Source organism: Pseudopodoces humilis, chromosome 31 (assembly GCF_049639895.1).
Source record: "Pseudopodoces humilis isolate 2021_Gansu_Grassland_sample_001 chromosome 31, ASM4963989v1, whole genome shotgun sequence".
NCBI lineage: Eukaryota > Metazoa > Chordata > Aves > Passeriformes > Paridae > Pseudopodoces > Pseudopodoces humilis.
In genome coordinates, this window is record NC_142230.1 from 2679529 (window position 1) to 2742989 (window position 63461).

Here is a 63461-nt window from a genome sequence, read left to right on the forward strand (position 1 = left end):
TTCCACGTATCGGTCTATAAAGAAGATTTAAAACAATAAACTAAGAGAAATTCTCCTGATTGACTCCTGAGAGAGCCTGTGTTGTTCATTTTGCCGTTCCTAATAGAGCGACAGGACCCTCTTCAGCTCCTCACCTTCAGCCTTGCGCTCCTGAATCATTTTTATCCCTACAAATATTCCAGCTCCCTGTTCACAGCCCTCCAGGAATGCTCTGAGCAGCCTGGATGCCACCAGAGCCCTCTGCAAACAGCCACCAACCCCTGAAAAATCACCTTTCTGTAGGTCCTGCATGCGGGAATTCACTCCAGATGTGCCAATCCTCGTGTGAAACGTGGCTGCTCCGTCCCTGGAAGCATCCAAAGCCGGGCTGGATGGAGCAAGCTGGGCTGTGGGAGAGGTCCAGGGGGTGGGATGGGCTTTAAGGTCCTTTTCCAGCTGAACCATTCTGGAATTCCCTGAGTCTGGAATCACCCCGAGCCACCCATTGCTGGGGGAGCACAGAATGATCTTATTTTCCTGTGAGCATAAAGGAAACATGAAAGGAAAATTATAAATAATAAATAAAAAAAATATAAAAAATAATAATAATAAAATTAAAATAATAATACAAACAATAAAAAATTAAAATTAAAAGTAAATAATAAAAAAATTAATAATAAAGTGATGGACTTGGCTTTAATGGAATTCTGTGAGTCTGGAATCACCCTGAGCCATCCATTGCTGGGGGAGCACAGAATGATCTTATTTTCCTGTGAGCATAAAGGAAACACAAAAGGAAAACTAAAATAATAAATAAAACTATAAATAATAAATAAAAATAAATAAAAAATAAATAAAATAAAAATTAAAAAATCAATAATAATAATAGTAATAATAGTAAAAATAAAATAATAATAAACATAATAAAAATAAATAATAAAAAATAATAAAAATTAATAAAGTGATGCACTTGGCTTTAATAGAATTCTGTGAGTCTGGAATCACCCTGAGCCATCCATTGCCAGGGGGAGCACAGAATGATCTTATTTTCCTGTGAGCATAAAGGAAACACGAAAGGAAAATTATAAATAATAAATTAAAAATAAATAAAAAATAAAAAAATAAAAATAAAAATTAATAATAGTAAAATTAAAATAATAATACAAACAATAAAAAATTAAAATAAAAATAAATAATAAAATAAAAATTAATAAAGTGATGCACTTGGCTTTAATAGAACTCTGTGAGTCTGGAATCACCCTGAGCCACCCATTGCTGGGGGAGCACAGAATGATCTTATTTTCCTGTGAGCATAATGAAAACACAAAAGGAAAATTATAAATAATAAAAAATAAATAAAAAATAAAAATAAAAATTATTATTAATAATAAAAATAATAAAAAATAGAAATAAAAATTAAAAATAAAATAATAATAATAAAGTGATGCACTTGGCTTTAATAGAATTCTGTGAGTCTGGAATCACCCTGAGCCACCCATTGCCAGGGGGAGCACAGAATGATCTTATTTTCCTGTGAGCATAAAGGAAACACGAAAGGAAAATTATAAATAATAAATAAAAATAAATAAAATAAATAAAATAAAAATAAAAATTAGTAACAATAGTAATAATAAAAAATAAAATAATAATAAAAATAATAAAAATAAAAATAAAGAAAATAATAAAAATTCATAATAAAGTGATGCGGTGGCCTTGGCAGCACTGGATGACTTCAGAGGGCTTTTCCAATTCCAGGATTGCTCCAAAAGCTCCTCAGTCCTTGGGTTTGAGGGTTCCTCAGCCGTGTCCCCCTGCACAGGGACACTGGGATGCTCCAGGAACCCGGCTGGGCTCTGTCCTCTCCCTGCCCCTGATCCTCACACCTCGGCACAGAACTGCATTTGTCTCTAAAAATTACCCTCATCAAAGGACTTTTAACCTCTAAAAATGCAGTGACAGGAAGGGGGGTGAGAAGAAACCCTCGCTGGGAGCAGGGGAAGCTCAGCCTGGTGTCCCTGCAGGGTCACTCTGTCCTTCAGCCTCCATCCAGCAGCAATTCCAGCTCCCAGAGCCCCTCCTGGGCTCTTCCCCCGGCCCCAACCGCTCCATCCCCCGGGATCTCCTGCTCCATCCCCGCCCCTGCCCCAGCAGCTGCTCCAGATGTTCCTCCCGAGCCCCTGCAGCACATCTGTGGCAGCAGAGGACACGGAATCCTGGCTCCAAACCTTCCCAGGGTGCCTTTAAATGCTCTCCACGGCAGAGCTGAGGATTTCATTCATTTAGCTGCTCCCTTTAATTTCCTTTTAACCGGCTTCCTCTTTTTATGTCATTTCAAGACGTTTGCAAATTCCTGCTGCTGCTGCAGTCAACTTTTCTTGGCTCCTTCCCCTCCCAAGGATGTTGGATTTGAGTACATTAGGCTCAGTGTATAAATATATATATAAAAAAAAAGAAGAAGCATCTGTTTGATAGTGAAATATTGATCCAGGCCTTGTTTATTACCTGGAATAAATCAAAAGTTACTTCTCCCTGTAAGGACTTTCCCCAGCTGCCTCACCAGTTGTCATTTACAGTGTTTAAAACTCATTTTCAACCCCCACAGAAGCTCCTCCAGCCTCAGATTTCACCCAGTTGTTCAAGGCATTTTTCCCAGAATAACAAAAATCTCATTTTCAGAGCTGAGGACGGCAAACCTGGATCTATAAAATGTCGATGCTTCATGGATTAAACCAGTTTCACCAATAATTTCACTTAGGACACACTCAAGGAATAACCAGGAGTTCCTGAGGCTGGAGTTACCTCTAAACAAGGTTCTGAATTGTGCTCTGAAGTGTGAGAGTTACCAAGGAGAAAGTTCTGCTGCATTTATCTTTTTTTTTCTGTTAATTTTCTTGCCAGCTTTTCAAAGCCCATTTTCTTTTGGCCTGGGTTTTTTTTTTTTTGTGTTTTTTTTTTCTCAGTTTCTCTGTAGCTATTTCCAGGCTCTGTTTTGACATCACATGTGCTCGTATCAAATACACCATTAATTGGGATGGATTTCACTCCTTTGCAGAAATGAGACCCTCCAGGATCAATCCCTGCATTAATTGCAATGTTTTTACACCAAACAAACCAAACCCAGTGCTCACGTTGGGGTGGGAGCACGTTTTGGAGCAGTGGGTTTTGTCCCATCGGGGAAAACTCTGCACAACCCTCACGGAGCAAATTTCCAGCCAGGATTTGGAGTCAGCTCCGAGCTGTGAGCCAGGAGCTGATAAATGTCACCACCAGAGTGGATTAGAAATGTCCATTTGGATCTTGGCCCTTGACACCGCTCCTGCTGAGCGTGGATGGACCCTGGGAAAGCTCCTGTGGGAATTTCAGATTTACCTGAGTGGCTTCAGCTGCCTCAGGGAGTCACTCCAGTGGGCTGGACTTTCTTCCAAGGAGTTCCCTTTCCCTTGATTCTGCTCCTCCAGCCCCCAGAGCTGTTCCCAGAGCGGGATTTTTTACCCAGGCACTTGGGTGCCATGGCTGAGTAAGCCCTTAATGCTCTTAGAAATTCAACAGTCAAAGGAGATAAAGGTTATCTGATACTCCAGTGACCTCCAAGCCCTCTCTGGTCACTGTGTCTGGCAGCAGCACCATCCATCACCCCTCAGTGCCACATTCAAGCTCCTGAGAGCATCAGCTGAGCTGCAGCTCCCAGCACGCTGCCCCCCTGCCCCAGGGACAGCAGATCTGGGGCCAAACGTTGGCTGTAGGCAGGCAGGTTATTCCTGTACCCACACAAGACACCGCAGTGCCAAGTGTGAGGTCTGGGAGTCACAGAAATAAACGCGCTGGGAAGCTGAGAGGGAGGTGAGGGAGGAAGGGAGGGAGGTGTGGAGGGTTTGTTGTCGCTTCAGGGGTGGGTGGGAGTCAGGTTGGACCCACCACGGAGCCCTGCTGAGTTTGGGGCTCTGCACTCCCCCCTGCGAGTCCTGCAGGGTGGAAATGGGATGGAGGGAGATGAGAGCCCCCAAATGAGAGCCCAGCTCAGGGAGGAATCCCCGAGCACCAGCATCAGGTTCTGGCTCCTGACTCACAGCAACGTGACTCAGGAGGAGCTACCAAACCTCAACAGAAGCAAATCAAGGACAAGATATTTCTGTACAGAATAATTCTGTGAAATCAGCTCGGCTGCGAGTTCAGGAGTTCGATAAGAGCCTGCACTGGTGTGGAACCAGCAGCACAAGCAGCCAGGCACGCTGCAAAGTGAACTTTGATAGGAAAGGAGATGCAAGGGTGGAGTAAACACCAAAACATCTGGCTGGCAGCTCCAGCGAGCTGCGAAGAGCAGCCAAAGAGCCCAGATGGAATCACACTCCCTCGTCCCCAGGGCTGCAGGGAAGTCCAGGCTCACATGAGAGGGATCAAAATGCCACGAGGCTCCAGCAATGAGGTGACAACAGCGACGGGAATTGGGGACAGGGAGCGCCCCCACGCCAAGCCGCTGGGACCCAGCTCGGAGCAGCTCCACGTCCCACACACTCCTCGGAGCAAGGAGAGGAGCAGGGAGAAGCGGGGAGGCCGCTCTTGGCTGGGTTTGAAGTGGAACCTGGGAATTGAAGTCGCTGGATGCTGCCGAAGAGCAGCCCCAGCTCAGCTCAGCGTGGAGCAGAGAATCCAGGACCGAGGAGTGACACCAGACAGGAGAAACACTCAAACTCAGCGTGGGGCTAATGAAGGGCTTTTTGAAGAGCAAAATCAGACGAGGTATAAAAACAAACAGGGCTGAGCATGTCACAGAGGCAGCAGGAACACACGAGGAGCGCCAGAGGTTAAAGGAAGCGATTCTGGGCACCAAGGATCTCACAGGGATGCTGCAAACCTCTGCTCCTTCCGGCTCCCACAGCTTCCCTGGAGATTTCTGTGCCTTTGCAGAGCCTCCAGGGAGATGCCATCCATGCCTGGGGTGGCAGCAAACATGGTTGTTTAAAGGGAAATATGTTATGGAGCCCGTTTGATGACTTGGAAGGATTTATTCCATCATCCAACCTCAATCCCAGAGACAGCAGCCACCGGAGGGACTGCAAAGGGATGACAGGGGCTTGTGCCCTGATCCTAAAAGTCAGGAGATGGATGGTAAGACAACAGATAATTAAATTCAAATAACCAGAGAGGAAATTCTCTGGAGCTGTGATGAAAGAAGGGTCGGACAGACACGATTTTTGAGATGCAGGGCGGTGGAGGGCGAGCTGGCAGCTCCCACACCGACGGCAGCAGGAGACCTCTGAGACCTGGTGGCCTCTGCCCAGGGGTGCTGACCCCCCATGAAAACGCACCCAGGTGTATCCCCACACCTGGCACAGCCCTTCCCACCCGCCTGAGGGATGCTCCAGACGCGTGGGAGGGCTGGGACAGCGCAGGGAGCTCCCAGAGAACACGGAGGTGACACGGCTGTGTCCTGTGCTGTGACACCGAGAGAGAAGCAGAGCCACTGAGGCCAGCGGGGGCTCGGGAAACGGGAGCTGAGGAGCTCCATCCTCCCCGGATGAGCGGATCCGTGCAGGGCAGCTCCCGTTCCCGGGGGCTCCGGGACGCCTCGGCGGAGTTGGCTGCGTGACACCGGCTCCCCCGGCTCGTTACCGCTCGCTGCCAGATGCTCCGGGGCTGAATCACAGCGATTTGTTGTGGCGAGCTTCGCCTCGGCACCTGCTGCACGCTGAACACCTCCTCTCCCTCCTCTCCCTCCTCTTCCTCCTCTCCCTCCGCCTCCTCTGCCCTGCCCGAGTGTGATGGGGAGCGGGTGCTGCACCCACGGGGGTCGGGGACAGCCCCCTGCGGGCTCCTGCAGGAGACACGGAAAGGGTTAAAAGCCGTGCCCGGAGCCCCCGGGGTGCGGCAGCGAGAGGGGACAGCGGGGGGCTCCGGGAGGGGGGTCCCAGCCCAGGCACAGCCCGAAGGGACGCGACTCCCACGCACCTTCCTCCTCCCCAGGGAGGCTGGGGGATCGCAGGAAGCCCCAGGAGAGCCAGTGCCACACAAGACCCCTCTTTTCCAGAGGAAACGCCCCCAGGACCCCCCCAGGAGCCACCCACAGCCCCCCAGAGCTGACCCAGCCCGGCCCCTCCCAGACCCTCCCCAGCTTGGAGCCTCCAGGAGCCGAGCGCGGATTCCCTCTGCCGTTCTCACATCCCGGGGCTTCCAGAGCCCTTCTCCAACCGGACGAGGAGGGAAAGCCTGGGAAGAGCCTCACCCGGCCTTTTCTGCCCTCAGATTTGCCCCAGGGCACCTCCAGGGTCAGACACTCGGGGTGGAGCTGGAGGCAGTGCGGGGATCGGCTGTGACCGGCACCAAGCTGTTCCTCCCACGGCCGCTTCCCACGGGGATTGTGACTAAGGGAACCATCCCTGGCGCACAGCTCTGGTGCAGGAACCTCGGAGCAGCTCCTCAAAAACGCACGTGAGGGCTTGGTGCAGGCCTGGGGAAGGGCTGAACACGAACGATCCCATGAAAGGGGTTAATCCTCCTCTGGAAACGAGCTGGGAATGTTTCCCCGGAGCCCCGAGGTCCCCCGGAGATGGGAATGCCTGGGCTGGCGTGAGCCGGAGCTCGGGGGGATCATCTGATGGATGAGAGCACGGATGGGTGAGGGTGGATAAAGGAGTTGCCTGGGAGATGCCAGGGGCCAGCCAGGACTGGACATTGACTTTTAGGGCCGGGAACAGAACAGGCTCCACCCCAAATGTGGTTCAGCTGCAAGGACCAGGCGTGGGACTGGGTGGTACAAGCTGCAGAGACAGTGATGGGCTGGGCCACGCTGGCTAGCACAGGTGACATCCGAGAAAGGGTGACACCCCAGCACAGGTGACAACCGAACACGAGTGACACCCCAGCATAGGTGACATCCGAGAAAGGGTGACATCCAAACACGAGTGACACCCCAGCACGGGTGACACCCCAGCACAGGTGACATCCGAGCACAGGTGACATCCGAGCACAGGTGACACCCCAGCACGGGTGACACCCCAGCACGGGTGACATCCTAGCATAGGTGTCACCCCATCACAGGTGACATCCCAGCACAGGTGACAACACAGTGACAGTGACAGCCCAGCACGGGGGCACCCTAGCACGGGTGACATCCTAACATAGCTGTCACCCCAGCACAGGTGACATCGCAGTGACAGTGACAGCCCAGCACGGGTGACACTCCAGCATCTCTGCTCCGGCCGCTCTCACCCTGCCAAGGGGACCGTGCTCCATCCAACCAGCGGCCCCGCGGAGCGACCCGGCCCGTCCAGGGGACACCGCGAGCCCAGAGGGGGCCCGGCCTCGCTGGACCGGCCGATACTTCGCGGTGGGACCGGTCCCGCTCCCGGCCGCAGACCGGCGAGACCCCCTTCCATGGCGGGACCGCCCAGCCAGGGATCCGGCGTGGGGACGACATCCTGAGGTATCGCCGCTCCGCTGGGCCCGGGCTAGCTCGGCGCGGGGGCGGGATGGGGACGGAGGGGACGGAGGGGACAGAGGGGACGGAGGGGACCGAGGGGACCGAGGGGACCCCGCTGCCGCCGCTCCCGCCGCCGCCGCCCCGCGCGCACCTGCCTCCCGCGGGGAGTCGCGCATGCGGCGCGCACCACCGCGCCTCAGGGCGCGGGGGGGGCCGCCGTCCGGAGCGGGCGTGTTTACACGGGGGCCGAGGGGGGCGGCATCGGCGCGGCCCCCCCGCCCCCCCCCCCGGCACGAATGGTCTCTTCCTCGCGCTCTATTTAATCCCCGCCGCTGCCGCACCGCCGGCTCCAGAGCGGAGGGAGCAGCGCCCGCCGCCCGCGCTGCGGCTCGGTCGCGCCGGCCCCGCGGGCTCCCGCCGCCACCATGCAGCCCCCCGCCCTCGGCATCCTCCTGCTCATCGCCTGCTTCGGCAGCGCTCGGGGAAACCTCTCCCGCGACGGTGAGTGACGCCGCCGGGAGCGGGCGAGCCTCTCTGTGCGCCCCCCGCCGCTACGGCCGGGGATGCGGGGAACCGAGCGACAGGTGCGGGGAGCGGCGGCGCGAACGGGGCCGTTATGTGGGTCAGGCAGGAGCCGCCCGCCCCGCCCCGCCCGGCCCTCGGGGCCCGCCCCGCCGCCGGCTGCGGGTGCGGCTCCCGGGCGGCCGGCGGGGGCTCAAGGTCACGGCGGCGCCGGTGCTGCCCGTCGTGTCCCCCGGTGGCCGCGGACCGCCCGGGGCGGGGCCGGGGCCGGGGCGGCGGTAGGTTCCAGACAGGCCCCGGCGGCCGGCGCCGGCGGCGCTCGGCCCCTCCCGGCGCTGCCCACGGAGAGGGGGGGGCGGATGGAGGGTCCCCGGTGCGGCACGGCCGCCCCGCCGCGAGGGTGCCGGGGCCCGGCGGTGACACGCGGAGCGGGGACAGACACCGCCGAGGGGCGGGCGGAGTCCCCGGGGGAGCGGCCGTGACATCCCCGCCGTGGCTGGGGCGGCTCCCCGGTCCCTGCCGGTCCCTCCGGTGGGAGCCGCCTCCCCGGGATGGGCGGGGGGCTCGGCAGCGGCGGCCGCTCCCCGTCCCGCCGGGATGTGCGGGGCATCCGGCGGCCGCGGGGCGCGGCGGAGCCCCGGCTCGCCAGACAAAGGGGGTTCACCCTCGGCGACAGTCGCGACAGGTGCGGAGCGGGTGTGATTTCTGTCGGGGCTCGCCGGTGGCAGCGCCGTGTCCCCCGACGCTGTGGGGCTGCGGTCCCCGCGGGGTGACCGGCGGTGGCTCGGACCCGCCGTCCCTGTCTGGCTGCTGGCGGCTCCGTTTGCTGTGTCGGGAGTCGTCTGTCGTGACAGAATCGATGCTGCCGCGCGTGTTTGGGTGGGGAGGACCCAGGGGCTGGGCTGGCCTCGCTGTGTTGTGGTCTGGGGGTGCTGACGGTGGTTCCGGTCTCCATCCACATCCCTGCGGCCCGTCAGGAGCAGGGAGGGGGATTTGGGAACAGGATCGAGGGTCCCGAGGGCTGCGCGGGTGGGAGCGTGGCACGGTGGGGACAAGGGCTGAGCCCGCAGCCCCCACGGCTCCCCCGCACCCATCTCTGTTGCTGTCACAGGCTCTGGGGGCTGGTGGCTGTGTTCCCATTCACGAATCCCGGGATTTGTTCTGGTTTTGGCCACGGTCCTCCCACGGGCACCCAAAAGAGTCACTTGGGTGTGGGTGATCCTCAGCCCCACGGCGTGGGGACCTCCTGGCAGCCTCAGCGTGGGGATGGGGATGGCTGAGCATCCCAGGGAGCGCTCCCAGGAGGGGAGGTGGCCGTGACCCGGAGCTGTCCTGGGACAGGACGCAGCCTGGATGATGACACTGCAAGATTTCCTCCTGGACTGGCCTCTGCTGTGGCCCAGCCCTGGCCACCAGTGCCAGGGTCCAGCACAGCTGGACAAAAAGAGCCCAGAAAACCCTTCAAGGAGCAGAGGAGATGGACGGCTGGGAGATGCTCAGAAGGAAGTTGTTGCATCTTCATGGTTGCTGCCTCATCCTGGAGCCCCTGTGCCATCCCAGCGTGGCTCAGGGGACATCTCCTCCCTGGCACCCATCCTGGGGCAGGATGGACTCTCTTCCTTGGAGAACATTCCTCCAGCGTGGCGGATGGCTCCACCACAGCCATGGCAGGGTCTGGAGGAACCCCTGGAAGCCTCCCAGGCACTGGGAGCACTGGTCCTGCACAAGAGGGCCCTGTCTGTGCTCTTGGCTGGCGTTGTGCTGCTGTCGGCACATTCGGGTGTTTGGGCTGGTGCGTGGTTGTCCTTGTGTGAGGATCATTCTCTCTCTGCAGGGTTATTCCACTCGGCAGTTGTGTAACCCTTTTGTTTGGACAATTCCATGGGAGGCCACCACGGGCTAAAGCCAGATGACTTTAGGGGCTGTTTTTTTCCCTGGGGCACTGGAGGACATCGGGAGGTGTCCTGAGCCTGCTGAGATGAGGGCTTTGCAGAGAGGCAGGTTTAGGGCACTGTCCCTGTCCTGCGGGTTGGCTTTGACTCTCTGGAGCTGCTGGAGGTGTCTGCTTGGCCAGGCCAGCAGAGCTCCCTCTGTGCTGGGGAGATGCTCTGAGCTTCCAGCTGGGCTCCCACAGGGCTTTTGCCATCCCCAGCCTCCGAGCAGGGAACATCTGCAGGTCCTGCAGGGAGACGGCAGCACTGGAATGTGGGAGGCTGGAGCAGGGAGAGCCCAGGGGCACAGTGGGGTGGTGGGAGCCCGGCGTTGTCTGGAGCAACAGAAACCTTTGATTGCCGCTTTCCGTGGTGCTTTTCCCCAAGGAATGTGTGCAAGAGCCCCGTTCCCAGTGCCATTAGGGCTTGCCATATGCTCCCAGTGCCTGTGCCAGCACCAGCCCTTGGCTCCGGAGCTGAGGAAGCGGTGACAGCCCTGGTGAGGCACGAAAGGGAGGGAGGGCAACCTCTCTGCATCACTCACTACCTGCTTGGCCTGATTTCGGATGACTCGGATCAGCTGCCTGGGGGAAACGAGCTGTTCCAGGGCTGGGATCAGCACTCAGCCGGAGGAGAGGGGAGGGAGCAGTGCATCCCTGTGCAGGCAGCCGGCTGGAGAGCACGGAATCCACCGCTCAGCTGTCTGGCACAACGCGTTAGGCTCAACAGGCAAGGCCGGATTTTAGGACAAAGCCTGGGATCAGGCTCTGCGGAGGTGCCCGCCGCATGCCCAGACGGTGAGGGATGCGCTGGCACCGGAATTGTGCCGCTGTCCTGACAATGCCGTGGGGTTTGGCATGGCCTGTGCTGTTTGCTGGGAGCGTGGTGGCCCGGGAGGAGAAATCCCAATGGAACGGGGCAATGCTGCCGGAGCGTGAGCTGAGCATCCCGAGGACGGGTACCCGTCCTCCTCTGGAGAGGGAAAAGCGCCCCGTTTGCCCAGGATTCCCTGCCTGGGAGGTCTCCTGCCTGCAAGATGCTGCCTCTTCTCCCTCTGCCTGACGTTCTCGCCTCTCCAGGGGTGTTGGAATCGCCGGAGGAATCGGAGGCGGCTACATCTGGGGAGTCACCCTGGCGCTGGCACGGCGGCCGCGCAGCCAGATGGAGGGAGCTGCGGCAGAGCTGCTCCTGTTTGTTTTCCCTGCCTTGGTTCCTAACCTCGTTTTATGCCAATCCAGGGTGTCTCGTGCCCATCCCTGCAGGAGAGGAGGACACGGAGGGAGTGGGGCAGGATGCAGACATGTGTATGAGGTGGTTTTGGTGGCAGTGCCAGCTGGGAGCTTGGTGGGCTCTGCTTGTGGTGCTGGGCTTGTTCTCCTGGGCACAGCTGTGCCAGTCTGGCCTGGCACTCCCTGCCCAGCCTGGTCTCCACCTGAGCTGCTCTCCAGGCCGATGCTGTGGCTGTGCAGGTCCCCCAGTGCTGGTTCTGCACAGATTGAGCGCAGTCCTTGCTGCTTTGGCTCTTCAGTGGCTCTGCGGGCCCTGGAAGGTGCTGCCAGCGCCGTAACACCCCCACAGTCAGATGGATCTGCTCCTCCTCCTCCTCCCAGTTACTGGGTCAGCTCAGCTTGAACCATCTGGTCCAGTTCTGGCCCCTCTGCTCTTGGCCGGGCACCGGCAGCAGCAGAGCCTCCATCCGGAGGTGATGGTGGGGTGGGAGCGATCTCTGGTGCCACAGCTCCTCCACCCACCTGTGACAGGCTGGGATTCTCCATCCCCCTCCCGGAGCTCCTCTTCCACCCCAGCCGGGGCTGTCCCGGGGGGAGGACGAGGAGCCAGGGCAGCGTTGGAGGCAGGAACGCTCCGTGCTGCGTTTGGGCAGCCCTGGTGCCAACAGCACCAAGCCAGACAACCCAAACGCAGCCGGTGACGGCGGAGGGAGGCGGGGAAGCCGAGGCTGTGGAAAGGGAATGTGTTTAACCATTCCAGTCACCTGCCCAGCGTCACGCTCCGCCTGCGCCGGGATGCGGCCGAGGGCGCAGGGACCGCGGGCAGGTGTTGGATGCTGCGGCTCCCACGGAGCCTCTGCGGTGTCTGGACGTGCTGGAGGGTGGCAGGGCTGGTGCAGACCTGGCAGCAGCAGCATTTCCCAGGAGTTTGGCCGGGGAGCAGCGCAGCTGAGAGCTCCCCGTGTCCCTGCAGCATCCCGGGAGCTGCCCCATCCTCGGGTGATGCTCCAGGCGCTGCTTCAGCTGCAGATGCTTTTCATCGCCTACAACACCTCAAACGGCGTTTGCTGGCAAGCTCAGCTTTCCCAGACTGCTGCTGTTGCTGTGATTTCCCGGGAAATGAGTTCTGACACTGCTGGTCCGAGTGGCCGCTGGCAGGGAGCGCAGCAGGTCCCTGGGCTGGGTGCTGCTCAGAAGACAGGACTTGCTGGGATCCCCACACACCCTGGGGAGCTGTTTCCAGAGCTGGGATGTGTTTTGGGGTGTCTGTGCTGGTGTCAGCTCCTTGTTCTCCCTCCTGCTGCCATCAGGATCCTGCTCTGAAGCCACAGGGAGATGGATCCGAGGTGCTCCAGCCTCGGCTGCTGCTGCTCTCAGAACCCCTGCACCCTCCTGGCACTCCTGGACGATCCATTTTGCCTCTCCAAGTCTCACCAACTTTGGGTTCTGGGTTTTTTTTCTTGTCTCCTGGTGGTTCTGGGGACTCCAGAAGGGACAGAACACTGCAGCAGCAGCAGAGCTGACCCGCTGGGCCACAGCTGATGCGGAGCACGTTCCTGGGAATCCGTTGGGATGTGGGGAATCTCCGGTGCCCCAGGACCTGATGGAATGGCTGGAGCTGTGTTAGGGTGGGTTTAGGTTGGCTACCAGGGGAATTACCACATTCCCAAGGCTGCTGGAGCTCCAGGAGCCTTTGGACAAGGCTCCCAGGCAGAGGCTGGGATTGTTGGGGTGTCCTGTGCAGGGCCAGGAGTTGGACTCCGTGATCCTTGTGTGTTCCTTCCCACTCTGGCTATTCCATGATTCTATTTTCGGGAGGTCAGGAGGAGGCGTTGGTTGTGCTGTCCCCCAGGAGAGGAGCAGAGCTGCCAGGGCTTCCCCATCCCTCAGTTCTGTTATAAATATCCTCTTACACAACACGGTGTGGTTAATCCTCGGGCAGTGGGGAGTGACAGTTCCTCGGGACACGGCTCTGCCGCCTGTGCCGGGGTGGCTGCAGAGCCACCAAACCTCGTGCCAGGGCATCCAACTGGGCTGAGACACCTCGCTGGGCAGGGAGATCCTTAAAACAGAACTGTCAAAGCACGGAGCTCGTTCCCTTGGCAACAGTCATGTTGGAGATTGGCCTTAGGGTAGGAGCTAAAAAACCCACTCAAAAAAAAAGGAGTTCTCAGCTGTTGGCTGTCACACTGGGGGAGGCTGCTGCCACAGGGGTCACCCTGCCCTGTGCCCCAGGCTCTTGGGGGAATTCTCTCCTTTTGGGAGCCCCCAGGGAGCTGTGACAGGCTGTCAGGGTGTTTGGGGGATTTGTGGTGGCCCAGAATAGGGAGGGTTTTCCTCCCAGCACTCAGGGTGTGACCAGCTGGGTCTTGGCTCTTCTGCTGCAGCTCTGAGCCTTGGTGGGGTGGCAGGAGATCCTCTGAGCCGTGGGATGGCCTTGGAAGGAGGTGATCCTGCTGTCCTGGGATCTCCTGAGGGTGCCACTGCCTTTTCCTGAGTGAAGAGGGCACCAGCCTGGTGTGAACGTGCAAATGGAGCTGAGTGGAGCCATCCAGGGGGTTCTCCAGCTCCCTGATCCCATCCCAGCTCTCCTCTGGGCCTGGGGGTGCTGGGAGGGCTGTGGGGGGGGGCCCAGGCTGTGGGGATTAGGGAGGAAGAGGAGGAGGAGGAGAGGAGAAGCTGCGTCCCAGCCCTGCCCAGCGAGGATGGAGCCGGAGCCACACTGGGAATGTCAGCTCCGGGAGCGTCCAGCCAGGGCTGGAGGAGGAGAAGGAGGAGAGGAGCATCCTGTGGTCCCAGAGCACTTGGAATCAGCCTCCCTGGAGCAGCTGATGGATGCCAATTGCTGGCTGTGTCTCTGCTGCTGAACCCTGGGCAGGTGTCACCAGCAGCTCCTGGCTGTCCCCTGGCAGGTCTGGCAGGAGGTGACAGTGTCCCTCTGGTCACAGACGCAGTTTCAGAGGTGTCTGGAGTCGTGTCAGTGCCCCTCAGACAGGATCCTGCACCTGGGAGCTGCTGGGGACCATCCCCATGCCTTGGGAGACCCCAGGGTTCGGAGCAGGAGGTGATGAGAAGCTGCATCCTCTTGCTGTGCCCCTTCCCAAGAACACTCATTTACAGAGAAATCCTCTGGAATTTGGGGTTTGGGGTGAGGGGGTTTCATGTGAAGCCCCTGGAGTCACCAATTCCCCCACAAGGAGTGAGATCCCATCCCGCATTCCTCGTGAACCTCTGGATCTCCCAGGGAGCTCTGGAGCTGTGTCCCAGCATCCCATGGCAGAGCTGAGCTGGGAGCTGCTTCCCACGTTCAGGGAACGTCATTTGTATTCCTGTGACAGTCCCTGTCACCCTGGGATCAAACCCTTCACCCTGTGCCAGGGACAGCTCGGAGGGAGCGGCTCTGGGGGCTGCAGGTGCAGAGGTGGGAGCTGCCAGAAGGAACTTTAGGAGTTACCAGATGGATTTATCCCTGTGAGGAAAGCAGGAACACCCTGGATTGCGCAGCTGCTGCATCCTGGCTGGACCCAGAGCACAGCCAGGTGACACCACACAGGGATGTCCCCTCCTGGAGCCCTGTCCTGGATCAGCCTGGATCCCTCTGAGCCTGCTCCAGCCTGGCCTCCACCTGCTCCCTGCCTGGATCTGTCTCCTGGGGACGGTGTGGACAGCCTGTGTGACCACAAGGGACATCTGGATGCCACCAGATCGAGGAAGGAGCCAGCCCTGGAGTTGCAGGAGGCACCTGGCAGCTCCCAGAGGGATGGGATGTGTCCTGGCACCGTCACAGCACCGCTGACGCCGGATCCGAGGTGGAAGGGAGCAGATGCACCCAAACAGGAGCAGGTTTCCCTCTCCTGGGAAATCTGGAGCGACTCAGCTGCCTGGAATTTGGGCTCTGGGTATTCCAGACTGTGGATTCACACCCTGCTAAAATCAGCCTGCGAGGGATGTGCACAGCAGATGTCTGAGCCTTCCTGAGCCGCGAGTTCAAAATTCCCGCCCTGCCAGGGCTGATTCCCGCATGGATCCCCGCAGGAAAGATGCCCAGGGCTGGGGATGGAGCTGTGGAGGGAACTGCTGGAACACAAAGTCCTTGGAGAGGAGGATAAGGCTCCTTGGAAAACATCTGTGCCCACGGGAATGAATTGGATCTTTGTGATGCTGAACCCAGAGTAAATAGGAAAGAAGGAGGGAAATGAGAATGGGGTTTTTGGGAAAGAAGGAGGGAGATTTTTTGAGAAAAAAGGAGGGAAATGAGAAGTGTTTTTCTGAGAAAGAAGGAGGGAAATAAGAGATGGGTTTTTTTGGGAAAGAAGGAGGGAAATGAGAAACATTTTTAGGATGTGACTGTGAACCAGAGGCGTTGGAGGGCTTGGAGCAGTGGGTGGTTTTCCCTGGGGTTATTTCTGCCACAAAGATGCTTTCACAGCCTGGAAAAAAAGCTGGGATGGGGTGGACATTCCTTGGAGAGGATCCTGCAGCTCCAGTCTCGCCCCCCTACAGCTGCTGGGTTCTTCCCAGGCCTCTCTCCCTGCTTCCCTGAGGATCCTCTTGGTGAAGCTGCACCATGGTTGTGTTACAGAATTCCTGGGATGCAGAGGAGCAATTTTTCCTTGTGGGAGCATCCTGGGGCTGGAGGCTCAGGGCTGTGGGGACAGTCACTGCTGGATGGGGACACTAATGCCGGGCTCCAGGAGCGGCAGAGATGTCGACATCGTTTTTCTACATCATTTTCCCACATCATTTTTCCCCCCTCATAAATATGAATGCAGCCCCTCCGCAAAAGTGCACGGCTCTAATTAATGAAATATTGATTTTTCTGGAGCGCTTCCGCCGCACCAGCAAACACGGGCAGCAGCTCTGGGCCCCACACAGAGCTCAGCAGAGATTTTTGGGGTGGTTTTGGGGAGCCTGAGCTTGTCCCTGGATCCCTGCAAGCATCCAAGGCCAGGCTGGACGTGGCTTGGAGCAGCCTGGGATGGTGGAAGGGGTCCCTGCCTGTGGAAGGGGCTTGGAACTGATGTCCTTTTGCAGCCCAAACCATTCTGGAATTCTTCTGGCTTTTGTGAGCCTCCATCCAAACGCTGGCAGGGCAGCTTGTGCCCAGAGAGACCCCATGGGAGGAGGGGAAGACCCCCGGGGTGGGTCCTGCTGCTCTGGGGGTGCTGTGCCCCCTCCTCCCCTGGCTCTGCCCCTGTTCTGTCACTTCCAGCAGGTTCCAGCTGCGGGGTTTGGGTAAATCCTGGCCATTCCCATCTGCTCCAGATGGAGCCCCCCAGGGATCCAAGGGGGGCTCTCGGGGGCTGTGCCCCCCACCCAGGACAGCACAGCCTGGGATGGGGGAATGTCCCCTCTGGGGTGTCCCCATGGTGTCCCCCAGGGCGGGGATGGCATCTTCCATGTGTTTAACCTCTCCCCACAGTAATTCCTTAATGAGGCCAGGCCCGGGGCAGGGTGGTAATTGTGTTAATTGCCTGGGTGCCAGACCCTCGTCCTCAGCATCCCAGCTGGAGTTTGGACAACAGCGGCTTGGAAAGGCCTAATCCCCTAATTACGGTGTGGCAGGACAAAGGCTCGTTAACCAAATTAAAACAAGCAGAGGGATGGATTCCCAGGGGTGGATTCCCAGGGAGGGATTCCAGGGGTGGATTCCCAGGGATGGATTCCCAAGGGGTGGATTCCCAGGGGGGGATTCCCAAGGGGGGGATTCCCAGGGATGGATTCCCAGGGAGGGATTCCAGGGATGGATTCCCAAGGGGGGATTCCCAGGGGTGGATTCCCAGGGATGGATTCCCAGGGAGGGATTCCCAGGGTGGAGCAGGGATGTGACAGGGACGTGTCCCCTGGCACTGCTGGGGTCCTGCTCATCCTGTGCCATCCCCAGTGTGGGGGTCCCGGGGGTCCCTGCTCAGCTCCCGCCGTGCCAGGGCCTGGAGAGAGCAGGGGACGAGTCAGGGAAGAGAAAAGAGCAGGGAAAACTTGGCCAGTGAGGATGAACCTGAGCGCTGGTGATGGGGAGGTTCCTGGGGATGAAGGGTCTTTACACCGGGAATGTTTTTAATCCCAGTTTGAGGTTTCTCTGGAAGTCCTGGCCAGGGAGGGACTCATGGAATGGTTTGGGTTGGAAGGGAACTAAAGCTCATCCCATTCCACCCCTCTCACTGTCCCAGGCTGCTCCAAGCCCTGTCCAGCCTGGCCTTGGGCACTTCCAGGGATCCAGGGGCAGCCCCAGCTGCTCTGGGCAGCTGTGCCAGGGCCTGCCCACCCTCACAGCAGGGATTTCCTTCCCAAAAATTCCTTCTTCCTTTGAGGAGTTTGTGATGGGAGCAAAAGGACGAATTTCCCTTCACCTTCTGTGTGGAAAATGAGGAAATTCAGGTGCTTCCAGCCCTCTTCCTGTTCCTCCCTCTCCATTCGCTGGGCCTGGGGATTGTGCCACGTCCCCCTTGTCCCTGGCACGGCAGCTTCCCAGAAATAGCTGTCCTTGGGACAGTGGGGGGTTATCTGATCCTGGAGCTGCTCTTCCCTGCCCTTGCGCTGTCCTGCTCCTCCAGGAGCCCGAAGGAGGGGAAGGAGGAGCTGAGGGAACACGGCCTGGGGAGGGACACGGAGGAGTGACCCCGGGAATGGGGCACTGGTGGCACTGCCTGGGCTGGGTGCGCCTTTGGAGCATCCCAGTGTGCTGGCACGGAGCCCCAGGGCTGTGGGGCAGGGCTCTGTACCTCTGTGGGTGTCTTCAGGCTCTCCTGCTCCATCCTGGATCCCCCTGCTCGTGTCCCTGTGAGCTGCCGTGGGGACAGCAGCGTCCCCTGTCCCCGTGGGGGCTGCAGGTGGGGCAGCAGGACTGATCCCAGCCTGATTCCCTGCTGGGGAATGGGATCACAGGGAAAAATCTCCCATCTCTGCTGGGGAATGGGATCACAGGGAAAAATCCCCTGTCCCTGCTGGGGAATGGGATCACAGGGAAAAATCCCCTGTCCCTGCTGGGGAATGGGATCACAGGGAAAAATCCCCCATCCCTGCTGGGGAATGGGATCACAGGGAAAAATCCCCTGTCCCTGCTGGGGAATGGGATCACAGGGAAAAATCCCCTGTCCTTGCTGGGGAATGGGATCACAGGGAAAAATCTCCCATCCCTGCTGGGGAATGGGATCACAGGGAAAAATCCCCCATCCCTGCTGGGGAATGGGATCACAGGGAAAAATCCCCCATCCCTGCTGGGGAATGGGATCACAGGGAAAAATCCCCCATCCCTGCTGGGGAATGGGATCACAGGGAAAAATCCCCCATCCCTGCTGGGGAATGGGATCACAGGGAAAAATCCCCTGTCCTTGCTGGGGGACAGGGACACACACAGAGCCGTGCTCAGGTGGCTTTTGGGGATGCTCTGGGGGGAGGTGGCACCCAGGACCCCCCTAATTCCCCCTCTCCACCTGCAGAGAGCCAGCCCACGACGTCGGACGAGACCGTGGTGGCCGGGGGCACGGTGGTGCTCAAGTGCCAGGTGGAGGATCCCGATGATTCCTCACTCCAGTGGTCCAACCCTGCCCAGCAGACCCTGTACTTCGGGGAAAAACGAGGTAAAAACCCCAGAGCTGGAGCTGGGAGCGAGGATGGAGCCACGAGGGGACAGCGAGGGGGACATCCCCTCCCGCTGCCACCAGCCAGCGCAGGGGGTGGTGGCACCGAGCCCGTTGTCCCTTCTCCCTCAGCCCTGCGGGATAACAGGATCCAGCTGGAGAGATCCACCCCCAACGAGCTGACCATCAGCATCAGCGACGTGGTGCTGGCCGACGAGGGCGAGTACACCTGCTCCATCTTCACCATGCCCGTGAGGACGGCCAAGGCCCTGGTCACCGTGCTGGGTGAGGGACAGTCCCCCTGCCACCCATGCCCTCAGCAGCTCCCAGATCCCATCGCCTCACGCTGTGGTGTGCACACCCAGCTCACGCATTTGTGGGTTTTTTGTCTCCTTCTCCTCCTCAGGGATCCCCCAGAAGCCCCAGATCTTCGGCCACGAGCAGCCCATCGATGAGGAGAAGGTGGCCCGGCTCATCTGCCGCTCCTCCGGCAGCAAACCCGCGGCACAGCTGCGCTGGAGGAAGGGCAACAGGGAGCTCAAGGGTGGGTGGCCCTGTCCTGGGGGCTGGGACAGCTTGGGGACACCAGGAGGACAGTACCCTGTGCTGTGGGACAGGGACCGTGTGTCCCCTGCTCCGGGTGACATCGGCCTCGTGCCTCTGCTGGGGTCTGTCCCTGAGCTGTGGCTGTCCCCTGTCCCCACAGACTCGGGCACAGAGGTGGTGGAGGACCCCAACGGCAAGACCTTCACAGTGACCAGCAGGGTGGAGTTCCGTGTCACCAAGGAGGACAACGAGGTCGAGGTCACCTGCACGGTGGACCACGAGTCCCTGCAGAACTCGGAGAGGTCAACCACGCAGAAGCTGCAGGTCCACTGTACGTGGTGGGGACGTTTGTGGGGGTGGAGGTTCAGCAGATCCCACAGCTGAGGTGTTCAGGGACACGCAGCCATCGTGGTCCTGTCACACCTGGGCCATGGCAACGCTTCCCTCAGCTCCCCACTGCTGTCCCTACATCCTGCTTGTCCCCATCTCCCAGAGACTCGTCCCTGCTCCCTGCCTGCACCACGTCCCTCATCCTGTCCCCACTGCCCTTTCCCTGCCTGTTCCCTGTGGTGCTGATGGGGTGAGCGGCTTGGGAACACCCCCCAGTGCTGATGCCACCTCTGGGTGCTGTCACCCCTCTGCCCTGCACACCCAGAACTGGCCCAGAGGCGGGATTTGGGGTGCCAGGGGCAGGTTTTGGGGTCGTGGGGCAGGATTTGGAATGCTAGGGGCAGGATTTGGGGTTCCAGGTATAGCTTTTGGGGTTCCAGGGGCAGGATTTGGGGTGCCAGAGGCAGGTTTTTGGATGCCAGGGCAGGATTTGGAGTTCCAGGGGCAGGATTTGGGATGCCAGGGCAGGATTTGGAGTGCCAGGGGCAGGATTTGGGATGCCAGGGCAGGATTTGGGGTTCCAGGTGTGGGTTTTGGGATGTCAGGGGCAGGATTTGGGATGCCAGGGCAGGATTTGGGGTTCCAGGTGTGGGTTTTGGGATGTCAGGGGCAGGATTTGGGGTGCCAGAGGCAGGTTTTTGGATGCCAGGGCAGGATTTGGGATGCCAGGGCAGGATTTGGGGTTCCAGGTGTGGGTTTTGGGGTGCCAGGGCAGGATTTGGAGTGCCAGGGGCAGGATTTGGGATGCCAGGGCAGGATTTGGAGTTCCAGGGGCAGGATTTGGGATGCCAGGGCAGGATTTGGGGTTCCAGGTGTGGGTTTTGGGATGTCAGGGGCAGGATTTGGGGTGCCAGAGGCAGGTTTTGGAATGCCAGGGCAGGATCTGGGGTGCCAGGCACTCACCCTGCTGTTCCTCTGCCCTTTTCCAGACAAGCCAACAGCGAAGATCGAACCACACCCGCAGTACCCGCGGGAGGGGGAGAAGCTGCAGCTGCAGTGCGACGGGCAGGGCAACCCCATGTAAGGCCTTCCTCACCTCCCTCCTCCTCCTCAGGCCTTGGCCAACCTCCCCTCCCTCTGCCAGGCTCCCTCAGCGAGCCCCCCCAGAGCTGGGCTGGGTTTGGGGTGTCCCTGCCGGGCATTCCATGAGAGTGAGCACAGCCTCCCGTCCTCTCCCGGAGCAGCAGCTCCATCCTGGCTCATCCCTGAACAAAACATTTCCCCCCCGTGTGTCCCGGGGGATTCCAGGCTGCTGATCCCCACCCCGTTCCTCAGCCCACAGGAATTCCTCTGGGAGAAGGAGGGCAGCGATGCTCCCCTGCAGCTCAGCTCCGAGAGCGTCCTCATCTTCCCGTTCCTCAACAAGAGTGACAGTGGCACCTACGTGTGCACGGCCACCAGCTCCATGGGCAGCGTGGTGGCCAAGTACAACCTGGACGTCAGTGGTGAGTGTGGCGTGGCTGGAGTGTCCTGGGGAAGGGACAGGGGGGTCACTGCATCCCCTGTGCCCCAAAAGTGTCACCGTGGCACCCCTGGGATCGTCCTTGGCTGGGGAGGGGCAGCTCCTGCTGCTCCCCACGTGGTGCTGTGGCCTGGGCTGCCCTGACTGTGCTCTGCTTGTCCCCATGTCCCCGTGTCCCCGTGTCACACCTGGGACAGGGCTGTGTGTCCCCATGTCCCCACTGGGACAGGCTGTGTGTGTCCCCATGTCCCCACTGGGACAGGCTGTGTGTGTCCCCATGTCCCCGTGTCACACCTGGGACAGGCTGTGTGTGTCCCCATGTCCCCATGTCACACCTGGGACAGGCTGTGTGTGTCCCCATGTCCCCGTGTCACACCTGGGACAGGCTGTGTGTGTCCCCGTGTCACACCTGGGACAGGCTGTGTGTGTCCCCATGTCCCTGTGTCACACCCGGGACAGGCTGTGTGTGTCCCCATGTCACACCTGGGACAGGCTGTGTGTGTGTCCCCATGTCCCCATGTCCCCACTGGGACAGGCTGTGTGTGTGTCCCCATGTCACAGCTGGGACAGGCTGTGTGTGTCCCCATGTCACAGCTGGGACAGGCTGTGTGTGTCCCCATGTCCCCGTGTCACACCTGGGACAGGCTGTGTGTGTCCCCATGTCCCCGTGTCACACCCGGGACAGGCTGTGTGTGTCCCCATGTCCCCGTGTCACACCCGGGACAGGCTGTGTGTGTCCCCATGTCCCCGTGTCACACCTGGGACAGGCTGTGTGTGTGTCCCCATGTCCCCATGTCCCCACTGGGACAGGCTGTGTGTGTGTCCCCATGTCACAGCTGGGACAGGCTGTGTGTGTCCCCATGTCACAGCTGGGACAGGCTGTGTGTGTCCCCATGTCCCCGTGTCACACCTGGGACAGGCTGTGTGTGTCCCCATGTCCCCGTGTCACACCTGGGACAGGCTGTGTGTGTCCCCATGTCCCTGTGTCACACCTGGGACAGGCTGTGTGTGTCCCCATGTCCCTGTGTCACACCTGGGACAGGCTGTGTGTGTCCCCATGTCCCTGTGTCACACCTGGGACAGGCTGTGTGTGTCCCCATGTCCCCATGTCACACCTGGGACAGGCTGTGTGTGTCCCCATGTCCCCATGTCACACCTGGGACAGGCTGTGTGTGTCCCCATGTCCCCATGTCACAGCTGGGACAGGCTGTGTGTGTCCCCATGTCACACCTGGGACAGGCTGTGTGTGCTGTGTGGCACTGCCTTGCCCACCCCTTGCTGCCATCCCAGCTCCCAGTGCCCTTCCCAGCCCTTCCCCACACAATGTGATCCCATTTCCCTGTGATTTTTCCTTGGATTCGGGCTGTTCCCGCTCTGCTCCCAACTTCTCTCCCTCTGTCTCTGCCAGGCTTGGACTTTCCCTGTTCCAGTGCTCCGGCTCTTCCCTTTCCCAGCTCCTCTCCCTCCCTCTGGGGCACTCAGTGTCCGTCCCTGCAGCGCATGGCAGCAGTGGCACTTTGTCCTCTGTGTCCCCTCCCTCAGCCTGCCCTGAGTGAGCCCCCAAATGCCCAGCCCTGTCACTCCTGTGTCACCTTTGTGTGTCCCCCTGTCCCCTCTGTGAGCGCTCAGAGCTCTCTGCACCCATCCAGGAGCTCATCCCACGAGAGGTGGCAGCCGCTGTCCCTCTCCCACCTGGTGTCACCACCCCTGTCACAGCAGGCGAGTTCCGGATCCAGGCTTGTGGAATTCCCACTTCCATCCCTAAAGCCTCTGGTGTCTCAGGCCCCGAGAGCCACCTCCGTGCCCAGCTGAGCTCTCCAGCCTGCCCACCTTGGTGCCACCCCTGCCCAGCACCCAGGGACCCTGTGGTCCCCAAGGCCGCGTAGGTGGCACCTCGTGGTGGGTGGCACCTCCCTGCTGTGCAGCCCCAGCGTCCCTCAGGGGGTAACCAGGCTCTGGCAGGACAGGAGACGGGGGAACGTGGTCACAGTGTCCCAAAGGCTGGTGGCAGAAGCAGAGTGGGACCCGTGGGGTCACGGATGGACCCAGAGTCCCCCCCGCCGGGCTCTGTCACCTCGCTGCCCCTTCCCAGCGTTGATTGGTGTCCTGTGTTTTTGTTGTCCTCCCCAGATCTTCCCCAGCTCCCCACCCCACACGTTCACTCCACTCCAGCCCCTCCGCCAGGCCCTTCCCAGCCCATCTCTCATGCTTCCATGGCCTCCGCTCCATCCTTCACTCCAGCTCTCATCCAAGGTACCGTAAGCTCCTTTTCTGTCTCTTTGTGGACCCGCTGCTCCCCAGCCCGGCCGGAGAAGCTCCACAGGAGGACGGTGGCCCAGCCCTGGCCTGGGGACAGCCCTGCCAGGTGCCCAGCCCGGCTCTGGTCCCTCGGTGTGTGTGGATTTTGGAATTTCCAGGAGGAGCCCCGGGCTGTTCCCGGCGGGCTGTGGCAGCAGCTCCCCGAGCTGCCCCTTGTCCTGTGTGTCCGTGTCACGTGTTGTCCCTCTGTCCTGCTGCCTCCCCTGTGTCCCCCCAACCCCGTCCTTCCCAAATGTGGCTCTGTCCTCACCCCGAGCACAGCGGGAGGAGGATTTATCGCTGTGCCCAAAGATTCCAGCACGGATCCAGGACAGGACGTGGCTGACTTGGGACCAGCTTTGGGGTCCTGCTGTCCTTGGGGTGCCATCACCCCTCGGGGGGGTGCAGCCAGCCTGCATGTCACCTCCCACCCACGCCTGCTCATCCCCCCTTTTTGGGGCCAAAACCCCACTGTGGAGGATGGCATTTTCCCTTTGCTTCCCCCGCTGCCTTCCCCGTTCTCGCTGCCAGGATCCACGGCAGGATGGAGCTGCTGGCACAGGATGGAGCCCCTGGGGGGAGCAGCAGCCTCTGCTCCCCTGCAGGGTCTCAGCTCCTGCTCTCTTTTCTCTCCCCCGGCCTTGGGCAGACGCCAGCCCGGTGCCCTCGACCTCCAGCACCTACCACGCGATGATCGGCGGGGTGGTGGCTGTCATCGTCTTCCTGCTGCTCAGCCTCCTCATCGTGCTGGGACATTACCTGATCAGGCACAAAGGTACGGCCTGGGGGGCTGCAGGGGGCACCAGGACCCCTCGGGGGGCTCGGGGCTGTGTCTCTGGGGCAGCTCCTGGTCCTGCAGCTCTTCCTGAGTCCTGGGAGGAGCCAGCGGAGCCCCCCTGGGTCTGGGGTCCTGCCTGTGGCAGCGGAATGTCAGGAATGTCCCGGTGGAGCTGGGCAGCACCAGAGGGAGGCAGCTCCCACCTCGCTTCTCCAGCTCTGCTCCACACCCACCATCCCTGTCCCCATCTCCACCTCCTCCCTCTTCCTGCTGCTCCTTCCTCCTCCTCCTTTCCCTCCTCCTGCCCTTTTCATGCCCAGCAGGTTTGTGCCCAGGCCCTGGGGACACGGTGCCACCCCGCCATCGGCCACCCCCTGTGCTGATGTGTGAGTAGAGCCCCCCACCCTGCTCCGGGGGCAGCCGGACCCCCTGCTTTTCCAGGAGGGGTGGGTGGGCAGGCAGGATCCTGATGGGCAGTGGTCACTCTGCAAGTGGACACTGCTGCAAAAGCCTGGAGCACCCCCAGTGAGTCTGCATCCCATGGATCCCATGGATCCCATCCCACCCCATGGATCCCATCCCACCCCATGGATCTCATCCCATGGATCCCATCCCATCCCATGGATCCCATGGATCCCATCCCACCCCATGGGTCCCATCCCACCCCATGGATCCCATCCCATCCCATTCCAGCGCAGGTGTGTCCCTACCCCACCCTACCCCACCCTACCCCACCCCACCCCACCCCATCCCATCCCATCCCATTCCATCCCATCCCATACCAGCGCAGGTGTGTCCCCACCCCACCCCACCCCACCCCACCCCATGGACCCCACCCCACCCCACCCCACCCCACCCCATCCCATCCCATCCCATCCCATCCCATCCCATCCCATCCCATCCCATCCCATCCCATCCCACCCCATCCCCATCCCATCCCCATCCCCATCCCCATCCCCATCCCATCCCATCCATCCCCATCCCCATCCCCATCCCCATCCCCATCCCCATCCCATCCCCATGCCCATCCCCATCCCCATCCCCATCCCCATCCCCATCCCCATCCCCATCCCCATCCCATCCCCATCCCATCCCCATCCCCATCCCCATCCCCATCCCCCTCCCCATCCCCATCCCCATCCCCATCCCCATCCCCATCCCCATCCCCATCCCCATCCCATCCCCATCCCCATCCCCATCCCCATCCCCCTCCCCATCCCCATCCCCATCCCCATCCCCATCCCCATCCCCATCCCCATCCCCATCCCATCCCATCCATCCCATCGATCCCATGGATCCCATCCCATGGATCCCATCCCATGGATCCCATCCCATCCCATCAATCCCATCCCATCCCATCCCGTCCCATGGATCCCATCCCATCGAATGACGTGACAATATAAAAATGACTTTTCCATTGCAGCCAAGCCCAGTGGAGCCCTCCAGGCAGCCCCACCTCCCCCTGTTAGTGTGGGAGGGGGCTCTGGCAGAGCCCCCCGTGACCCCCAGCCCTGTCCCCCCCTCCAGGCACGTACCTGACCCACGAGGCCAAGGGCTCGGACGACGCTCCGGATGCCGACACCGCCATCATCAACGCCGAGGGCGGCCAGGCCGGCGGCGACGACAAGAAGGAATATTTCATCTAAAGGGGTCAGAGAGAGAGAGAGAGAGAGAGAGAGAAAGAGAAATGGAGCCAAGAGAACCCCGATGGCAACGGCAACCAGACCACAAACCCCACAAAACCCAACAGATTTTCTCTGGCGCCCGGCACGGGCGGACGGACGGACAGAGGGATGGCGGGACAGAGAGCAGGGAGAGCCACCGGCCTCGAAGCGCTGCCGACGCTTCTTGAACTTGTACAAATCGTTCACTCCGACAGCGAGAGCCCCGGCCCCGTTTGCTTGCTTGCACCTCCATCCCCACGCCCCGAACCCACAGACCAACCCGTGAGTGAGCGACTTCTTCCTTCTTCCTTTGGACCTTTTTGCTTTGGTTTCGTGGCTGCTCTTTGCTTCGGGCCCTTGGTTGGGGTGTTGGGCTGGGGTCGATGTAGCTCTTCCCTTTGTTTCTCTCCGTTTTGGTTTCTTTGATATCCAAGGATAAAATCAGCTCCGGGCTCCCGGGGCAAGTTTGGGACCTTGGGTGTCCCCGTTGTCACCCCCCCGGTGCTGGGGGTGGCTCCAGCTGGGAGCGGAGCGAGACCCTGCCCCGATTTTATCCTTGGTGGTTCTTGTGGAGCAGTGTCCATGCGGGAGCAGAGCTGTCCTCGTGCAGTCAGTGTGTGAAAGGGGGTGAAAGTCCAGGGTGGGACCCCTGGAGAAGACCGGGAGCCCCCACAGCTCCCTGGTCCCACCCCAGTGGGAGGGGGGAGGGCTGACGTTTATTTTGGGGGGTCAAATCCAGAGGAAAAGACCCTGATTTTTTTATTTTTCCTAAATTTTCTGATTGGAAATTCCAATTTTAACCATCTATTGAGATGTTCAGTGCAGGAGGCAGTGCCCCTGGGGCTGGGGCTGCTTCCTTGGGACCCCCCCAGAGCAGGGCTGGGGTCTTTCTGCCCCCCTTCCCAGGGCAGGGATGAGCTTGGAAAGGGCTGATTTTCCTCTTGGCTCTGAGAGCCCCAACCAACAGCGGCCAAAACAACCGGATTTGGGATCTGGGGAGTTCAGGGATCCCCACAGAGGCTTGGGGGGAGGTTGGCTCATCCTTCCTCCTTGCCCTTCCTCCTGCCTCTTTCACCATCACTTCCAGAACAAAACCAAACACCTTTTCCAACCTCTCCAGCACAGCCCCAGCTTGGCCCCCCCAGGCAGGGGCTGCCCCCCACGGCATCGTCAGGACACCCCCAGCCTTGGGATGAGATTTCCTGGGATCCCACATCCCGCTCTGGACACCAGGGATGTTGCAGGAGCTGCCCTTGGGTGGGCACCCCCCGTGGATTTGGGGTGGTCTGGAGGAGGGGAGCCCTTTGGGAAGGGGAGGAACCTCACCTGGGAGGTCACCCCATGGATTTGGGGTGGTCTGGAGGACCAGGGGTCCCTTCAGGAAGGAATGAAAGTCCTCAGGGTGGGAAACCTCACCTGGGAGGTGCAGGAAGAATTTTACCACCTCTTCCACGGGTCTGGAGGTGTCACCTCCCCTGAACCCTGCCAGCACCTGGCACTGGGTCACCTGTGGGGAGTGAGGTGAGCACAGGGGGCCCAGCTCAGGTGGGAGCCAGGGATGGACGTTGGGGACACCGTGGATGTCACCAGGCTCCCGTGGCTCAGCCGCGTGTCAGGAGCGCTGCTGGCACTGGGAGGCAGCAGGACACGGAGCCTTTGAGGTTTCCTCTGCTGGGTACAGCCGTTCTTGGGGTGTTTTTCCTCCATTCCCACCCCTTGGAGTGGGGGACCCGGGCCTGGAGCCCCCAGGGCAGCTCTGAGCTGGGGCTGGGGGATGAATCCTGGCGTGCCAAGGCTGTCAGCGAGGTCCCCACAACCGAGTCATTCCTGCAAATAAAAACAGCCAGATGTGTTCTCGAGTACAATTCCATCCCCTTGGGGGCTGGAGGGATCCCAGGCAGAGCCCCAGCACCAGGAGCTGCGAGGGGAGTGGGGTAAGTGGGGCAGGAAGGTGGGAGCTGACAGGGACGGGGAGGGTTTTCCCTCTTGGAATTCAGTTTCTCCTCGGTTCCACTACTCCAGAGCTGCTCCAAGGGCCGGGGCCAGGGAGAACAGCCTGGATTTGGTGTTTTTGAGCTCGGTTTTGGTGGTTTTGAGGTGCCACGTGGTGTGGGGTGTGGCAGGACAGCCCGGGGAGCAGCGGGCACAGGCAGGGACCCGTGGAGGACGGGCCTGGTATCACCTGGTGGGACCTGGGGACCTGCTGAGGTCACAGAGAGAGGCTGGGAGGGGTCAGAGTACCATCTGAGGCCACTTGTGCCAGCAGGAGCCAAAGGGTTTGGTGGAGGTGGGAGCAGCGGAGGAGATTGGTGTCACAGCCGGGGGTGACAGGAACACCAGGTCACAGCGGTGTGAACAGGGACAGGCCGGGGGTGACAGGGACCCTCCCGACTCGGGAGGATTCCAGGTGGAAGCTGTGACTGGGACACTCCACGTCACGATGGAGGAGCCACCGGGCGAGAGCGAGTCCCTGGTGGCCCCGTCTGGGGCGGGGCGCGGTGGGAAAGGCCCTTTTGGGGTCACCGTGTGGAGGTGACACACACACCCCGTGTCACAGGTGGGCACACGAGCAGGTTCTGGCTGGCCTGGGGGCGTCCAGGTGATGTGGGGGTGACAGGGTGGGGTGTGACCCCTGGCCTTGTCCCCTTGGCGGGGGTTGGTGACACCGTGTCGTGGCTACAGGAGGTGCCACGGGTGAGGGCGTGACACCGAGAGCGTGTCACCGTGTCTGGGAGAGCCCAAGGCCACCACCCCCGTCCTGAGGGGGTCCTCGTTGGTGGCCCCACGTCCACCCACGGGGTTGGGCCGGGAGAATCCGAAGTGGGCGAGGAGGATCCCGGGAGGACTGGGGAGCCCCGGTGGCAGCCGGGCCCTGGGAGGCTGCGGCCGCTTCCCGGCCGGCACTGAACTCTCAATAGACACGAAAGCCATATTTTGGGGAGCTCTGGAGAGGCCGGGGGGCAGAGGCTGGGCTGTGTTGTTGTGCTGTGTTTTTGTCTGTACATAAAGGGAGCCAACGACCGTCGATGTGACTTTATAACCTTTCTAATATCCTGTGCTAATCTCGGAAAATAATCCTATAAATATATCTGGATTACACACGTTACCTGCCTGCCTCTCTCTGCCTCTGGGGCTGGGGGGTTGGAATGTGGGTCAGGGGACAGGGTGAGCCTGGGAGACAGAGCTCTGCCCCCCTCAAACCTCCCCTGAGCCCCCAAACTGCAGCTGCCCTCCCCCACCCAACCATGGAGACCCCAAACCTCCCACCCAGCCCCTGCTCCTGTCCCTCAGCAGCTCCCCCAAAAGAGCAGTAACCCCAGTCCCAACCCCTGGAGATCCCCAGCCCTTTCACCCCCAAATCTGCCCCTCAGCCCCTCCCAAACTGACACCTCCCAGACCCCCAGCCCAGCCGTTTTACACCCCCAAATCTGCCCCTTAGCCCCACCAGAGCTGCCCCTTAGCCCTGACCCCCAGCCCTTCCCAAATTACCACCATCAACCCTAATTCCCAACCCTAATCCCCATCTCCAGGGATGTTCCCAGAAGGCCTCAAGGCCACCAGGGCTAGGCCAATGCCACAGGATGGTCCCCAGGAGCTCTTCCTTCCTCCCGAGGAAAATCCGGGAATTCCAAGCTCCGGAGGCACAGGAAGGCACCGCGGGGTCTCCTCAGTGCCCACCCCCCCTCCTGCACCCCAAACCCCTCCCTGGAGCTGGCGCCAGGCCCGCACCCCACCGGCATCCCCGGGATGCAGCTCCACTGAGCCAGCCCCGGGAGCATCCCCGGAGCGCCTGCAAAGACAATTCCTAATTAGTTTAAATTGTCCTGCCAAGAACTGATGGTTTCCTGCTCGAGAAATTGTGGTGGCTCGGCGGTTTTCCCGGCAGAGGCATTCCCTGTTTTCCGCCGGGTGCCAGGCGGGAGGGCGGCCCTGGGGCAGCTCTTCCCTCCTGTCCACAATCCCCGGCTCCCCTTGGAGCGCAGAAATCACCCCCGGACACCTCCAGGCACGTGTGGGTTCCTGTCCGAGTGGCCACCCCCGAGCCCCGGGTGCTCCCCCCAGCACCCAGAGGAGCCCCCAGCACCCAGAGTAGACCCCGGACCCAGAGGAACCCCCAGACCCAGAGGAGCCCCCAGACCCAGAGGAACCACTGCCATCGTGGGAAAAGCCGTCATGGGCAACTGTGTCCCCGTGGTGAGTGACCCCCCAATTCCTGTCCCTGCCCGGGGGTGTCACAGCCCCACGGAGGGAGGGAGGGGGGACCTGGGGGTCCTCGGTGTGAGGAGGAATATGAGGGTCCCCAGTGCTGATCACAGGGGTCCCCGGTGCTGGGCAGGACCACGGGAATTCCCGGTGCTGAGTGGGGTTTAGGGGATCCCTGGTGCTGAGTGGGGTCACAGGAGAGTCCCCAGCACTGAGCAGAGCTGTGAGGGTCCCCGGTGCTGAGCAGGATCCCGGGGGTCCCCGGTGCTGAGCAGGATCCTTGGGATCCCCGGTGCTGAGCAGGATCCCGGGGGTCCCCAGTGCTGAGCAGGATCCCGGGGGTCCCTGGTGCTGAGCAGGACCGCGGCTCGCAGCAGCTGCTGCGGGCAAGTTCTCCCTCACAGGAGGCTCTGTGGGGTCTGCAGCCACCATCCAGGGTCTGCGTCCTCCCTGGGGGTCTGCAGCCTCCCCCAGGGCTCCTCCGTGTCCCTCCTGTGAGAAAACGGCCCCATCCCGGCCCCATCCCGGCTGTCACCCTGATAACCCTGCCCAGCCCGGATCCCCGCACCGTGGGGCAGCCGGGACCAGGGGGCTCTGTGCCATGTGGCACCTCCCTGACGCCCACCCCCCTCACCCGCAGACCCCCGGCATCCCGGAGACCCCGGGCTCCCTGCACCTGGAGGAAATCATGGACAACTTCTCCTCCTTCTACGACAATTACGGCAACGAAAGCCTCCTGGACTACGACGCCGCGCCCTGCCACAACCGCTTCTGTCCCCTCTTCCAGCGCGTGGCTCCCCCTTTCCTGGCCGCCACCTCCGCGGTGGCCGCGGTGGCCACCGGGGCCCTGCTGGTGGCCCTGGCGCGGCGTCCCCAGGCGTGGCGGTGGCCGCGGAGCCGGGCTCTGCTGGCACAGCTGGCCGTGGCCACGGCGCTGTTCGCAGCGCTGCTGCCGGCGCTGGCCGCGGCCGCCGCCCGGGGCTGGCACCTGGGGACGGCTCCTTGTCGCCTCACGCACCTCCTGTGGCACTGGAGCGTGTTCGCCCAGGCGCTGCTGGTGGCCAGCGGCTCCTGCGGCACGGCCTGGGCTCGCTGGGAGTCGCGGAGCCGCCGCCTGGCCGCGGGGCTGGGGGCGGAGGCGCTGCTGCTGGCCACGCCGGCGGCTCTGGTCAGCGGAGCGGCCGCGGGGAGCGGCTGTGTCCGGCGGAACGTGGCCGTCCTGGCCCCGGTGTACCTGCTCCACCTGGCCCTGTGCCTGTGCCTGCTGCTGCTGCTGCCCGCGGGGCTGCTGCTGGCCGCGCTGGCCGTGCCGAGCCTCAGGGCGAGCTGGGCGGCCGGAGCCGGCCTCACCTGGCTCTTCCTGGGGCTCTGGGCTCCGTACGCGGCGGGGCTGGCCGGGGAGTTCCTGCTGCAGGCCGGGCTGCTGGAGCCCACCTGCGGCTCCTTCGAGCACTTCGACCTGGCGCTGGGGCTGAGCGAGGGGCTGGGGGTGCTGCACTGCGGCCTCGGGCCCCTGGCGCTGCTGCTGGCCTGGGGCTGCGGCCGCGCTGAGGGCGCTGCTGGGGGCTGCTGAGACCCGGGGGCTGCGGAGCTCCGGGGGCTGCTGAGCTCTGGGGGCTGCTGGGGGCTGCTGAGACCCGGGGGCTGGTGAGACCCGGGGGCTGCTGAGACCCGGGGGCTGCTGAGCTCTGGGGGCTGCTGAGACCCGGGGGCTGCGGAGCTCCAGGGGCTGCTGAGCTCGGGGGGCTGCAGAGCTCGGGGGGCTGTGGAGCCCCGGGGACTGCTGAGACCCGGGGGCTGCTGAGGACTGCGGAGTTGCTGAGGACAGCAGAGCTCCGGGGGCTGTGGAACTCCGGGGGCTGCTGAGACCCGGGGACTGCGGAGCTCGGGTGGCTGCGGAGCTCCGGGGGCTGCGGAGCTCCGGGGGCTGCGGAGCTCGGGTGGCTGCGGAGCTCGGGTGGCTGCGGAGCTCCGGGGGCTGCGGAGCTCCAGGGGCTGCGGAGCTCGGGTGGCTGCGGAGCTCGGGTGGCTGCGGAGCTCCGGGGGCTGCGGAGCTCCGGGGGCTGCTGAGCCCCGGGGGCTGCGGAGCTCCGGGGGCTGCGGAGCTCGGGTGGCTGCGGAGCTCCGGGGGCTGCGGAGCTCGGGTGGCTGCGGAGCTCCAGGGGCTGTGCTGCAGAGCCAAACGGACCCCCGGCACCAGACTGGGACCCCTGGCACTGAGCCCCGGCCTCCTGGCACCTGACCTGGCTCCCTGGAACTGGCCCCTGGCCTCTGGGCAACCCTTGGGCACCAACCTTGGCCCCCCAGCATTGAGCTTTGGCTCCCCAGCACTGAAGTCTGGACCCCTGCAGCAGCCTCAGATGCCCCAGCACCAGTCCCTGTGCCCTCACCACTGACCCCTGGCCCGCCCCGCACTGGCCTGGGTCACCCAGCACACGCTGGTCACCCACAGAACTGACCCCTGGCCACCTGGCACTGAGCCCTGGGCACTGCCCCCTGCCCCACAGGGCCCCCCCAGCCTCTGTCCCACACCCAACACTCCCCCAGGACCCCCCGTTCTGTGTTTGCCCTCCACCCTCTGTCCCCTCCCTTGGGGTCCCAGCCCCCTCTTTGGGGCCAGACCCCCCCCAAATGCCCAGTGCAGAAAGACCTGAGGGTGCCTCAGGCTGCCCGGGGGGGGTCACCTCAGGCTTCTGGGGGATCCCCAAATCTCAACCCCATCCCCCCCCCGAGTCCAGGGGGAGATTTCGGAAGTGATGGGATTTTTTCCATCTGTCCTGACGAGCCAAGAGAATCCAGTGGGAATTACACACAATAAAACACAACGGCCAGAGGCACTCGTCCAGCCCAGTTAATGGACTGGACAGGACTGGGAGATGATGGGGGGGCCCAGCGGGAAGGGAAATGGAGGGCGTGTGCTCCTCGTGCCTCCAAATTGGCAGGAAAAGTTCCTCAGGAAGCTGTGCAGCCTGGCAGGGGCCAGTGGGGTCATTTGTACCCAGAGCCCACGAGGGACGGGCGCGTGCGGTCACGGGGTCCCTGTAGGACCCGAACTGCAGGACTGAGCGCTGGGGAACGAACCCACATCGTCCCCAAAACTGGGGATCCATCAAACCCCTGCAGGGACTCGACACCCCCAGCCCGGATTCCGGCCCCTCAGCCCGGCACCAATCATCTGAGGCACGCAAAACCTTCCCCCTTCCCACCTGCCTGTGCCCCTGGGACCCCCAGACCACGCCAGGACACTCGGCCACCATCTCTGTCCCCTCAGGCAGGACAGGGACAGCAGAGCCCGGGATGTGCCCCAGAGCTTTGGGTCAGGGCAGGGGGACCAGGGACACCTTTCCCTGCACCCCTCGGATGATCCCAAATCAAACCAGGTCCCTCCCACGGGGGCTTGCCCAGAGCAGGGACCCCTGGGGAAGGAGTGTTGGGGGTGTCCCCACCCCATCACCCGGGTGGGCACATGGCTGGGGTGTCCCTGTCCCCAGGATGGGGCACATGGCTGGGGTGTCCCTGTCCCCCGGGTGGGGGGACATGGCTGGGGTGTCCCTGTCCCCCGGGTGGGGGGACACGCCCAGGGTCCAGCTCCAAGGGGAGCCCCGTGCAGGCGGGTGACCCAAGATCTTGTGATGGCGTGAAATCACCCCTCCTAGCCATGAAATCACCCACCCTGGGCATGAAATCGCCCCTCCCGGGCACGCCAGGCTGCTGGGGATGGGATCGGGGGACACATCCCCCCCGGCAGTCCCCTCCCAGCCTCGGGTACATAAACCCGGCTGCTGCGCCGCTCCCGCCCGGCTCCAGCACCGACCATGGGCCACCTGCAGCTCTGGCTGCTCGTCCTGGCCGGGATCGCGGGGATCGTGGCCCAGGAGGGTACGGGGGACACCGGGCTGGAGGGACAGGAGCCAGCACGGAGCAGGGCAGGTCCAGGGGGGACGCGGCAGCAGCTCTGGGATCACTCTCGGTCAGCGGGGCTGGAGGACGCTGGAGCAGGGAGTCACCCCGGGGGGGACAGCGGAAGGCTCGGGGACGGTCAGAGAGAGCTGTGGGACACCCCAGCATCCCACCGCGTCCCCTCTGTTGTCCCCAGACCTTTACCGAAAGGTGTTCGTGTTCCGGAAGGATCCCAGCGACGCCTACGTGGTGCTGCGAGCTCGGCTGGAGCAGCCCCTGCACAACTTCACCGTGTGCCTGCGCTCCTACACCGACCTCAGCCGGCCCCACAGCCTCTTCTCCTACGCCACCAAAGCCCAGGACAACGAGATCCTGCTCTTCAAGCCCAAACCCGAGGAGTACCGCTTCTACGTGGGGGGAAAGTTCGTCACCTTCCGCGTCCCCGAGGGTGGCAGGGACTGGGAGCACGTCTGCGCCAGCTGGGAATCCTCCACCGGCATCGCCGAGTTCTGGCTCAACGGGAAGCCCTGGCCGAGGAAGGGGCTGCAGAGGGGCTACGCCGTGGGGGCCACGGCCGCAATCCTGCTGGGGCAGGAGCAGGACAGCTTCGGGGGCGGCTTCGACCCCTACAACTCCTTCTCGGGGGAGCTGACCGACGTCTACCTGTGGGACACGGGGCTGTCCCCGGACAAGATGCGCGCAGCTTTCCTGTCCCTGCGCCTGCCGCCCGCCCTGCTGGCCTGGAAGAGCCTCAGCTACGAGGTGAAGGGAGACGTGGTGGTGAAACCCCGGCTCCGGGAGGCGCTGGGGGCCTGAGGGCTGCGGGGTCTGGGGCGGGGGTGGCCTCGGTGCCCCCCCGTTCCCTCCTCAATCCCATCACTCGCACCCATCTCCCATCACCCAGCACGCCTTCACCGCTACAGCCCCCCACTGCTGGGGACAGGGTCCCCCTGAGTGCCACCAGTCCCCCTCCCATGCCCCCCGAGCTGCCCCACGGCCGCCCCTGCACGGGCAGGACACGGATCCAGCGCTGCCCAGCCCCACATGGAGGCAGGAATGGGAAAGCCCCTCCCTTGGCGACAGGGGAACTGTCCCCAAAGGCCGTCCCCGCGGTCACGCACCATCCCCGCGGTCACGCACCATCCCCGGGCTCATTGCCCAACAGCCCTGCGGCTTGGGGACGAAGGTCAGTGTCACCACGAAAGTCACCGTCACCCTTGGGGGTCCTCTGAGCAGCCTCTGAGCAGCTCCGGGTGGCTCCGAGGTCCCCCCTTCCCACGGTGGTGACAGTGGCCGGGTTCGGCGGTGCCATGGGGCGGTTCTGGCTCTGCCTCCTCATCCTCGCTGCGCTCTTGGGCCCCGCAGGTAGTGGCGAGGGGACACCGGGAGCCACCCGAGGGACGTGGGGCAAGGGGGGCGCAGAGGGGGGCGCAGGGACATGGAGGGGGTTTGTGGGGACAGTGGGGCACCCCGAGTGCTCCAAACGGGTGCGGGCTGGGGGGACCCCACAGCGGCCGTGCAGTGAAAGGGGCACCCCGAGCTCTGCAAGGGGGGCACGGGGGGCACAAAGGGGTGCAGCGGGACCCACAGAAGCTGGGCCATAAAAGGGGCACCCAGAGCTCATCACGGGGTGGCCGTGAAGGGAACAGGGATCTCGGCAAGGCTGGGAGGAGGGGACACGGTGGCAGCACAGTGAGAGCCCAAAGGCACCCCAAGGACCGAAATGGGGGGACAGCAGGGGCAGCAGGGACACGGGGTCCCACAGACAGGGAGACCCCCGGCCCCGGCTGAGCTCTGGGTGCTGCAGAAACAAAGAGGGCCCGGATCTGGACACAGCCGGCAGCACCGACCGTGTACCACCGGCTGATGCTGATCTGCGAAGTCACTGGAGATCCCGGGTAAGGCGCCCCTCCCTCCTCCCTCCCTCCCTCCCTCCCATGCCAGGTGTGCTCCCCCCGAGTGACCCCAGCCCGGTGCAGCCCCCAGGAGTTCCTGTGGGAGAAGGAAGAAAGCCCAGTTCCGCTGCAGAAAGGCCCCCACAACGTCCTGTTCCTCCCCTCCTTCAACGACACCCACCTGGGCACCTACACCTGCACAGCCAGCAGCCCCCAGGGCACGGCCGTGGCCACCTACACCCTGTGGATAAATGGTAGGGATGGCACCGAGGGGACAGCTGGGGACAGGGGCTCCCCACGGCTTGTCCTCAGCACCCCACGTCACCCCGGGCCACAGCCAGTGCTGGTGGCACCTGCCCCGGGGGTTGATGCTGGATGTCACCTCCGGCAATGGCAGGAGCAGCCACCTCTGTGTCGCCTCTCCCAGACCTGCAGCAAAAGGTGTTCGTGTTCCCCCAAGAGTCCCAAACCGCCCACGTGCAGGTGACGGCGAAGCTGGAGCAGCCCCTGCACAACTTCACCGTGTGCCTGAGGTCCTTCACAGACCTCACACGGCCCTACAGCCTCTTCTCCTACGCCACCAAAAAACAGAGCAACGAGATCCTGCTCTTCAAGCCCAAACCCGGCCAGTACGAGCTCGCCGTGGGGAACAAGCTCTTGTTCTTCACGGTGCCCGTAAGTCTCGGGGAGAGCGAGCACGTTTGTGTCAGCTGGGAATCCTCCACCGGCATCGTGGGATTCTGGTTCAACGGGAAGCCGTGGCCGAGGAAGGGGCTGCAGAGGGGCTACACGGTGGGAGTGCCAGCGTCCATCCTGCTGGGGCAGGACCAGGACAGCTTCGGGGGGGGCTTCGAAGCCCAGCAGTCCTTTGTGGGGGAGATTTCATCCGTGTACATGTGGGACACGGGGATCTCCAACTCGGAGGTGTTGTGGGCCATGCACAACAAACCCATCCAAACCCCCATCTTCGGCTGGAGGGACTTCCCCTACAAGATCGTGGGTGACGTGTACCTGAAGCCCTGAGGCTGTGGGGGGTGTCCCCGATCCCTGCTGTGTAACCCCCTCCCCCAAAGCCATCCAACATCACATAAATGGAGAAATGGGTTTTTAGGGTGCTGGTGATCTTTGGGGGCAGGGGAGTGGGCTGACTGCGCACCTCAGGTGACGGATCCAGGCTCAGAAGCTCCCCAGGGTGAGGGGGGACGGGGGGAAGGGCTCCCAGCTCTGGCTTGGGGACATGGGGCTGAGCTGGGGACAGGGCAGTCCTGGGGGGGTATGTGCACCCTTGGTAGCCCCCAGGCACGGTAGGACTGGGCTTGGAGCAGAAGCCAGGGGGCCAGGACTGTTGGGGGGCAGCCCTGGGAGAGCCTGGTGTCCCCAAGCTTGGGGACGTTCACTCCCATGTCCTGGAGCCCCTGGGGGTCAGCCCCAGAACCCCGGGGGCTTCAGCCCCGTCCTTCAATCCATGTCCCCGAGGGGTCAGTCCCACATCCCTGGGGTCCCGCAGCCCCCTGTCCTGGGGGTTCAGCCCCCTGTCCTGGGGGTTCAGCTCCCAGTCCCGCAGCCCCCTGTCCCGGGGGTTCAGCCCCCTGTCCTGGGGGATTCAGCCCCTGTCCCGGGGGTTTAGCTCGCTCTCTTGGGGGGTTCAGCCCCCATTTCCGGGGGGTTCAGCCCCCTGTCCCGGGGTTCAGCTCGCTGTCCCAGGGTCCCACAGCCCCCTGTCCTGGGGGATTCAGCCCCGGTGGGCTCAGCCCCCTGTCCCAGAGGGTTCAGCTCGCTGTCCCAGGGTCCCGTAGCCCCCTGTCTCGGGGGGTTCAGCCCCCTGTCCTGCAGCCCCCTGTCCCAGAGGGTTCAGCTCGCTGTCCCGGAGGTTCAGCCCGTGTTCCACTGCCCCTGTCCCGGGGGTTCAGCCCCGTGCCCCGGGGGTTTCAGCCCCAGGAGGCTCAGCCCCACAGCCCCGGGGGGCTCAGCCCGTGTCCCACAGCCCCGTGTCCCGGCGCGGCTCCGCAGCCGCGGGCGGCCCGTCCGGCCTTGTCCCCCCCTTGTCCCCACCTTGTCCCCCCCTTGTCCTCCCCTTGTCCCCACCTTGTCCCCCCCTTGTCCTCCCCTTGTCCTCCCCTTGTCCCCCCCCTTTCCCCCCCCTGTCCCCCCCCTGTCCCCCCCTTGTCCCCACCTTGTCCTCCCCTTGTCCTCCCCTTGTCCCCACCTTGTCCCCACCTTGTCCTCCCCTTGTCCCCACCCTGTCCCCACCCTGTCCCCACCTTGTCCCCCCCTTGTCCCCCCCTTGGTCTCCCCTTGTCCCCCGACACCCGCCCGGCCCCCCTGTATCCCCATTCTCCCCGTGTCACCCCCGGTCCCGCCTCCGTCGCTCGCTGCGGCCTCTCCGGGCCCTCTCCGGCCCCGCTCCGCCCCGGCCCCGCTCCGCCCCAGCTCCGGCCCCTTCTCGCTCCGCCCTGTGGAGCCTCCCCGGTACGGCGGGGCCGGGGGGACACCGGGGCCCCGCGGGGAGCGGCGGGGCCGGGGCGGAGGGAGCGGAGCGGGGCCGGGGCCCGGCGGGGCTCGGGCTCGGGGCTGCGGCCTGTGGGGACGGGGGGTCCGAGCTGGGCGGCCACACGGGCCCGGGGGTGAACGGGGGTCCCGGGGGGTCCCGGGGGGTGAACGGGGGTCCCGGGGGGTCCCGGGGGGTGAACGGGGGTCCCGGGGGATGATGAGGTGGGAGGGTTTGGATTGGGGGACCCGGTTACACTCTCCTGGGGAGGTGGGTCTGGGGGGGCCTGGGGGTCCTGACATGAGGGGGTCTCAGTTGATGGGTCTGAATTTGGGGTCTGGGGGCTTTATTTGGGAGTCCCAGGAATCCTTGCAGGGGGCTCAGGGGAGTTTGGGCTACCCTGGCCACGTTCTTCAGGGCGAGGTTTTGGGGGTCATGGGGGGTCTGAGTTGGGGAATCTCAGGGTCTTGACCTGGGGGTCCTGAGGATCTGGCCAGGTTCTCCAGGGGGTTGGTTTTGGGGGGCCAGGGGTCCTGATGGGCAGAGTGTGAGCTGGGGGCTTTATTTGGGGGTCCCAAGGGTCCTGGCCAGCGGGTTTTGCGGTGGTACTGGGGCTCCTGGAGGAGTGCCGGGTTCTCCAGAGGGATGGTGTTGGAGGGTCTGGGGGTCTGAGCTGGGGGTCCCTGAAATCGTCTCTCTGGGGTCTGGCCTGACTTGGGGGGTCTGAGCTGGGGGGTCCCAGGGGCCAGAATGGGGGCTTGGCCATGTTCTCCAGGGGCTGGTGTTGGGAAACCTGAACTGGGGGTCTCTGGGGACTTGATTTGGGGGCCTGGCTGTGTTCTCCTGGGGGTGATATATTGAGGGTCCTGGAGGTCCTGAACTGGGGGCTCTAACTTGGGGGTCCTGGCCAGGAGATCCCAGGGAATTTGAACTGTGAGTCCCAGGGGTCCTGGGGGTCCTGACCCGTGTTCTCTGGGGGTGGCACTGGGAGGCATGGGGGCCTGACCTGGGGGTCCCGGGGATCTGAAATGGGGGCCCCAAGGGGGCTGGCCAGGGCATCCCAAGGGGTCTTTCCTGTGTGTCCTGGAGATCCTGAGATGGGGGATCCAGGGCACTGTGTCTTGGGGCTCCTGTGGGTCCTGACCCGGGGGATCCGAGGGGATCCACGGCTCTGGCCCAGGCGGGGTCCCCGGAGCAGCAGTGTCCCCTGTCCCCACAGGCCATGGGGGCATCTGAGCCCCCCAACTTCTCGTGGGTGGTGGAGGGCCGGCTGGCGGGGCTGGCGATGCCGCGGGAGCCGGGGCACTACCGCTACCTGCGGGATCACGGCGTGCGGCACCTCGTGTCCCTGACCGAGCACGCCCCCCCGCACCACGGCTGCTGCCCCCAAATCCAGCTCCACCGGCTCCGTGTGCCCGACTTCACCCCCCCGAGCCCCGAGCAGATCCAGAGCTTCCTGCAGATCGTGGAGGAGGCCAATGGCCGCGGGGAGGTAAGGCCGGGGACACCCGGGGGGGAATTGGGGGATACCTGGGGGACAACGGGGGGAGACTGGGGTGGTGACACTGGGGGAGAATCCAGGGGGATACCTGGGGGAAGAGACACCAGGGAAGGGAACACATCTGGGGGAACACCTTGAGGACACCTGAGGGGAGATGGCAGAGGGGAGACACCTTGAGGGTGGGGGACATCTTGAGGGTGTGACATCTTGGTGGGTGGAGACCTCAGCAAGGTGACACCTTGAGGGGACAATACCTCAGGGTGGGGAGATCCTTGGGGAGGGACACCTTGAGGAGGGACGTTTGGAGGGATGGCACCTTGGTGGTGGGGGATGCTTTGGAGGGGGGGAAATGACATCTTGGGGGAATGGCACCTTAATGAGGGAGATACCTCGGGGGAGGGACACAACTCCCTGGAGGGGACACCTGTGGCAGGCTTGTGCCACCTGGTGGGTGTGACATCTCAGGGGGCTGCACCCTGGGGGTTGACACTTGGAGAGGGGACACCAGGGAGAGGTGCCAAAGCTGGCATCGCCTGTCACCCAGGGAGTGCCACGGGGAGCACGAGAGGGTCCGGCAGTGCCCCCCACCCTCCGTGTCCCTGTGTCCAGGCTGTGGCAGTTCACTGCATGCTGGGCCACGGCCGGACGGGCACCCTGCTGGCCTGTTACCTGTGCAAGGAGCGGCACCTGGCCGGCGGCGACGCCATCCGCGAGATCCGGCGCCTGCGGCCCGGCTCCATCGAGACTGCGGAGCAGGAGCGGTCCGTAATCCGCTTCTGCCAGTGCCTGCGGTAGGTGCCACCCTCCCCAGGGTCCCCTGTCACCGTGGGGGTCCCCTCCCCTAACTCACCGGTGGCCCCTCCACAGCACTGGGGAGGAGACCTGAGCACATGGATGGGATCCATGGAATTGGGCATCCTGAAGAATCGGGCGTTCCCAGCCTTGTCTGTCCCCTCCTGCATTAAAGGACTGGCCTGTGGCTCCTCTCCAGGTCTGGTTTTGGGGTACACACTGAGGGGACGCCTGGCCATGGCTCTTGCTGGGCACCCCCAGACCCGGCTCGGTTGGCAGCTACATCCTGGGATTTGGGGTCCTGGTTCTGGGGTCCCTTGGGGTGATGGCTCTGGGGTCCTGGGTTTGGGGTTCCTCAGGGTTCTGGATCCTGGCTTTGAGCTCCCTCAGGGCCCTGGTTCTGGGGTCATTCAGGTTCTGGGGTTGTTTGGTATCCTGGCTCTGGATCCTGGGGTACCTTGAGTTCCCAGCTCTTGGCTCCTGGCTCTGGATCCTGGCTTTGGGGTCCCAGCTCTGCGTCCTGGCTCAGGGGTCCCTCAGGGTCGTGGTTCCAGGATCACACATCTGGGGTCTCTCAGGGTTGTAGTTCTGGGATCCCTTGGTGTCCCAGTTCTGGGGTGTCTCAGGGTCCTGGCTCTGGGGTGCCTCAGGGTGCTGTTTCTGGAGTCCCATGGGATCCCAGCTCTGGGGTGGTTCTGGCTCTGGGGTCCTTCAGGGACTGAGAGCAGCCTCATTTCAGCCCCACAGAGCACCCCAGAGCTGTCACCCAGATGCCAGCGCCCTGATGCCACGTGGAGGGTGACAACTGTGTCAGTGCCCGGGGGCCGACCCGGGACGTTGATGCTTAAAGTGTAGCTTAGCCGGAATTGAGGCATCTCCATCCAAAAATCCAATCCTGGAAATCTCTTCTCAGCTGCTCCTAACCTTGGTGGCATTTAAATCCTGGTTGGAAGCAGTGTCACCGTCCCCATTTCCGGGCGGGTGGCACATGGCTGGGAGCGCCCCCGGGCACAACTGGGGCCAGCGTCTCAACCAGCAGCTCCAGAGTCCCCAAAAGTTCCTTTGGAACGCCACAGTGTCGCCATCCCCCCTGGGGGATAAGGCACCGGGGTGGTGACACTGGGGTAGTGACACCGGGGTGGTGACACCACGGTGGTGACGCTGGGCACCGCTGGCAATCCAGCTGTGCCCTGCCCAGAGGTGACCAGACTTGGGAAGGGGTCTCACCACGGGGTGTGGGGTCACTGCAAAACTCCGGGGCTGCACATGGTGCACGCTGTGCCCCGTGGTGGCGTTTTGGGGACACCCGTGTCCCCCAGGTGATGGCACAGCGGGGCCGTGGGTGGGGAGCGTGCCTGGGGTGCAGCCAGTTTGGGGTGCCCAGCCCTGCGTGGGGGCTGGCATGGGGACAATGGGGATGTGGTGGGGACACTGTGGGGACACTGTGACCACAGTGGGGACACTGTGGCCGTGGTGGCAGTGCCGGACAGCGGCGTCCAGCCTAAGCTCACGGGAGCACATGGGCCGGAGCGGCTGAAAGCTGCTTATGGCAGAATTATTGCCCTTAACTCCGCTGACTCCGCGCTGTCCTCAGAGTCCCCCGGGCTCAGGGGGCCAGGCTGGGCCAGGGGGGGGCTCTGTGGACCCCCCACCCCCTTCAGCGGGGGCTGGGCTGGGGGTGCATCGCCCCAGCGCCGCTCCCAGGGCTCCCATGTGGCCGGGCCGGTGTCACTCGTGCGGGGTTTGCTCAGCCCTTGATCCCGGTTCTGTGCTGGGAACAGCACCAGGATGTCCCCCCGTCCCCTGTGTCCCCTCCTGTTCCCCCAGCCTGGCGAGTGGCCCAGCTCCGGCTCAGCTCACGGGATGGGGACATGGCACCGGTGGCTGTCCCTGTGTGGGGACACATTTAGGATGGGATTAGAGAGCGGGAGCTGGGATGGGGAAGGGCAAGCGCTAAGTGCTGGCACAGAGGGCCTGGGACACGCAGAAGGGACAGAGGGGACATGGGGCTGGGCTTACTTGTCACAGCTCCCAGTGCCACCCACCCGTCCTTGTGTCCCGTGGGGGAATCACACACCCAAACTACAGCAACGCCCATCCACGTGTCCTGTCCATGTCCCACCCGTGTGTCCCATCCACGTCCCACTCATGTGTCCCACCCATGTCCCACCCATGTGTCCCACCCATGTCCCACCCGTGTGTCCCATCCACGTCCCACCCGTGTGTCCCACCCATGTCCCACCCGTGTGTCCCGTCCATGTCCCACTCGTGTGTCCTGTCCATGTCCCACTCGTGTGTCCCACCCATGTCCCACTCATGTGTCCTGTCCATGTCCCAGTCCCATCCATGTCCCACCTGTGTGTCCCACCCATGTCCCACTCGTGTGTCCCACCCTTGTGTCATCCCTGTGTCCTATTCATGACCCCTCATCCCTCCCAGTCTCATCCTTGTGTCCCCGCCTCAGCTTCCCTCAGTCCCACCAGTGTGTCCCCATATCCCACCCATGTGTCCCCTTCGTGTGTCCCACCTGTGTTTTTCATTCACGTGTCGTATCCGGTCCCCCCGCCGTGTCCCACCGCATGTCCCACCCTATGTCCCGTGTCTATCCCACCCATGTGTCCCACTCGTGTCCTCCCTCTAGGTGCCCCTCCCGTAGCCCCCCATGCCTCCCCCGGTTCCACCCGTGATCCCCCATGTGTCTCCCCATGTCCCCCTCGCTTTCCCCCCCATATCCCTTAGTGTCACCCCGCATTTCCCACGTCCCCCCCGGTACTACATTTCCCAGCATCCTTCGCTCCCCGCTGCCTCGCTCCGCCATTGGCCGCTTCAGGACCCGCCCAGCGGCGGCTCCTGATTGGCTGTCGCCGCGGCAACGGGCGGCGGGGGGCGTGGCCGGGGCGGCCCCTCCCGCCATCGCGGGTTTGTTTGCGGCCGCCCGGCGGCGGCGGCCGGAGCCGAGCGGACCCGGACGGACCCGAACCGAGCCGGAAAGAGCCGAACGTAGCCGGGAAGAGCCGGGCGCAGCCGGGAAGAGCCGAGAGCGGCCGGCCGGGCATGAGGAACGGCGGGACGCGGAGCCCCCCGCGCCCCCCGCCCGGGGCCGGTGCCCCCGGGACTGCCCGGCAGAGCCCGCCGGTCCGTGGGCCCCGGTGACGCCGCGGGAGCCGCCGCAGGGGGGGTCTGGGCTATGCGGTGGTGGCTGCGCGCCGCCGTCCTCAGCCTGCTCGCCGGAGCCGGGGGTGAGGGGCCGCCCCGGGGAGCGGGGGCCGGGGGGGCGACGGGACCGGTCTGGTCGGTGCCGGGCCGCGGGGCTCGAGGGTGGGGAAAAGGTCCCGGTGTGTCCCGGCGGGGCCGGTCCGGCCAGGGCCGGGTACCGGGAGGGCGGGGGCGGGGTGTTCCGAGGGCAGGGGAAGGGTCCCGGTGTGTCCCGGTGTGTCCCGCCCATATCCCGGTTCCTCCCGGCGTGTCCCGTCTCACCGGTGCCGGTGCCGGTCCCGCAGGCAGCGGCCGGAGCGAGCCCCGGGCCGTGGTGGGGCGCGTCGGGGGCAGCGCGGTGCTGGGCTGCGGGCTCCTGGCGGCACACGAGGCGCGCCCGCCGCTCTACGTGATCGAGTGGGTCCGCTTCGGCTTCGTCCTCCCCATCTTCATCAAGTTCGGGCTCTACTCGCCCCGCGTGGACCCCGAGTACGCGGGTGAGTCGCGGGGACGGGGCGGGCGGGGGATCCCGGGGTCCCCCGTGGGGTGTCCTGTGTCTCCACTCGCTGTGGTTGGGTCCTACCGGCTGCTGCTGCTGTTGGACCACCTTAACCCCACTGCCGGGGAAGTGGGGGGCTCTTTCAGGGGTCTCGGGGGGCGGGAGGGGACGGTGAGGGAGAAGGGAGGTCCCTGCAGCAGGTGAGTCCCGATCCCCATCCCCAGGACTGGCAGGAGGGATGAGGATCCCCAGCTGGCAGAGACCCTGCCCAGCCCGGCAGCAGGAGGGATCCCCACGGGGCAAAATGTGGGAGAAGCCCCCGCAGGCCACCCCCGTGGGCTCTGGCTGCCGGGACATCTCCCACAGGATGGAACGGCTCTGTCCTGGCCGTGTCACCCCGGGCCGGTGCCACCGGGGTGCCCCGTGCCAGGGCTGCGGGCGCTGCCTCGGCCCGTGCGGGTCGCCTGAAGGTTGAGGCTGGGGAGGGGATTTCGGGGGAGCTGCTAATTGGAGCAAAGCTGGGCCGGGGACGGGCTGGGCGTGGGAGGGGGATATTCGCTGCTTTAGCGGGTATTTAAAGTGAGCGGTGGCAGAGCCAGAGGAATCCCAGCGAGAGGATCCCTGCGAGCAGGGAGGGGAAGGCCACAGGAGTGTCCCCTGGGGATAGGGAGGGCCAGCAGCCCGTGGGTGATTTGGGCTGAGCCCAACCCCGACGTTCTGTGCCAGCCACGCACCGAAATCCGTGCTCCGACCCTTCCCCGGGGGGCCGGATCATGCCCGGATCACGACCCAAACCCTGCTGCCAAAATTGTCCCTGCCTAAAAATCACCTCAGCTGGGACATCCACTCTCCTGCTGCCCCTTCCTTGGCCGAACAAGAGGGCGCGGATTTTGGGAGACACCCGGGGACGCTTTCAGCAGCTCCGAGTTAACTCTGGGGGAGCAGCGGTGACAAGGAACCCCCCGGCCAGGACCTGGCACCTGCTCTCCCGAGAGGCCCGGCCTGGGCTCCGGTTACCTGAGCTCCGAGGGGCCCCGGGGCTGCCGCGGCTCCGGTTACCCAGGAAGGGGCTGGCAGTGTCCTCCCGCCCCCCCGGCTCCCCTCGTCCCCGCCGCCAGCTCGGCCCCGGGGGCTGCAGGAGCAGATTGGGATCAGGGCTGGGGGAAGGGGCTGGTGGCTGGAATGAGGGCGAGGTGGGTGGGCAGGGGGGGCTGGCGGCCGTCGCCATGGCAGCGGGGCGGCTTGTTTTCCATCCGCCGGGAAGGGATGGGGCGGTGGGTGCAGGGCGGCGCCAGCCCCCTCTGTCCGGCGCTTCCCAGGTGGATCAGATCAGGTGTCACCCAGCGGGGACGCTGCTGTCACCAGTGCCCCTCCTGGGGAGATCTGGGCTGTCCCAGGGTGGGCTGCTGCTGCCTCTGTGACAGCGCTGGGGGGGACGGGGTCGGCTCTCCCCTGGGTGCCAGCACCACCCACGGTGTCATGGGCCACTGTCCCCTGCCCTAGAACAGGGTCGGTGGTCTCTGGCCTGGCTCAGGTCCCCCCTCCCCGGCTCTGTCCGCGTGGCGGGGGCTGCAGCCCCTTTTGTGTCCCGCTGAATGTCGGTTGCCAGGCGCGGGGGGATGCTGGGCCACAGGGTTTTGTTTTTGCAGGGTGGTGGAGGAGGAGGAGGAGGAGGGGGCTGGGGCCGGCACAGGGGGATTACGGGGAGGCTGAGGGGCGTCCCCAGGCCACTCTGATCCCTTCCAAAGGGACCTTTGTTCGGGAGCCGGCTGCTCCCGCCGCGCCTGGGGCTGGGGGCTGGCAGCTGCTGGCGGGGCCGAGCTTCCCAGAGCTTCCCAGAGCTTCCCAGAGCTTCCCAGAGCTTCCCAGAGCTGTCCCACTTCCCAGGACCCGGCCGTGGGAGCCAGGGCTGGGGTGAGGGCTGGAGGATCCCTCATCTCAGAGTTGTAGGGTGAAGGCAGAAGGGTGGGAGACAGCTCTGGGCGCTGTGGGAAGGTTTGCACGTGGGGTTCGCAGAGCTCAGGGTGGATCTCGGTGCCCAAACCCGCCTGCCCGGCTCCTGCCACTCCTCCTCCTCCTCCTCATCCTTGCCGGGCTCGTCTGGCGGGACACGGAATCCGGCGGGACACGGAATCGCAATCCCGCTGCCGGCGGCGGCCGTGCGGTGCCAGCCAGGACTCGGGGGCCTCGGGCAGTGCGTGGGGACAGTCTGTGACACCGGGCAGAGCCGGCAGCGGGGTTCCCCAAAACTCCTGCCTTGGGGTCCCCTCGGGAAGCTGCTGGTCCGGGGATGCTGGTAGAGCATCGTGGGCTGCTGTGGTGCTCCAGGTGCCGGGATTGTGTTCCTGCCGTGGTGTCCCGGGTCACCTGGCATGGCCCGGGGGTGGCCGCGGTGGGAGTGCCGGGGCAGGGGGTGCCGGGGGGATGGATGCCCAGGGAAGGGGGTGCTCCGGGCAGGGGGTGCCTGGCGAAGGGGATGCTTAGGACGGTGGATGTCCGGGGGCAGGAGGTGCCCGGGATGGGGGGTGCCCCGGACAGGGGTTGCCCCGGGACAGTGGGTGCCTCGGGCAGGAGGTGCCCCGGGCAGGGGGTGCCCCGGGACAGGGGATGCCCGAGACAGAGGGTGCCCGGGACAGAGGGTGCCCGGGACAGGGGGTGCCCGAGACAGAGGGTGCCCGAGACAGAGGGTGTCCGGGACAGGGGGTGCCCGGGCATTGGGTGCCCGGGACAGGGGGTGCCCGGGACAGGGGGTGCCGGCGCGTTCGTTGGGGGCCGCTGGCCGCGCACCCCGGCCTGGGCTGAGCCAATTGCCCGCTGCTCCCTGAGCCGATTATGGCTCTGATAATAGCCCGGGGGATTAACGGGCTGCGCCCGCTCTCGCTTCGGCCCTTATCCCTCTCCTCATCAAAGAGGCTGTGGGGCTGGCGCGGGGTGCGGACCCCACGGCCTGGGGGAGCCCCGGGCACCGTGTCCCCCCGGAGAGCTGCAGAGCTCGTTCCTGCGAGGCGGGCGGGGGTTCACCGTGACCCCCCCGTGCCGCGGGGAGCGGCGCCGGTGCGGGGGTGCCGGGGCTTAGCGGGGCTCCTAAGGGTGAGAGCGCCGGGGGGGCTGCCAGGGGGAGGGAGCCGTGGGGGAAGAGTCTTTGGGAAGAGTGAAAAGGGGTCGGGGGAAGGGGTGTGCAGGGAGGGGAGCTGGGACCGGTCCTGCCCGGCCGCTGGGAGCGATGCTCGAAGCGCCCGGACCCGCCGTGCTGCGGGACCCCGCCGAGGCCACACTGGGCGGGAGCAGGTGACAGAGCCACTGCCACTTCCTGTCCGTGTCACCCATGTGTGTAGTGCCGATTGTCGCTGTGACCAACCTCTGGCACCGTCGTTCCCAGCCCCCCGTGGTGCCAGCGTGGGCGGACGCCCTGGGGAGGGGGTGGTCCCCGGGAGGGGGTGACCAGAGGAGGGGATGGCCCCGGGAGAGGGTGACCCGGGGAGGGGGTGGCCCGGCGATGGGGTGAGCCGGGGACGTGGCTGTCCCTGAGCCGCTGCCGGACTCGCAGGTCGCGTGCGGCTGGAGGAAGGTGCCTCGCTGCGCCTGGACCTGCTGCGTGCCGAGGACCAGGGCTGGTACGAGTGCCGGGTGCTCTTCCTCGACCGGCACAGCACCGACGCCGACTTCCAGAACGGCACCTGGATCCACCTCACCGTCAACGGTACCGACCCTTCCCACCCTCAGCTGCTCTGCCCACACGTCCCAGGGCTGTGGGAACAATGGGCTTCCACACCGAGTCGAGCCAGGTTTGGGGGTGAAGGTTTGAATCTGGATTTACTTTCCAGCACCCCCCACCTTCCTGGAGACCCCCCCTGCGTTCGTAGAGGTGCGGGACCAGGCTGCACTGAGCCTCACCTGCAGGGCTGTCGGCAACCCCCAGCCTGTTGTCACCTGGAAGAAGAGTGACCTGCCTGTCCAGAGCGGGGACACGGTGCAGGTGAGGGTGACAAACCACCGCTCGCCCCCCTGTGAGGCACAGCTGGGGTCTCATAGAGCAAGTGCCCATCCCCGCTGTGGTGGCACCTGCCTGCTGCCACCACCCCGTTCACGGGACACGTTGCTGTCCCTTGGTGGCCGTTGCAGGTGAGGAACGGGACGCTGAGCATCGCCGCCGTGGAACGCGCCAGCGCCGGCACCTACACGTGCCACGCGTCCAGCAAGGAGGGCACTGTCACCCACACCACCCGTGTGCTCGTGCAGGGTAAGGACAGGTGATCCCCCAGCCCTGCCCCGTGGGCTGGGGACACAGAGGGAGCCGTGGCACGGTCGGTTTTGGGAGCAGCTGGGGCCGTCCCCTGTCCCCAGCCCTCACTGCCCCTCTGCCCGGCACCCCCAGGGCCGCCCATCATTGTGGTGCCACCCCAGAACGTCACCGTCAACATCTCCCAAGATGCCTTTCTGGCGTGCCAGGCTGAGGCATATCCAGGGAACCTCACCTACACCTGGTTCCAGGGCAGCAGCAACGTCTTCCACCTCAGGTAAGGCAGGAACAGGGATGGCAGCGGGGCTGCTCTGCCCCCCAAACCTGGTCCCGAGTGCCAGGGAAAGCCTGGGTGTGTGGTGGGGACAAATCCATCACCCCAGGACAGCAGGGACGGTCCCAACTGTGCCACTCACCGCTGTCCTGTCCCTTCCCAGCCACCTCCAGGCTCGAGTCCGTGTCCTGGTGGACGGGAGCCTCCTGCTGCAGCGAACGACCCCGGACGACGCTGGCAAATACACCTGCACCCCCAGCAACGGGCTCTGGAAGCCTCCTTCTGCCTCGGCCTTTGTCACAGTGCTCTGTAAGACCCCCCACTCCTGCACCCCAGGCCGTAGGGGTCCCTGCTGTGGGGGCTGTGGTGGGAACAGGGGTGCCCCATGGGGACCCCAGCCCAGTGTGTCCCCGCAGACCCAGCGCAGGTGACCACCATGCTCCCGGAGACCCACCTGCCCAAGGGCATGAGGGGCGTGATCCGCTGCCCCTCCAGGGCCAACCCCCCCCTGCTCTCCGTCACCTGGACGAGGGACGGGCGCCCGCTGGAGCTGGACAAGGTACGGCCGCTCCCACCCTCACCACCCTTCCCAACTTCCCAAATCCCTCCTCCTCACCCGGTTACCCTCTCCCAGCTCCCCGGCTGGTCCGTGCGGCCCGACGGCTCCATCGTCATCGCCACGGGGAACGACGACGCGCTGGGGCTGTACCGCTGCACGCCCTACAACAGCTACGGCACCGCCGGCGAGTCCCGGCCCACGCGCGTCCTGCTGAAGGTGAGGAGCCCCTCGGGGTCCCCTCCTGGCTCTGCACCCCCTGACAAACCCCCCAAACTGTCCCTCTGCCTTGCAGGACCCTCCCGCCTTCACGGTGCGGCCCAAGGAGGAATATTTCCAGGAGGTGGGCCGGGAGCTGGTGATCCCCTGCACGGCTCACGGGGATCCCCCCCCCAGCATCACCTGGGTGAAGGTAGGGGCTGCTGCTTTGGGGGGCCAGCTGAGCCCTCCCCCAGTGATGGAGATCGCTTTTGGCCTCCAGGGCATCATTTTTGGGATGGTGTCCTTGTCCCTACATCACTCCTGAGGCTGTGTCCCTGTCCCCACCAATGCTGCACCCCATCCCATCACATGGTTCCTGAAGGGCCTCAGGTCACTTTGCTTGGCTGTGCTCTAAAAACATGGCAAAGCCCAGCCCCAGGGTGGTGGGTCCCCCTTTTCAAGTCCCCTTGTCCCCAGGGTGGTGGTGTCACAGTCCTGGCCCTGCACGGGGGTGGCTTGGTGGTGGCCCCCTGTCAGTGTGTCCGTGCCCCACAGGTGGGCAGCGTGGGGAAGAGCAGTGCCCAGGTGGACAGGAACAGCAGCCTCATCCTCCACCCCCTCAGCAAGGAGCAGCACGGAGTCTGGGAATGCACGGCCACCAACCAGGTGGCCAGTGTCACCGCTGCCACCTCTGTCCACGTACTGGGTGAGCTGCCCGTCACTGGTGGGCTGGGATGGTCCCGGGGTGGGCAATGCAAACCCCACCCTGTGCTGGAAGGGGTGGTCAAGCCCCTCAATGTGACACTGCTGCCCGCCAGGTACCAGTCCCCACGCTGTCACCAACGTCTCCGTGCTCCCACTGCTGCTGGCAGCCAACATCTCCTGGGAGCCAGGCTTCGATGGAGGCTACTTCCAGAGGTTCAGCGTCTGGTACACCCCGCTGTGAGTGCCCACCCCCACTGTGTCCCCCCAAAGGACCCTCAGCTCCGGGCTGACGGGTCCCTGCTGTCCCCAGGGCGAGGTACCCGCCGCGGGCGCACCACGACTGGGTGTCGCTGTCGGTGCCGGCGGGGGCTCAGCACCTTCTGGTGGAGAACCTGCAGCCAGACACCAGTTACCAGTTCAGCGTCCTGGCCCAGAACAAACTGGGCAGTGGCCCCTTCAGCCAGATCGTCACCTCCGTGCCCAGGGGTAAGGGGAGCTCCCCAAAACACCCCCGGTACCCCCAAGCACTCCGGAGGTTCCTGTTCCCACCTCGTGCCGGTCTCGGCTGTCTCCTCAGGCTTCCCAGTGACCACAGTGCCTCCGGAGCCACCGGCCATGACCGTGCACGTCTTCCTGTCCCCACCCCGGGCTCTGACGGCCAACGAGACCGTGCGGGGGGTTCTGCTGCGCTGGGACCCCCCTGCCCGCGCCTCGGTGGCCCTGAGCGGGTACGCGCTGGAGCTGCGGCAGGACAAGGGCGGCTGGGAGGTGCTGGAGCGCTCCATCCCCGGCACTGACACCCAGGTGCTGGTGCCAGGGCTCATCAAGGTGAGCTCTGATCGGGTGTTGGGGTGGGTTCGGGTTTGGTGGCCACTGTGGCCGTGTGGTTCACAGCCCTGCGTCCCCCAGGACGCCTTCTATGAGTTCCGACTGGTGGCCTTTGCTGGCAGCTACATCAGCGACCCCAGCAACACGGTGAACGTCTCCACGGCAGGTAAGGCCGGGGACAGAACCCAGGGGTGCAAAGCATCCAAATTCCCAAAGGAGAAGCCTCTTCATGCTGCTCCCACCCCTGTGTCCCTGCTGCTAAACTGGGGTCAGAGCAGGACCCCCAAGGCTAAAGCTGGGGCAACAGGTCTGCCTTGGCTTCAGCCTCACAGACCAGAGCATCCCCTCTCCATGGTCCCACCACGGGCAGAGCAGCCCTGGTGGGGCAAGAGCTGAGGTTTTGCTGTGTCCCCGTGCTGCTGGTGACACGTGGTGACACGAGGGGGGCTGTGCCTGCCTGACGGGGTGCCCCGTGTGTGGCAGGGATGGAGGTGTACCCGTCCCGCACGCAGCTGCCGGAGCTGCTGCCACAGCCGGTGCTGGCGGGGGTCATCGGGGGGATCTGCTTCCTCAGCGTGGCCGTCATCTTCAGCACCATGGCCGCCTGCATCATGAACCGGCGCCGCGCCGCGCGCGTCCGCAAGCGCCGCCAAGGTACGGGCACGGGGACGGGACACGGGGACGGGACACGGGGACGGGACACGGGGACAGGACACGGGGACAGGACACGGGCCAGCCTGGGTGGGGACCGAGTGGGTGCCGCCGTCTCCTCCTCATCACGTTTTGAGTTGCTCGCCGTGTGATCCCCCTGTGTTCTCATGGCCTTCCAGATCCACCACTCGTCTTCTCCCCCAGCAAGAAGCTTCCACCTCCACAGTAAGTCGCGCCACGCCATTGCCACGCTCTCTCTCCCTGTCCTGCCGTGTCATCGCCATGTTCCCTCCATCCCACTCCCTTCCTGTCCGTCTCCCACCACGCCACGTTCCCTCCCTGTGCTGCCATGCCGTGCTCCCCCACATCCCATTCCCTCCCTGTCCCACTCCTGCCGTGTCACTCCTCTGGCTTCCACTCCCCCACATCCCCTCTCATCCCACTCTGGGCCGTGCCACACTCCCCTCCCTCTCCCGTTATCACCATGTCATGCTCCCCTCCATCCCTCTCCCTGTCCCACTCCTGGCCATGCCATGTTCCCATCCCTGTCCCTCTCCCCCCATCCCACCGCACTCCTCATCATCCCTCTGCCACCGGCTGGGGGCACAGGGACAGCCTGGGGACGGCCACCCCCTGCTGCCACCGACCAAGGGTGTTAGGAGCAGGGTGCTGGGGCCGGGGCTCCCCCCGCCTGCTCCCTCCGGGCACTTTTGGCTGGAGAAAGGATCGGGAAGTGCAGGAGCAGGGCTGTGAGGGCCCGGGAGCACGGCTGGGGGTGCTGCAGCTGCTGCCTCTCCCTTGCAGCAATGCTCGTGGCCCTGGTAGCCCCGACAGCACGGTGAAGCTGAAGCTGCAGCCGTCGCCGTGCCGGAGCCTGCACCGGACGCTGCTGTGGGGTGAGAAAGCCGGCACCAGCCTGGGGCTGAGCATCGCCGGCTCCCGCTACCCCGGCTACGAGAGCCGGGAGCACGTCCCGCTGGAGCGCATCTGCCGCGGCCCCGACGGGCGCTTCGTGGTGGAGACCGACCCGCGGCCGGAGCCGGACCCTCCGCGGGACCCCCTGGAGCCCTACCACCAGCTGCCCGCCGAGGAGGATGAGGATGAGGAAGAGGAGGAAGAGCCCGTGTGGCACAGGGGGGTCTCGCTGCGCCCCCGGCCCGCGGGGCAGCCCCGCCGGGGCGCCCGGGCCTCCAGCCACCGCCACGGCCGCTACTTCGGCTACGGCAGCAGCAGCCCCGTGGACGAGGCCGTGGCGTTGAGCATCACCGATGTCAGCCCCGTGGCCCCCGCCGCCGCCACCCTGCCTTACAGCGCCGCCCAGGAGCCCCCAGGGCCCCGCCACGGCCCACCCTGGGACTCGCCGCCCCTCCAGGGCTCCCCCCCGCCGGCCACCGCCGCCCCGGTGTCCCCTGGCCCCCCGGCCATCAGCGGCATCCTCCAGTACCTCAGCCTGCCCTTCTTCAAGGAGATGTGTGTGGACGGCGACTGGCCCCCCCCGGAGGAGCCGGCGGAGCCCCCCGGTGCCGGCGCCCGGCCGGAGCCCCCCGCCAGCCCCCCGAGCACGGGGCGGACGCTGTGCCCGGACTGCATTGACACAAGTGCCAACGCCACCTCCCCCGCCGCCACCGCCGCGTTCCTTGAGCCCCCCCGGCTGCCCGTGGGCCCCGCCAAGGCCTCGCTGCCCGGCTCCCCCTCCCGGCCCCGCTCGCCCAGCCCCGGGGCTCCCCCGCAGCCGGCCCCCCATCTCCGGACTGAGGCCCCGGGCCGGCCGCCGGACGCTGCGCCCCCGGAGAAGCTCCCGCGGGGCAGCCTGACCAGCCAGAGCAGCGGCCGGGGCAGCGGCTCCTTCCTGCGGCCCCCCTCGCTGGCACCGTCCTTGGGGGGCACCTTCCTGGGCACCCCCTTCGGGGACGGGGGCAGCTGGCACAGTGGGGGCTCGGCAGCAGAGGAGGGACGGGGCAGGACGGATGCTGGCGCCGGGAAGAGGTGAGCCGTGGGCAGGGCGCTGGGATGAGCTCCTGGAGCGTGCTGGGACAGCTCCGGGCCTGTCCCACCGAGCTGGGATGGGGTGTCCTGGCACGGAGCCACCTCCCAGCTGCCTCCCAGCCCTGCAGTGCCCTGGGGACACCCCCGCTCTGTCCCGAGAGACCACTCCAGTTGTCCCCCAGCATCCCTGCCAGCTCCTCACTGTCCCCACATCCCTCGGGGTGATGCCCCTGACGCTCATCCCTGGGATCTGACGCCTTGGGATCGGCCCCTGACACCCATCCAAGGGGACTTGTGGCTTGGGGGGGGTCTCTCCTGGCATTCATCCTTGGGGTCTCATGGCCATCCCTGGGATCTGACACCTCAGGGTCTGCCCTGACCTCCATCCCGGGGCTCTCGTATCCATCCCTGGGGTCCCACACCCATCCCCGGGGTCCCACACCCATCCCCGGGGTCCCACACCCATCCCCGGGGTCTCACGCCCTCGGGCCCTGCCCCTCGCCCCCTCCCCGCAGGAGAAACACCTCGGTGGACGAGAACTACGAGTGGGACGCGGAGTTTGCGCTGGAGTCGGAGCTCCTGGAGGCGCTGCAGCTTTACCGGGGCGCGGTCCCGGCCCGGCCCGGCTCCTCCATCGCCCTGCGGGACCTGCAGCGGCACAGTGAGTGCGGCCCCCCCGCGCCCCCCACCCCCGTGCCCAGGGCCCCGTGGCCGGCCCGGCGGGTGCCGCGGCGGGGCCGGACGCTGCCTCTCTCCCCGCAGAGCCCGGCTCGGCCCCGGTGAGCTCGGTGTCGGCGGAGGCGCTGGGGACAGGGGGTCCCCCGGAGCGCGGCCAGACCCCCCGCCCCGAGGGGCCGGGGGCGCGGCGCCGCAGGGAGGGGGCCCAGCAGCGGCGGCAGCGGGTGGGTGCCCGCGGGTGCTGCTCCGAGCGCTTGGAGCTGGCCACGCTGCTCTAGGAACCCCCGGGACCCCCTGGGATCCCCCGGGTGAGGGGTGAAAGGATGGGCGGGGGGGAATAAAGAGGCGTGAGAGCAGCTCTGGCTCCTGTTGGGGTCGCCCAGCATCCCCAAGGTATCCAGGGCTCTGCCACTTCCCCCCTCCTTCTAAACCTTCCTTGTGCTCCCTGCAGGGCCCCTGACCCCCTTTGTCCACCCCCGTCCATCCCCACCCAGCCCCATCACCCCACCACCCTGCAGGCCCCTGTGTCCCATGTCTTCTACTCCATCCTACCCCCCATCCGTCTTCTCGGTGTCCCCCTCGCACCTCATTCTGTTCTCCCCCCATTCTCTCCTGTCCCCTTCATCCCATTCCCCACTCGCATCTTCCCAGCCACCCCCCATCAATTCCGCCCCCCCATCTTCCTGGTACCCCCCCATCTTCTCGTGTCCCCCCACGAATTGCTCTGTACCCCCGCTTTCCTCCCAGTCCCGTTTTCCTCATCTCTCCCCTCATCCTCCTAGTGACCCTTCCTTGGGGTGCCCCCCCCATGCTCTGGTAGCCTCCCATCTTCTCAGTGTCCCCCTTCCCCATCTTCCTGGTACCCCCGCCCATCTTATCGGTATCCTCCCCAACGGTGTTCCGGGGTGGCCGCCATTCCCTGTCCCCTCTCCAGTGTCCCTGTCCCCTCTCCAGTGTCCCTGTCCCCTCTCCAATGTCCCCAAGTTCCGCAGCCCCCCCCCATTTCCCTCCCTCGGTTCTCCCCATCCTCGTCCCCCCCCCAACCCCGGGGGGCGGGGCTTGGCGGCGGCCCCGCGCGCGCGGGAGGGGCGTGGCCCCGCGCGCTCATGCCCTTATATGGTCACGGCTCGGGAGCGCGTCACGGGGGGGCGGGGCAGACGATGACGTCACCGGGGGTCGCGCGTGGGCTCCGGCGCGGGTCACTTCGGGTCACGAACAGCGGGGTCCTGCCGTGGGTCACTCCCTGCCCCCCGTGCCCCCCATCGCGTCCCCTTTGTCCCCCCGTGCCCCCATTAGTTCCTCCTGTACCCCCCTTGCCACGCCCACTTCATGTCCCCTCCGTGTTCCCATGATGTCACCCTGTCACATCCACCCCTTGGCATCCCCCATGTGCCACTCCCTGCTCCCCCTCCTTGTCACCAAAGCCACAGGAGACAGCACCCGAAATCCTCAGGGGACACCCTCAACCCTTGGGGGGTTCAAGTGACCGCATGCACCCCACCCTGTGGCACCCATGGGTGCGGGAGAGGCCCGGGGAGGGCAAGGGGACACTTTTGGGCTGGCCCACAGCATGGCAGTGCCATCACAGCCGAGCTCTGGTGGCATCACAGCCGAGCTCCGGGTGGGCTGGGGACCGTGGCTGCTCGGTTGGGTTCTGAGGGGTGGGTGGGGTGACGGGGACACTGCAGCAGTGGCGCTGCCACTGGTTCCGGAGGCGGCCGGTGGCCTTGAGCCGAGGTTTTGTTTGTTGTTTTGATGGCGTTTCCCATGGAGACGGGACTTGTGCAAACGCCATCGTGTCTCCCGGCGCCACCAGGGACACTGCGGGTGCTGGGGAGGCCACATCCTCCCCCCCTGACCCTGAGCTGTCCCCCTGCCACCAGAGCCAGGCCCTGGTTGTCCCCATCATCTTCATCATCACAACAGGTCCGTTGCACCCACCACTGTCCCCTGGGCATTGTCCCCATCACAGCCTCGTTCCTGACTGCTGTCATGCCAGGTTCTGTCACCACAGCCACTGCCCCCACCAGAATCCTCAGCCTGTCCCCACTGTCACTCAGTCCCTGCCACTGCAGCCACCAAAGCCACTCTGTCCTCACCTCAGCTACCACAGCCACTGCACACAGCCCTGTGTCTGCCTGTCACCACAGTCACTGTGTCCCTACAACAGCCACCCCATCCTCACCTCAGCCACTACAGTCATCCTGTGTGACACCAAACAGCCACTACAGTCATCCTGTGTGACACCCGTCACCACAGTTATCCCCCATCCTCACCTCAGCCACCATGGCCACCCTGTCCCCATGCAGCCCCTGTGTCCCCTGCCACCACAGCCACTCTGTCCCCACCACAGCCACTCTGTCCTTGCCACAGTCCCTGCCAGCATGGTCACCCTGTCCCCACCAAAGCCACCCTGTCCCCACCACAGCCACTCTGTCCCTCTCACAACCCCTGTAACCCCTCTGTGGCCATTCTGTCCCCACCATGACCACCCTGTCCCCAGCACGGCCACCACAGCCAGTCTGTCCCCACACAGCCACTGTCCCCCTGCCACCAGGGCCACCCTGTCCCCTCTGGAACCGCTGTCCTCACCACAGCCACTCTCTCCCCACCACGACCACCGCATCTTCATCTCGGCCACCACAGCCACACAGTTCCCACACAACCCCTTTGTCCACTTGTCACCATGGCCACCCTGTCCTCATCTTGGCCACCACGGCCACCCTGTCCCCACCACGGCCACCCTGTCCCCCTGCCCCCCCGTGTCCTCCTCCCGGGGCGGGGCTGCCCCGGGGCGCGGTGGCGGCTCTGTCCCAGCCCTGGCCGCGGCCCCGGCGGATCCCGCCCCGGGGGCGGGCGGTGCCGGGCGGTCCCGGGCGGTCCCGGGCCGCCCCCGGCCGCGGTGACATCAGCCGTGAAAAGGGCGCGGGCGGGGGCATCCGGCACTGCCGCCCCGGGAGCGCGGGACCGGCGCCGCAGGTAGGGAGGGGCTGGCACCGGGCACCGGGCGCAGGTGGGCACGTGATGGATCGGGACGGCACCGGGAGCGACACGGGCACCGGGACGGAGATGCGGACCGGGACTGCCACAGGGGCGGAGATGGGGAGCGGCTCGGGAACGGCCACTCAGCCCCCGGGGCGCGCCCAGTGTCCCCCGGGGTTGTTCCCCCGGGTTGTTCCCCCGGGGTTGTTCCCTGGGGTTGTTCCCCCGCCCGCCCCGGTAGCGGTTGCGGCCGGACCGCGCCCGCGGGGCCGCCGGGACACGCGGCCGCGCCCGGGAAACGGGACCGGGGCGCGGCTTCCGGCCCCGCCGCGCTGGGAGCCCCGGGGCGCGCCCGCAGCGCTGGCTCCGCTCCCCTCCCCGCCGTGCCCTCCCCGGGGTCCCCTCCCCGGCTGGCTCCGGGCGGCTCTGGGGACCCCAGGGTGGTCGAACCCTGGGTACGGCCCCTCCCTGCTGTCCCCGGCGCGTGTCGGGGGTCCCCCAGGTGGCCTTGTGCTGGCTGAGGTCCCCTCCCTGCTGGCACTGGAGGGTCTCGGGTGTTCCCAGGGTGGCTCGGTCCCCTCAGGGTTGGGTACAGCCCCTTCCCTGCCAGTCCTGGGAGAGAGCTCAGGGGTACCCAGGCTGTCTATGGAGACCCCCGGGTCCTACCTGGGACCCTCGCTGTCCCCACGATGGCCGGAGGGTCCCCAGCCCCAGTCGCGCTGGGCGCAGCCCCCTCCCGCGGGGTCCGGAGATCGCCAGGGCAGCGGGGCTGGGTCCGGGTGTGTCCCCCTCCCGCCTGGTCAAGCCCCGGCTGGGTCGGGAAATGATCCCAGTTCCAGCTCCTCTTTGTTTCCCAACGCTTTTGCCCCCGGCCGGACTCTCCCCGCGGGGTCCCTGTGCCCCAGGCCTCTCCCCAGAGACCCCCACGGCTGCCCAAGGCTTTGGCTCTGGGGGCACACCCGGCTGGGGTTGGTTTTCCTCCTGTCCCCAAGAGCAGCACGTCCTGGGGCTGCTCCTGGTGACAGGACCCCCGAGCCTGCAGCCAGTGTGTGACAGGGGCCAGCTGTGCCCCGAGCTGGGCCTGGCACCCCCGGCTGTGGGCTGGGCTACCCCGGGCCAGCAACTGCCACATGTCCCTAGTTGGGACAGGGACACCGGGACAGGCAGGGCCACCCGCACGTGTTCTGGCTTCTCAGTGCCCCCAAATGCCAGCGGGGCAGGACAGGGTGTGGGGGCAAGGCATGTGGTGTGCCCACCACGACACTGGTGGGCAGAGGGGACAGAGAGACCCCGGGGGCTCGGGACACCCTGGCTGTACGGGCAGGGCCGCTCTGCTCGTGTCCCCCGTGGGCACAACCTCCCTTATCTCCAGCATGGATGGCACCGCTCCAGTGGCACCTTGGCCCAGGCAGCACCTGGCCAGGGGTGGGGTCTGGCTGCCCCGCCGGGGTGGGGACACTGCCGCCATCAGCCCTGGCCCCACGCTCCTGCGCCAGTCCCGGATCTGGCTCCAGGCCCGAGCAAACGGGCGAGATCCGCAAACAAGCTCCGACCGGCCCCCGGCGCCTGCCAAGCCCGTGCGCGGCGGCGGGGCCGAGCCGAGGGACGGGGATGCTCGGAGTGGAGTCCGCTCAGGCACAGAGGGCTCGCGGTGCTGCCTGCCCTGCCTGGGAACAGCTGCCCCTTGGGTGGGCACACACCCAGCACCGCTCCTGGCCAGCTGGGCAGGAAGGGGGCAGAGCCTGGGCAGCGCCTGGCACGGGTGATAAGGCTCTGTGCCGGACGTCCAGGCAGGATGAGGCTCTGCCACGCCGGGGTCACGGGGCCCGTGCCAGGCGCTCCGGTGCCACCAGAGCCGCTGATGGGGTCCCATCCCTGCAGACCCCCCTGCCGTCAGCATGGCAAACCGGGGCCCGTCCTATGGGCTGAGCCGGGAGGTGCAGCAGAAGATCGACCGGCAGTACGACCCCGAGCTGGAGCAGGTGCTGGTGCGCTGGATCCTGGCGCAGTGCGGCGGCGACGGCGGCAGCGCGGTGGCACAGCCGGCCCCCGGCAGGGATGGCTTCCAGCAGTGGCTGAAGGATGGCACGGTGAGTACCCCCGGGGCCAGCTGGGGCAGGGGGTGACCGTGCCGCACACCTGACCCGTCCGTGCCTGCAGGTGCTGTGCCGGCTCATCAACAGCCTCCACCCGCGGGGACAAGCGCCCGTGGCCAAAATCCAGGCGTCGGCCATGGCCTTTAAGCAGATGGAGCAGATCTCGCAGTTTCTGCAGGCGGCCGAGCGCTACGGCATCGCGGCCACCGACATCTTCCAGACTGTGGATCTCTGGGAAGGTGAGTGACCCGGAGGCCGAGGTGTGGGACGGGGACAGGAATGGAGACGGAGCTGAGCCTGGTGTGGGTCTTCCAGGGAAGAACATGGCGTGCGTGCAGAGGACCCTGATGAACCTGGGCAGCCTGGCCGTGGCCAAGGGTGACGGGCTCTTCGTGGGAGACCCCAACTGGTTCCCCAAGTAGGTGGGGGTGCTGGAGGTGGGGGAGGAGGCCGGGCTGGGGGGTCCCGTGGGGATGCTGACACCCCCTGTGCCCGCAGGAAGTCGCAGGAGAACCGGCGCGTCTTCTCCGAGGACAAGCTGAAGGAGGGCCAGAGCGTCATCGGGCTGCAGATGGGCACCAACCGGGGCGCCTCGCAGGCTGGCATGACGGGCTATGGGATGCCCCGCCAGATCCTCTGAGGCCCTCCGGACCCCCCCCACGCCCCCAAACTGCCTTAACCCCCGCCGTGGACCAGCCGGGTGCCCCCCGGCCCGGGCAGCCGCCCCCTCGCCAGTTTTGTCAGGACCAAAGTCATTTTTTATTATTATTATTTGGCTGGGTGGGGGCGGCGCCGCTGCGCCCACCCCACCGCCCCGCAGTGCCTTGGGGGCTGCTGGAGGGCCCCCCCAGCGTGTTGGGGAGCGACCCCCGTGCCCCAATAAACGGTTCCTCTTCTTTCCAGGCCTGTGGTTGTGATTTGGGGCTGGGGGCTCCTGCTGGGGTACAAGGGGGGGGACCCCGGTCGGGGGGTGCAGGGACCTCACGGCCTCGGGGGCAGCAGCCACGTGAAAGGGGCGGGGCCTCGCCAGAGGGGGCGGGGCTTGGGATGGGTCAGCGCAAAGGTCGAAGGGGCGGGTCAATGAGGGGGGTGTGGCTATGCTGATGAGGGGGCGGGGCTTGAATGGGCGTGGTAAAGAGCAGGGGGCGGGGAGGGGGCGTCACTGGTGACTCTCCCACGACCCCCGAGGGGCGGGGGTCGCTCGTGTTCGTGTGGGGGCACTTGAAGGGGGTCTGTGCCAGGAGGGCACCGCACCGGGTGACGCAGCTCGGCCAAGCCCCGCCTCTTTCAGCCTGAGCCCCGCCCCTCCCGCCTGAGGCACCGCCCCCAAATCCCGGCCCGTTCCGGGACGCTCTGTGTGAAGTTGGGGCGTTGCCGTAGCAACAGTCTGTCCCGACACATCGCGACAGCGGCTTCGGGCACATTGCCGGTCCCGGGAGAACGGGAGAGCCCCGGGAGCGCCGGCTCGGGCAGCGCCATGGCAGCCGCGACTGCCGGCACCGGATCCCGGTCCCTCCGTGCCGGGGGCTCCTCCCGGGGGTCCCTCCTCGCCCGCCGCCTCCAGCTTTCCCCGCCGGGATTGCAGTCCGTCCGTCCCCGTGCCTCCCCCCCGAGCTCCCGGGCTCCCCAGACCCCCCCTCACCCGACAGAATGTCCGGCTGCTCCTGCTGACCCCCGGCCCCTCCGTCCCCTCCGAGCCTCCCGCGCCACCCCCCGGGGATCCCGGCAGAGGCATCAGAGCTCCCGCCGGGACCCGGCGGTGTCCGGGGAGCTCCAGCTGGAGGGGGGGATTCGGATCCCTCAAACTTTTCTTTTCTGCAGGTCACGGGCTCCAGCAGCGCTGTCGTGATTCCTCAGGATGTACCAAAACATTCTCAAGAGATTCTCTCCTTCAAGCCCAAGCTCAAGACCATCCAAATCATCACCAAGGACGTGATCCGGGAACTCGTGTAAGGCTGTACCCGAGCCCTGAGGGCTTTTGGGCGAATGGGTGTCACTGCACCATCCCAAAATCTCCGGGCAGCAGGGATTGGCGGTGTGCCCGGCGCTCCTGCCCCCGCACCCCAGCCTGGTGCCACTTTCAGCACACTTGCCCTTCCTGCCTCCCCCCAGGCCGGGAGAGCCGGGTCCCCACGGCTCCCCCAGCGCTCCCTGCCTTGCTCTGGGCTGCCTCGGTGGCCGAGGGGGCGGCTCGGGCAGCTCAGGGAACACGGGAAGCCCTTGGGCTCTGGGTGACACTCAGCTCTCTCCCCGTGCTCCCCAGCGTCCCCCAGGAGAAACCCCAAGCGTGTCTCATCATCGGGGAGAAGGAATATGAGAGGATCAAGGAGTCAGCTCGAGCCCCGAGCGAGGAGGAGCGCCGGGACAGGCTGAAGAGCCTGAAAGCCAGACAGGACGCTGCTTTCGTAGGCATCTCCCCTCCCGCTTGCCCCTTTTGCCGCTCGGCGTTGCGGGGCTGGTGGCTTCCCCCAGGGGCTCCCGTTTGTCCCCCGTGTTTTGGGGCTCAGGGGAGGCTGCCGGGCTCGGGGCTCGAGGGAGAGCTGGGCAGCATCCCTGGGATTGTGCCCGGCGCTCCCGGCCTTGCACGGGCACGGGGTGTGTGGCCAGAGGGGTGCGAAGGGGGGCCCACGGCCGGGCCAGGGCCCCTGGAGCCCGTCCCGTCCCCGCTCCGTGCCGGGAGCGCGGCGGCTCCAGCGGGAGCCCTGCGAGCCCTCGGGAAGGCGGCCGCGATTGGGCAGCGCTCTCTGTCCTCGCAGGAAGCCCTGCAAAAGGCCAAGAGCGAGGAGCAGAGAAAGGCAGAGCTGCAGGACGAGAGGGAGCGGCGGAGAGACGTGGAAGAGGAGCTGCAGCAGGAGAAGCAGCAGCTGCTGCAGCGGGCGGCCAGGATGAGGCTGGAGCAGGAGGAAGAGATCCGGGCGCTGAACACGGTAGGGCCAGCGCTCCCCGCTGCCGGCCGGCACCGCCCGAGCCTGCCCTGCTCCCCGTGCTGCCGGGCCCTTCCTCTCCTTGCCTCGGCCCCTGCTCCCCGTGTCCCGGAGCGGCTCCGAGCCACAGAGCCCTCTCGTCCCCACAGCTGTTCCTGGAAGCCAAGTGCAACATGATCTGGGACAAGCAGGTCCTGGAGAAGCGCACGATCCGCAAGGAACTGGCGGACGAGGAGAAGCGGCTGGACAAGATGATGCTGATGGAGTGGGAGAAGGGCAGCGAGGTGCAGGAGGAGCTGGAGTGCCAAAGGAAGCGGGAGCTGCTGAGGTGGGCAGGAGGCTCCCTGCTGCCCATGGAGGCACCCGGGCCGTGCCAAGCCCAGCAGCCCTGCCCGTGCCGGCGTTCCCAGCACGGGGAGCGCGATGGGGCCAGAGGGAGCCTCCTGCTCTCCCGTCGCCAGAGCCAGGCAGGACATCGCCAAACAGATGGAGCAGAACGCAGAGGAGCGAGCGCTGAGGGAGGAGGAGCTGTACCAGGAGGGCCAGAGGCACCTGGAGCGGCTGGAGCAGATGAAGAGGGAGGATCGCAAGGTGGGAGCAGGGAACAGGGGGCTGCAGGGAGCTTTGCAGGCGGCTGCAAAGGCTCTGGCAGGGCTGGCTCAGCCACACGCGGGGCATGGGGACAGCAGGCAGCAGCAGCAGAGCTCTGCGCCCTTGGGGACTCTGCGGCAGCCCCGGGACGTGGCCCAAAGCCTCCCTGGCCCGAGCGAGGACAAGGAGGAGGGAGCACTCGGCCCCGTGGCCTCCAACCGTGCGGGCCATTTCCAGGCCTGGCAGCAGAAACAGGAGCGACGAAAGCAAATCCATGCCGAGATTAAACAATTCAACGAGGAGAGCCAGAGGCTGCAGGAGGAGCAGCGGGAGCGGGAGAGGCTGGAGGAGGAGCGGGCGCTGGAGCAGCAGCGGCAGAAAGATGTAAGAGCAGTGGGGTCCTGGTGGGCTGGGCAGGGGCTGCAGGAGCTGCCCTGAGGCTCTGTCCCATCCTGGGACTCTGTCCCATCCTGGGGCTCT

At 64.7% G+C, this 63461-nt stretch overlaps 8 protein-coding genes across 11 annotated transcripts in view; all 8 read left to right on the forward strand.

Annotated features, from left to right (window-relative positions):
• The first annotated feature begins 7754 nt into the window (after positions 1-7754).
• CADM3 (cell adhesion molecule 3) lies at positions 7755-28902 on the forward strand. Of its 2 annotated transcripts, XM_014260874.2 has the most exons (10): positions 7755-7897; positions 18518-18658; positions 18791-18943; positions 19065-19202; positions 19365-19535; positions 20524-20614; positions 20870-21039; positions 23187-23309; positions 24004-24129; positions 25660-28902. In XM_014260874.2, exons 1-10 carry the CDS (start codon positions 7822-7824, stop codon positions 25776-25778), a joined length of 1308 nt encoding a protein of 435 aa, XP_014116349.1. In that variant the 5' UTR covers positions 7755-7821; the 3' UTR covers positions 25779-28902. The 2 variants fall into 2 exon arrangements, with proteins under 2 accessions (XP_014116349.1, XP_005532316.1); XM_005532259.3 differs by lacking the exon at positions 23187-23309.
• An 854-nt stretch (positions 28903-29756) lies between these two features.
• Positions 29757-31572, forward strand: ACKR1 (atypical chemokine receptor 1 (Duffy blood group)). The gene is made up of 2 exons (XM_088068471.1): positions 29757-29990; positions 30640-31572. The coding sequence occupies exons 1-2, from the start codon at positions 29970-29972 to the stop codon at positions 31570-31572; spliced, it is 954 nt and encodes a 317-aa protein (XP_087924597.1). The 5' UTR covers positions 29757-29969.
• A 1668-nt stretch (positions 31573-33240) lies between these two features.
• On the forward strand, positions 33241-35264 carry LOC102111000 (serum amyloid P-component-like). Its single transcript, XM_005532258.3, has 2 exons — positions 33241-33878; positions 34096-35264. The coding sequence occupies exons 1-2, from the start codon at positions 33815-33817 to the stop codon at positions 34713-34715; spliced, it is 684 nt and encodes a 227-aa protein (XP_005532315.1). The 5' UTR covers positions 33241-33814; the 3' UTR covers positions 34716-35264.
• On the forward strand, positions 35135-36904 carry LOC102109380 (mucosal pentraxin-like). Its single transcript, XM_088068657.1, has 4 exons — positions 35135-35264; positions 35707-35797; positions 35879-36048; positions 36222-36904. The coding sequence occupies exons 1-4, from the start codon at positions 35210-35212 to the stop codon at positions 36815-36817; spliced, it is 912 nt and encodes a 303-aa protein (XP_087924783.1). The 5' UTR covers positions 35135-35209; the 3' UTR covers positions 36818-36904.
• Positions 36905-38207: 1303 nt separating this feature from the next.
• DUSP23 (dual specificity phosphatase 23) lies at positions 38208-40762 on the forward strand. 3 transcript variants are annotated; one of them, XM_005532340.3, is made up of 4 exons: positions 38208-38263; positions 39502-39774; positions 40393-40574; positions 40651-40762. In XM_005532340.3, the coding sequence occupies exons 2-4, from the start codon at positions 39505-39507 to the stop codon at positions 40667-40669; spliced, it is 471 nt and encodes a 156-aa protein (XP_005532397.2). In that variant the 5' UTR covers positions 38208-38263; positions 39502-39504; the 3' UTR covers positions 40670-40762. The 3 variants fall into 3 exon arrangements, with proteins under 3 accessions (XP_005532397.2, XP_087924787.1, XP_014116354.1); XM_014260879.2 differs by lacking the exon at positions 38208-38263 and adding an exon at positions 39100-39215; XM_088068661.1 differs by lacking the exon at positions 40651-40762 and having other exon boundaries at positions 40393-40578.
• Positions 40763-43725: 2963 nt separating this feature from the next.
• On the forward strand, positions 43726-54693 carry IGSF9 (immunoglobulin superfamily member 9). Its single transcript, XM_088068599.1, has 20 exons — positions 43726-43814; positions 44076-44267; positions 47817-47969; positions 48094-48245; positions 48392-48509; positions 48645-48786; positions 48947-49092; positions 49200-49342; positions 49418-49558; positions 49635-49751; positions 50096-50246; positions 50359-50482; positions 50556-50731; positions 50823-51073; positions 51155-51239; positions 51557-51727; positions 51904-51949; positions 52529-53710; positions 54226-54371; positions 54473-54693. The coding sequence occupies exons 1-20, from the start codon at positions 43763-43765 to the stop codon at positions 54664-54666; spliced, it is 3882 nt and encodes a 1293-aa protein (XP_087924725.1). The 5' UTR covers positions 43726-43762; the 3' UTR covers positions 54667-54693.
• Positions 54694-57244: 2551 nt separating this feature from the next.
• Positions 57245-60368, forward strand: TAGLN2 (transgelin 2). The gene is made up of 5 exons (XM_005532256.3): positions 57245-57367; positions 59252-59460; positions 59531-59705; positions 59782-59884; positions 59965-60368. Exons 2-5 carry the CDS (start codon positions 59269-59271, stop codon positions 60104-60106), a joined length of 612 nt encoding a protein of 203 aa, XP_005532313.1. The 5' UTR covers positions 57245-57367; positions 59252-59268; the 3' UTR covers positions 60107-60368.
• A 575-nt stretch (positions 60369-60943) lies between these two features.
• The window catches only part of CFAP45 (cilia and flagella associated protein 45), a 4667-nt gene continuing 2149 nt past the window's right edge, over positions 60944-63461 (forward strand). The window contains exons 1-7 of the mRNA XM_014260832.2: positions 60944-61054; positions 61288-61415; positions 61730-61871; positions 62223-62393; positions 62540-62718; positions 62852-62981; positions 63219-63365. Coding sequence (XP_014116307.1) covers positions 60944-61054; positions 61288-61415; positions 61730-61871; positions 62223-62393; positions 62540-62718; positions 62852-62981; positions 63219-63365 — 1008 coding nt within the window. The remainder of the gene's footprint in view (positions 61055-61287; positions 61416-61729; positions 61872-62222; positions 62394-62539; positions 62719-62851; positions 62982-63218; positions 63366-63461) is intronic.

Bases quoted from the DNA above. Each gene is read 5' to 3' on its own strand.
- CADM3 (XM_014260874.2), top strand. From the start codon at position 7,822: ATGCAGCCCCCCGCCCTCGGCATCCTCCTGCTCATCGCCTGCTTCGGC. The intron at 19,203-19,364 runs GTGGGTGGCCCT...CTGTCCCCACAG, and splicing joins GGGCAACAGGGAGCTCAAGG to ACTCGGGCACAGAGGTGGTG. The intron at 24,130-25,659 runs GTACGGCCTGGG...CCCCCCCTCCAG, and splicing joins TTACCTGATCAGGCACAAAG to GCACGTACCTGACCCACGAG.
- ACKR1 (XM_088068471.1), top strand. From the start codon at position 29,970: ATGGGCAACTGTGTCCCCGTG. The intron at 29,991-30,639 runs GTGAGTGACCCC...CCTCACCCGCAG, and splicing joins TGGGCAACTGTGTCCCCGTG to ACCCCCGGCATCCCGGAGAC.
- LOC102111000 (XM_005532258.3), top strand. From the start codon at position 33,815: ATGGGCCACCTGCAGCTCTGGCTGCTCGTCCTGGCCGGGATCGCGGGG. The intron at 33,879-34,095 runs GTACGGGGGACA...TGTTGTCCCCAG, and splicing joins GGGGATCGTGGCCCAGGAGG to ACCTTTACCGAAAGGTGTTC.
- LOC102109380 (XM_088068657.1), top strand. From the start codon at position 35,210: ATGGGGCGGTTCTGGCTCTGCCTCCTCATCCTCGCTGCGCTCTTGGGC. The intron at 35,265-35,706 runs GTAGTGGCGAGG...TGGGTGCTGCAG, and splicing joins TGCGCTCTTGGGCCCCGCAG to AAACAAAGAGGGCCCGGATC. The intron at 35,798-35,878 runs GTAAGGCGCCCC...AGCCCGGTGCAG, and splicing joins GAAGTCACTGGAGATCCCGG to CCCCCAGGAGTTCCTGTGGG.
- DUSP23 (XM_005532340.3), top strand. From the start codon at position 39,505: ATGGGGGCATCTGAGCCCCCCAACTTCTCGTGGGTGGTGGAGGGCCGG. The intron at 39,775-40,392 runs GTAAGGCCGGGG...CCCTGTGTCCAG, and splicing joins AGGCCAATGGCCGCGGGGAG to GCTGTGGCAGTTCACTGCAT.
- IGSF9 (XM_088068599.1), top strand. From the start codon at position 43,763: ATGCGGTGGTGGCTGCGCGCCGCCGTCCTCAGCCTGCTCGCCGGAGCC. The intron at 43,815-44,075 runs GTGAGGGGCCGC...CCGGTCCCGCAG, and splicing joins CCTGCTCGCCGGAGCCGGGG to GCAGCGGCCGGAGCGAGCCC. The intron at 49,559-49,634 runs GTGAGGAGCCCC...TCTGCCTTGCAG, and splicing joins CCACGCGCGTCCTGCTGAAG to GACCCTCCCGCCTTCACGGT.
- TAGLN2 (XM_005532256.3), top strand. From the start codon at position 59,269: ATGGCAAACCGGGGCCCGTCCTATGGGCTGAGCCGGGAGGTGCAGCAG. The intron at 59,461-59,530 runs GTGAGTACCCCC...CCGTGCCTGCAG, and splicing joins AGTGGCTGAAGGATGGCACG to GTGCTGTGCCGGCTCATCAA. The intron at 59,706-59,781 runs GTGAGTGACCCG...TGGGTCTTCCAG, and splicing joins GACTGTGGATCTCTGGGAAG to GGAAGAACATGGCGTGCGTG.